This window comes from Lolium perenne, chromosome 1 (assembly GCF_019359855.2).
Source record: "Lolium perenne isolate Kyuss_39 chromosome 1, Kyuss_2.0, whole genome shotgun sequence".
Lineage (NCBI taxonomy): Eukaryota > Viridiplantae > Streptophyta > Magnoliopsida > Poales > Poaceae > Lolium > Lolium perenne.
The window spans coordinates 79,779,290-79,851,378 of NC_067244.2; the positions used below are offsets into that span (position 1 = coordinate 79,779,290).

Sequence of the window (72,089 nt, forward strand, 5' to 3'; positions counted from 1 at the left end):
GTTTGGTGTGAAGGAAGTTTTCAAGGGTCAAGAGAGGAGGATGATATACTATGATCAAGAAGAGTGAAAGCTCTAAGCTTGGGGATGCCCCGGTGGTTCACCCCTGCATATATCAAGAAGACTCAAGCGTCTAAGCTTGGGGATGCCCAAGGCATCCCCTTCTTCATCGACAAATTATCAGGTTCCTTCTCTTGAAACTATATTTTTATTCGGTCACATCTTATGTGCTTTGCTTGGAGCGTCTGTATGTTTCTTATTTTTGTTTGTGTTTGAATAAATTGGATTACATCATGCTTGTGTGGGAGAGACACGCTCCGCTGTTGCATATGAACACATGTGTTCTTAGCTTTTAGTATTCATGGCGAAGTTTCTTCTTCGTTAAATTGTTATATGGTTGGAATTGGAAAATGATACATGTAGTAATTACTAAAATGTCTTGGGTAATGTGATACTTGGCAATTGTTGTGCTCATGTTTAAGCTCTTGCATCATATGCTTTGCACCCATTAATGAAGAAATACATAGAGCTTGCTAAAATTTGGTTTGCATAATTGGTCTCTCTAAGGTCTAGATAATTTCTAGTATTGAGTTTGAACAACACGGAAGACGGTGTAGAGTCTTATAATGTTTTCAATATGTCTTTTATGTGAGTTTTGCTGCACCGGTTCATCCTTGTGTTTGTTTCAAACAACCTTGCTAGCCTAAGCCTTGTATCGAGAGGGAATACTTCTCATGCATCCAAATACTTGAGCCAACCACTATGCCATTTGTGTCCACCATACCTACCCACTACATGGTATTTCTCCGCCATTCCAAAGTAAATTGCTTGAGTGCTACCTTTAAACAATTCAAAATTTATCACCTCTGATTTGTGTCAATGTTTTATAGCTCATGAGGAAGTATGTGGTGTTTATCTTTCAATCTTGTTGGGCAACTTTCACCAATGGACTAGTGGCTTCATCCGCTTATCCAATAATTTTGCAAAAAGAGCTGGCAATGGGATTCCCAGTCCCAAATTAATTAACAAAAAATAGACACTCCTCCATGGTATGTGATTGTTGGACGGCACCCGAAGGATTCGGTTAGCCATGGCTTGTGTAAGCAAAGGTTGGGAGGAGTGTCATCATAATAAAACTAAAATAAAAAGGCACTCCTTCATGGTATGAGATTGTTGGCAGGCACCCGAGGATTCGGTTAGCCATGGTTTGTGAAAGAAAGGTTGGAAGGAGTGCCATCCAAAAATAAAATAAAATGGGAGCCGCTCTTTGAAGGTTTGTCTGGCAAGGGGGTTAGAGTACCCGCTACCATTCGTTGACAACAACATACACCTCTCAAAACTTTACTTTTATGCTCTCTATATGTTTTCAAAATCAAAGCTCTAGCACAAATATAGCAATCGATGCTTTTCCTCTATGGAGGACCATTCTTTTACTTTCATTGTTGAGTCAGTTCACCTATCTCTCTCCACCTCAAGAAGCAAACACTTGTGTGAACTGTGCATTGATTCCTACATATTTGCTTATTGCACTTATTATACTACTCTATGTTGACAAATATCCATGAGATATACATGTTACAAGTTGAAAGCAACCGCCGAAACTTAATCTTCCTTTGTGTTGCTTCAATGCTTTTACTATGAATTATTGCTTTATGAGTTAACTCTTATGCAAGACTTATTGATGCTTGTCTTGAAGTGCTATTCATGAAAAGTCTTTGCTATATGATTCACTTGTTTACTCATGTCATATACATTGTTTTGATCGCTGCATTCACTACATATGCTTTACAAATAGTATGATCGAGATTATGATGGCATGTCACTCCAGAAATTATCTGTGTTATCGTTTTACCTGCTCGGGACGAGCAGAACTAAGCTTGGGGATGCTGATACGTCTCCGACGTATCGATAATTTCTTGTGTTCCATGCCACATTATTGATGTTATCTACATGTTTTATGCACACTTTATGTCATATTCGTGCATTTTCTGGAACTAACCTATTAACAAGATGCCGAAGTGCCAGTTCCTGTTTTCACCGGAAGCATCCAGAACACCCGGGAAGGACCAGAGGGGGGGCACTGGGCCCCCAGACCATAGGCCGGCGCGGCCCAGGCCCTGGCCGCGCCGCCCTATGGTGTCGTCGCCCCTTCGACCCTCCTGCGCCGCCTCTTCGCCTATTTAAAAACCCCTGGATCGAAAACCCTGATACGTTCGACGAAAACCACAGAAACCTTCCAGAGCCGCCGCCATCGCGAGGCCAAGATCTGGGGGACAGGAGTCTCTGTTCCGGCACGCTGCCGGAACGGGGAAGTGCCCCCGGAAGGCTTCTCCATCGACACCGCTGCCATCTCCACCGCTATCTTCATCACCGCTGCTGCTCCCATGAGGAGGGAGTAGTTCTCCATCGAGGCTCGGGGCTGTACCGGTAGCTATGTGGTTTATCTCTCTCCTATGTACCTCAATACAATAATCTCATGAGCTGCTTTACATGATTGAGATTCATATGAGTTTGTATCACAATTTATCTATGTGCTACTCTAGCAAAGTTATTAAAGTAGTTCTATTCCTCCTGCACGTGTGTAAAGGTGACAGTGTGTGCACCGTGTTAGTACTTGGTTTATGCTATGATCATGATCTCTTGTAGATTGCGAAGTTAACTATTGCTATGATAATATTGATGTGATCTATTCCTCCTACATATGCATGAAGGTGACAGTGTGCATGCTATGTTAGTACTTGGTTTAGTCTTTTGATCTATCTTACACTATAAGGTTACTTAAATATGAACAAATTGTGGAGCTTGTTAACTCCGGCATTGAGGGTTCGTGTAATCCTACGCAATGCGTTCATCGTCCAACAAAAGTGTAGAGTATGCATTTATCTATTCTGTTATGTGATCAATGTTGAGAGTGTCCACTAGTGAAAGTGTAATCCCTAGGCCGTGTTCCTAAATACTGCTGCGTTACTACGCTTGTTCTTTGTTTCTTGTGTTACTACTGCTGCAATACTACCACCATCGACTACACGCCAGACAAGCTATTTTTACGGCACCGTTGCTACTGCTCATACTTATTTATACCACCTGTATTTCACTATCTCTTCGCCGAACTAGTGCACCTATTAGGTGTGTTGGGGACACAAGAGACTTCTTGCTTTGTGGTTGCAGGGTTGCATGAGAGGGATATCTTTGACCTCTTCCTCCCTGAGTTCGATAAACCTTGGGTGATCCACTTAAGGGAAAACTTGCTGCTGTTCTACAAACCTCTGCTCTTGGAGGCCCAACACTGTCTACAGGAAAAGGAGGGGGAAGTAGACATCAATTATGAAGTTAACTATTACTATGATAGTATTGATGTGATCTATTCCCCCTTTCATAGCCTGTCGGTGACGGTGTGCATGCTATGTTAGTACTCGGTATAATTGTGTTGGTCTATCATGCACTCTAAGGTTACTTAAATATGAACATCGAATGTTGTGGAGCTTGTTAACTCCGGCATTGAGGTGCTCTTGTAGCCCTACACAATGAATGGTGTTTGTTATCCAACAAGAGAGTGTAGAGTAGTTTCAGTTATGTGATCAATGTTGAGAGTGTCCACTAGTGAAAGTAGGATCCCTAGGCCTTGTTCCCGAACATCGAATCTTCGTTTATTTACTGTTCTGTTGCATGTTTACTTGCTGCCATATTTATTTCAGATTGCTATTACCACTCATATTCATCCATATTACTTGTATTTTACTATCTCTTCGCCGAACTAGTGCACCTATACATCTGACAAGTGTATTAGGTGTGTTGGGGACACAAGAGACTTCTTGTATCGTGATTGCAGGGTTGCTTGAGAGGGATATCTTTGACCTCTTCCTCCCTGAGTTCGATAAACCTTAGGTGATTCACTTAAGGGAAAACTTGCTGCTGTTCTACAAACCTCTGCTCTTGGAGGCCCAACACTGTCTACAGGAATAGAAGCGTGCGTAGACATCACCGTCGCACGGGAGACGCGCTCGTGCGGCGCTTCCCTGTATCATTTCCCTTAATTAAATTCAACTGATCCCTCTAGATCAATTTAATTGATCTTCTCGGCTCAACGGTTTTCCAAAATAATTTACCTCCTACATAACTTTTTTTTTAGTTTTAAAATTTTCATTTAATCAACAGACAGAATACGGTTAGAATCCAGAGCATAGGCTTTGGTAACACGTTCTGGGAAGAGCAAATCCCAGACATACCTACCACCTACCTGCTGCACATAGGCATCACACTCATGAGCTACAACATTTTCCCCTCTTTTTACATGAATACAGATCCATTGTTGACAGCAAGAAGCTTCCACAACAAAATCTGAAAGGATGCTTCTAAGGTTGGAGAGCGATTCTCTTCCCTGATGCACAGCATTGACCACTTGGATGCAGTCCGATTCAAAGATGACAAGTCCATTTGTCCATTCTTTGGCCAGTTTCGCTCCTTCAAGAAGTGCAAAAGCTTCAGCTTCTTCTACACTATTACAACGTGGGATTGTGTTTCCAGCATCAACAATGATCTTCCCCAGATGGTCCCGGATGACAGCTCCAGTAGTACCCCTCTCATGTTCCTGAAGAAAGGATCCATCAACAGTAACCTTGATCCAACCCTGCGGAGGTGGATCCCATTTTACATCCTCTTTATTTTTTCCTCTTTTAACAGCCACCTCTTTAGGATTTCCCATATGAACAATTTTTTACCTTTCCTGTCATTTTCACTTGAGAGCAGAGAAGGATGTGGGTCAGCATTAAAATTATAAACATAAGAGACAAGGAACATGTGGGATTGTTCGATTGTTGCTTTCCCTTTGCCATGATAGATGTCATTTCTCAGGTGCCAGGCCCTCCACAGGAGCAAAAGAATGGACTGGTGCATATCCTTTTTAGATTTATCTAACATGATAAGGAGCCAATCTTGTCCAGTTCTTCTGAAATCTTCTTCTTTAGGAAGGTCCCAATACCTCCTACATAACTGGTGTGTACTTTATCCATTTTTTTCATTTTCATCAGTTTCCTCTATGGCGCTCCTTTCTTCTTATTGGTATCCAAACAAAAAGTGTTACTCTCATCCACTCCCCCGCCACACTCTCCTTCACAAGTCCTTGCCGTCTCAATTCCTCCGTCCACACATGACCTCAGCTCCCATCTCGTAGCGATGGCACCGTCCTTTCGCCCCCATTTACCAGTCCATGGACCTCTATAGTGTCGAGTCAGTGGAGCTCTTTTGACAATGTGATGGAGAAGGGAGGATGACGGAGCTTCGTGGCGAGAGGCACGGGGGCAAGTACTTTATCCGGTTGACACACATCTGTTGGAAGCGCGACTGGTACATACACGGTTGGGGTAAGTGTTGATTGAGTTGTTGCTGCTTCTACCATATACTAGCTAAGTGCCCGCGCGTTGCTGAGTGTAAAAGAAAATACTCAGCGGTACTTTAAGAATTATTCCATGAAACCATGGTTATACTACCTTGATATTGGTTTATAAGCCATTTACCTACTTTAAGAAAAACTTTAATCATTAATGTCAACAATAAAATATGAGATACATATCTCAAAAGTTATATACTTGAAACTTCCTTTGAATATCTATTCAATTTTTTTGTGGTATATATTTCATATTTTGTAGACCAAATTATTGGTCAAACGTTTCCTTAAAGTATGTGAAGGCCTAATAAACTGATACACAAGAAGTATATGCGATAGACCTGAGAAATGCATTCATAATGAAATTAATTGCATGCCTTTGTATATAGATAGTGAAAAAAATAAAGAATGGTAACCTTGATCACTGAATGTGAGATTGCACAAAATTTCTTAAAAATCCTCAGGAGGAATTCTTAGCTTAACTTGCAAGCTAAGCGATGTGCCTCTCCTATTTGCGCTAATATTTAGGATATTTTTTGTGAGATGACTTGCAGCTGCGCCGTGCAGCATACCTTTGGGGTGCACCGGCCAGGCAAAAGGCCACCATCGAGCAAATGTTGGTTTTGCCCCGGCCGATCATGGCCGCCGCCGTCCACTGTGTTTTTGCGTTGTGTCGTCCTCTCTGCTTATTAGTGCAGAGTAGTGTTACCCTAACATTTTTTTTCAGATGCATTTCCTTTTAGCATTTCCTTTTAGATCAGCCGAGCGTCCGCGTCCTTATATTTTATGTCGCTTGGATAGGTTCAGCGTGCGGTATTCATTCAATCGAATCAGCAGGCCAATCCAATTTGTGTTTAGCGATAAAGAGTCGCGACAAGCTGATCCGACTTTTCTAGCGAGGAAGATGACGGTTTCTTAGGCGTTGGATTTGGATGGGCTAGTCCTTACGTGCGTGGGTCAGTTTTGGGTTAGGTTTGCAACAGGATTGGGTCCTTGTACCATACGACACGGAGGGAGTATTTGAGCAGGACACAACCTCATCGACAGAACCTAGGCGAGAGCAAATATTCGATCTACGGTATAGATTACATTGGGCCTAGAAATAACACGTTTTGGCCCGTTTGTGACACCAGGCAGTCACCTATTGCAATTTAATAGTAAAGATATGGAGGTAATGACAGATTCATGTTCTTGTTGGATTCACCGCCATAGTCCATCGCATGCTCCAAGACGAGAAGTTTTTCTAGGGTCGTGGAGACCGCCAGAGTAGCAGGTGGAGGATTGCGGTGGTGACAAGCACCTTTCTTTAATGCAAGTAATGGACAATTCATCAAATTGCTTTGTGTGGCGTATGTTTTCGAGTACGACAATTAAACTGGAAAGAGAATGTATGAATCTAGCTCACCAACTTGCCGTCGTAGCCCTTTGACTTAAACGTCTCATATGCTCAATAGAATGTCCCAGTTTATTGTTATTGATCAGCCCTAGGCAACGGGTTATGTGCTAAGTTCCATTTGAGTGTATGTTTAATACAAGAGCGAATTTCATGAATCCCAATTTTAGTTCATATTATAACAGTTTGCCCCTATTTTTAAGTAAATTTTTGCAGGCACACAATTTTAAAATTAATTGGAAGCGCGACACCTAGATCAATGGGGAAGATGGCAAAACCTCCATGCCTGGTCAACCCCAGATTGTTAATTAAATGGCCCCAAGAGAACCTGAATCATGAGAAAGAAAAGATAGCAAACCCATGGAAACTAAGATTCCTAACATAAATAGACAAAGAAGCTCCACAATCGTAAGTTCAATTTAAATCCACAACTTGAGAAAGTATGAAATCCAAATTAGGTTGTAAATAGGGCTCATTTTCACTATCAACAAAGAATTCGTCTTTATGTTTCTCGAGTTTGGAGTCAAGTTTAAATATAACACCCTAGAAGTGGAATCATCCGAGTCATTCTTTGATTCCTAGTACTTCTGAAAGAAATTACGGTGATTGGCCTATATAGGGGTGGAAGCTGAGTGTGGATAATCATAAATAGCATGCATTCTTATTGGGAAACGCCAATATAGTAAGTAGGTATCCACGTCCAAAAAAAGATGTGGATAATAATATCTAGATCTTTTGCAACCAATAAGAGCATGTACAATAGTGATATCTTGCCGTGACACGTAAGATAAATGCTGAGGTGGATAAAAGAGAAAGTTAAAAAAGGCGTTGCCTTCTCTTAGTTAAGAGATGATTTCTAAGCATAATTTCTCTCACCACGTATTCAGAATGTTTGGTTATTAAAGATAAAACTAAAAAGATAATCAAGTGTACATCATGTTTCTTGTTATATCTAGATTACGTGGCAGGGTTAAGACAAGACGATCTTATCAGCCATTGCACATGCCCTAATAAAGTGGCATTGGATTTTGATGCCAATGCAGATACAGACACACTATCCATAGTTTAATTACCATGTATATATCCACACCCAACTATCTACTCTAGTAACCAAGCAAGTGGTGTGGAAGCTTCTATTGTTGTACAGGCATCAGCCTATTGTCATGTGTCATGTTCGTTGTCGACTTAGGGTGTGTTTGCATTGGGAATAAATTCGAACGGAATGGAACCATTTATCACCTAGCACTCATTCTTGCGTTTAGTAGTGGAGAAGGAATGGAACCAATACATACCCCTTCGATGCAGAATAAACTTGTTCCTCCAAATCGGTGGAATTTATTGCTTATCATCACCGTGAAACTCTCTCACATCTCTCACACGATAAAAAGAAAGATTCATCTCATCCCCACCCACCTAACCCTTGTCTCTCCCGGACTCCCCTCACCCCTCAAATCCTCGACATGTGGCAGCGCAAGGTGAGGAGCAGGCGGTGGTGGCATGGGAAGGGTAGTAGGTGGGCACCGCCGATTGATGCTACCAACCTCTTGCCATCACCTCACAGTGCCATCCTCTACTCCTTCCCGCCTAGCCCCCCCCCCCCCCCCCCCCCATTCTCTGGTGGATCTGAGTTATTATTTGTCCCATGATTAGCGAGAGAGTGTGGTACATACGAATTTTTATTTGTACTATTGTGTGTTAAAACGTACAAAATCTGAATACTTTAAGCACACAAACCATTTTCACTTAAATCTTAAGCTAAATTAATCCAAATGCACAACCTGATTTTTTTATATCATGTTTCTGTTATGATTATGAAGTATATTTGTTAATGCTTTTTGCAAAAAAAAAAGATGAAATGTTATTGAATTTAGATTAATATGGTTATATGTTGTATGAAAGAGGTGAGCTTAAGCCAATTCTAGCCATTTCAACTCCCCAACAAAGACGCAAATGAAATCATTTCATTCTTTTTTTTTGTCCAACCAAACACGAGGACGGAACCACGACTTTCCATTCCACTCATCCCAAAACCAGACACACCGTTAATGTTTTATCTAACATATTGTTGAGGTTGTAAATATTCATATTCCGGATTGAGCAAACATTCTGTTTGTATTTGAGTTTTAACATCCACTCAACATTTACATTTGATAGTATGTATCAGTATTAGTATCCACGTTTTGCTTGGAAAATATGTAAATTCAAGCCGGGAGAGCCCTAACCGATCCGTTTTATGTACTCCATCCAACTTTGTACTAAATTCCAGACACTTACTATGGATCTGAGTGGGTAGCAAATTTCAAAAGTAAACCGTATAACACGAAAGGTTTCATATCCCCTAAAATATGGAAATCGCTATATAAGTCAGCAAACAAGCTACAGTACATTGCTGGCATCTTATAACTGGAAATAGTATCCTAGTATATGATGGGATCCTATTGGACGTATTTCATAGAAAATGCTACGTCGATTGATTACTACAGTACCATGCAAGATGTAGGAAGACTTGACCACAGTTCTAAACACCACCACCAGCGCTAACGATTGTAGGTCTTCTTGTTTCTTTCTTTTTTTGAGATGTCTTTGTTCTGACTGTAGCGATTCTTGCATCCTTAGCATCTCCAGATTTGTGCGGACAACAGGCCTCGCGTATGCAGAGTGTTAAGTCTCGATTTAATTAAATGGGTCGATAATATAGGTTGTGCAGGTACTTACCGATGCTACTTTAAGACTTTGAGTATGGACTAAATACAGGGTCTAAAGGTCATGAAAAATCCAATCTGATGCTTGACTGAACTTACTGTTCCATCAGTTGTGGCCAGTCTCATTTTCAAAATGTTTGCGCCCATTAGGTCTTGATCAGTGTGAGGCGAAAGCGTTTTTTCACATTTGCAAACATCAGTTTTTCACATTTGCAAAGCCAGAGACTAGAGCACATTGTAAAGCTAAAATCCATCAAAGTAGCACGCCATTCCTTTTCTTTTTCTTTTGCGACGGTATAATTTACAAGACTACTCCAGGCTAATCATTCAGTCCAATGTCTGTTTTCCATTGATTACACTCAGCCTCAAGGCAATACCCTTACAGTTTGTTGTATTGTCGTTACATTGATGTTACATCTGTTCACATTTGACATCAACAGATCATGTGACCGCTTCTGGAGCCGAATTGCAGTAAGGAGTGTGCAAGCAGATGAATCTGGTGGACATCAAGCAAACAGAGGCGAAGCCAAAACCTACCAGGAGCCCGCAGACGCTCTTTCGAACGTCCAGCCGCAGTGAGCGTCTGAAAACACGGCCAAAGCTCGGGATCAGAGCCCCGCACGCCATGACCATCCAGTAGTCCAGTCCATTGTAGTCAATCTTCGCAAGGATTGCACTGATGGCAGCGCTTGGCCCTGCAAGCCCCGTCAGAGCCGCAGCTGCCAAGGCTCCTCGCCAGCTATCGGTGGCACCGTATACGCAGCTGGCAACAGCGGCACCACGTGGCAGACCATGAAGGGAGACTGGAAGAACCATGTAACGGCCTAGACCATATGCCTTGCGTGCCGCCACACCGAGCGCAAGCCCTTCAGCGTAAGCGTGTAGGAAAACAGAACCACAAGCAAGGAGTGACTGCAGTGTGAGGACACTGAGAGAGAAGCCAGAGGACGAAGTAATGACATTGACAGAAGATTTGTTGCGGTTAACAACCCTAAGGATGCTCGCTGCAGCGACATGGTAGAAGACCGAACCTCCTAGCAGGAAGAATAGGGTGGTAAAGAGACCCATCTTTGAGGACATCACAAGTTGTAATGGCCTCCACGAAGCAACACGGAAGGCAATGCCAGATGCTACGCCGGTAAGAAGAGGGTGTGGCATGCTGAAGGCAAGCGAGAATGCGACAAGTATAATTCCTCCGAAAAGTGGACCAAGTCCAAATACAAGTGACACCAAAAAACCTGATGCGTCTTCCGAGCTGTAGTCAGAAGAAATCAACAGCATCAGTTGAAAGTTATGGTCATCCAAGTAAGATCCTGAAAATATTAAGAGGTAACTCACCCCTGGCCCTCACTGAATCCCTGAAGCACAGTACCTAATGCTTCCATAAAAGCAACAGCAAGCGTTCCAGCAGAGGCTACTTGAGATGGAGTTGCTTCCTGCAAGTAACAAAGAACTACTCAGAACTGCAATATCGAATCATTCAAAAACAGCAAGTTCAATCATTTAGACTTTCTTGACAGCCAACATTAGTCACCTTAAAAGCATCAGGAAGAACTTCGGCAATAACAATCCATATCATGCATCCCGCAGCAAAACCAGTACAGAAAGGAAGCACCTTTTGAAATGCATCAGCACAAAGGAATGCAGGAACGGCGACAATCGGCTGTATATACCAAGGAAAATGACATAGGGTCATCAGCATTTAAAGAAAGAACATAACACCAGACTGTAACATGAAAGTTGAAATCAACTTGGAAAGCGATTGCATATAAGCATATGAGCATTTTGTTCAGAACTTAATAGCAATACTAAGAAAAAGTTGCACTTATAAACAGTAGTGGCAGTTCTTATTAAGAGAATAAAATGTGTTGTATAAATGGTGATTGTGATAAACATTTGAGATCCTTTGTGGCGCCATTTAGCTTATTGCATTCTTGCATGCTATTTCTCCAATTGCGCCTCTTTGAGATGTTTGATGATTGCTCAGTCTAATACAGAGCATTTCTCCACAAATTCTTGATTATAAATACTGGTTCTGTTTCAACCAAATGTTGATTTTCTTTTTGAATTGTACCAAATGTTAATTGTTGATTTGCCATTTATATTAGGCACGAGCTCAGAGAAACTTTGCGAGCTTCACAGATGGTTACTAATCTACTATGTAAAACACTTGCCTCCAAAAAAAACTGCACGATCCACAGCAAAGACAGCAAATTGCAAAAGGTTATGACATAAAACCACCCATGTTGCTAATACAGTACTCACCAATGAGCCTACCGCTATTATTTATTATCTACTTCTACAATTAAGAGAATTTGAGGTCACTGAAATTTAAAATCTTAGGCGAAAGCCAATCAATTTCCGTTTCATAAGTATGTAACTCAGTGGTGCATGACACCTTTACTTAGGGCCTCAGTCTTCCAGCACTTTGAAACACACATGCATAGACCAATATACTGTTTTGCACAAACATATAAGAATCCGCCCACACATTCATAAGTATGTAACTCTGTGGTGCATGACACCTTTACTTAGGGCCTCAGTCTTCCAGCACTTTGAAACACACATGCATAGACCAATTTACTGTTTTGCACAAACATATAAGAATCCGCCCACTCAATCAACACAAAAACAAACATACTGAAGGACTACAATGGTTAACTTCACACAAAAATCTCAGTTATAGCTCCAAACTACTGCAAGAATATCTAAGAAATTGATATGGATGATTTTGATTTGACTGAAGAATGAGGACGATACATTCATAAAATACTAACTTCATATTTCCATTGGACGACAGGAAAAAAGAAAAACGCACCTGTGGCAAAGATGTTATTATACTCCATAGCATTGCTTTTTGTGGGGATACACCCCTAGAAGATAGCAACATGCTTACAGCTAGGCCTTCAGGTACGTTGTGCACTGCTATAGCTATAGTAATTAGAAGACCTTGGGAGAGTCCCTTTGATCCAGCAAAGGATACACCCACACCAGAGCCCTCGCCAAAAGAATGGAGCGTCATTATTCCGACAACGAGAATAACTTTACTTGCATCAGCCCCTTTTATGTCCAGCATACTTACTTCTCCATGTTGCTCAAGAAGCTGTGGTCAACGGAATGATATAAGACAATATATCATCTAACAAAATATATAGCGGAGGGAATATATTGACTGATGGTGAAAACATAGCTACCAACCTAAGCTGATGTGATGCTGAATGTTGTTAACGTGGAAGTTTATTCAGTTGGAATTTCAGACCATCAAACTTGCATAATCATTCATACATTGATATTTAAGGTTTTTGGTAACCCAAATGATCTTACCAGTCTACCTTTTTAAGCAAGATCAGACTACAAGATCAGACTACATATGAGGGAAATTACTGGAGTAGACTGACATAGTGAGTACCATGCTCACATGAACTTATTGATTTTGTTAGTTTTTTCACTGAGACATCGGTTCACTTGACTAATGCACTTTCTTCAACTGGCTGAGCTTCAGACTTAACCCGGTAGCTAAAAAATTGTGGGCCCAAGACTATGTAGTAGGCTGCCACACTGCTAAACCATCCGTGCTGACAGATACTTGAACAGAAGAAAGCCATTTCAGGGTAAACTAAAGTGTTTTCTTTAGCTAGAGCAAACATAAAAGGTGCCATCTAAATGAACCTAAAAGCTGGGTGCATTTGGAGGACACTCATGGCTATTCTTTCGAGTATAAAGACTTTTTGTTGCTATCTGGAGATAAAATTACTTGATGTGTAAATGCTCAATGGTAGCAATAAAAGACAACGAGCAGGAAGCAAGATGTACCTTCTTGCAAAGCCAGATAAAGACCCCTCCACTCAAAATCCCAAAAACAACCCAGCTCCCACTGCCATACATCTGCCCTTCCTGCACAAGATCGAAACTTGCTGCCAACATCACCCCAGCCGCCATTCCATTGCAAAGGCCCGCCCATTGGGCCTCTAGCTCCAGGAAAAAGAACGGGAGTGATCCCAACCCGGTTGCCGCGGCCATCGCAAGTGTAGACCATGCGACCGTATACACAGACACCCTTCCACTTTTGAGCACATCCTGTCTACCAGCATCATCTAGCTTCACATCCGGCGCCTCCCGCGCTACCCGCACATCACCAATCTCAGTCTCGGCAATTGCCGACACTTCCCCTATGAGTAGGAAGAGCACGCAGACTAGAACCGCTCCGACTCTTCTGTCCATGGTTCCTTGTTTGTTCTGATATTCAGCAAGCGCCCAAGCCCTTGGCTAAAACAGGGCACTGGCCAGACTGCCAAACTCATGAAGTAGTCATCTCGCCAGCGGCCTCAGTGTAGACGCAAATTATTCACGATTCCTGCATGCAACTGCAGGAAAGCCCCAACCCTGCAAGCCCACATTTAACAGGGTTAGATACAGCAGTTCACGGATTGAAGAAACTAAGCAAAAAAAGACAAACTCAATCCCATGCGGCCATGCGCGACAAGATTCGGATCAGGCGCATCCAAGGCGACGCCCAACCCGCAGCACACAATCCAATCAGTTAATCCGGAAAAGATCCAAGCTTTACGCGAGAAGCTAATGCCAACATAAGCCAATTACCTCCCAAATCGTCCGCCGTTGCGCTCCCAAGAAACCCCCAATTCGACCGACGGAAAAGGGGCCCGACGAATTGGGGGAGGCGGTAAGCCGCCGGAACGGCGGGATTAGGTGAGGGTGGAATGGGTGAGATCTAATGGGGGAGGAACCCAACAGCGGCGGGGACGGAGGAGATATAGGGGGGCTGCGGCGCACGCGGGTTTGGGGTGGCGAAACCGGCGACTCCGTGACGGTCGGTCGCGGGGAGGAGATGTCAGATTGCGTCGAGCTGTGCTGAGAGCCTGAGACGGCACGCTTCGCACCGGCCCCGTACTGTTTCAGCGAGGAATTTGATGACTATAAAGTTGGTCATTCTTGTGATGAAATATCCCAAGTTGGTTGTTTGGTTCGACAATATTTATATCTAAGAACGTTTTTATAAATACAAAAAAATCCTTTAAAAATATTACAGTAATATGTTAACCCTAAAAAAAAGCTCCAACCCGGTAGCTTGCTAGAGCGCGAGGCCTTTGAGAGCATCTCTAGATATTGTAAACTTACCAAAACTCTAAAATAACCGCTACTTTTCAGTAAGGGATTTGGTAGAACTAGCTTTGTGCTCAATTAAGTCTTACGTTATTTGACCACATGTATGTGGTGAGCAACCTAAACAAACAAAAAAAAAGTCTTACGTTATTTGATTTGTATCGTGATTTGGATTAATTATGATTTGCGACATGCCTTGTAAATGAGATTTGATGAAATCATCTGAGTTAGTTCTCAGCCCGCTGAGAAATAGTCACACCATTTTTTTAGTAAACGTTCGGTTTCATCCGCCGATTAGATCCCGTAAAAGGACCCGATTCGGGAAAAAGAGTATGGGGCTTTGAAAATTAACTCTTAGAACAACCGGTTGTAGCTAAAGCTGGTTCCGCCCGTCGCGTGACCATCTTGTGTTGCTCGCATCTCTCTTCCCTTTGCACGCACCTTCATTTTCAACACTGACCTCCCGCACTGTAGCAACCCAGGACCAACTACTTCCCCACTGACCTTCCGCACGTGGCGAGGGCGCAACTTCTCCCTACCGACCTCTTGCACCAGGCTAGCGATCAGAGCGTCGCTCACATCTCGCCCACTCCAGGCAGGCAGCGAGGCCATCTTGTACTAGGAAAAATCAGCGGCAAGGGAGTCCCGCACCATGTTGCGCTCTCGTTTCTCCTCCCCGGCTCCGCTCGCCCGTGAGCGTTTGCCGCATCTTTCGTTGTAGGACAACATGACCGAAATAACTTTTTTTCGGTGAAAGTGTGGCCATTAAGGTCAATGATGACATTGGCCGATACTTCCAGATGAAAAAAGGTTTGAGGTAAGGGGATCCCCTTTCTCCAATGTTATTTAACATTGTGGCGGATATGCTTGCTATTATAATTGAGCGTGCGAAGGTTGATGGTCAGATTGAAGGGGTAGTACCTCATCTTGTGGATCATCTTGTGGATGGTGAATTATCTATCATTCAGTATGCCGATGACACAACTCTTTTTATGGAACACGATTTGGAAAAGGCTCGAAATCTGAAGTTAATTCTAACGGCATTCGAGCAATTGTTTGGTCTCAAAATTAATTTTCATAAAAGTGAATTGTTCTTTTTCGGTGAGGCCAATGACGATGCCAACCTCTACACTGACTTGTTCGGATGTGGTCTTGGCTCCTTTCCGATCAAATATCTTGGTATTCCGATTCATTATCGGAGACTAACGTTGGCGAAGTGGAAACTGATGTCTACGCACGCTTCTATTCCTGTAGACAGTGTTGGGCCTCCAAGAGCAGAGGTTTGTAGAACAGCAGCAAGTTTCTCTTAAGTGAATCACCCAAGGTTTATCGAACTCAGGAAGGTAGAGGTCAAAGATATCCCTCTCAAGCAACCCTGCAATTATGATACAAGAAGTTTCTTGTGTCCCCAACACACCTAATACACTTGTCAGATGTATAGGTGCACTAGTTCAGCGAAGAGATAGTAATATGCAAGTGATATGGATGAATATGAGTAGTAACTGCAATCTGAAATAAAAATGGCAGCAAGCGAACATGTAGCAGAACTTGTTGGAAACGGTGTTTCAATGCTTAGAAACAAGGCCTAGGGATCCTACTTTCACTAGTGGACACTCTCAACAATGATCACATAATAAAACTACTCTACAGTCTCTTGTTGGATAACAAACACCATTCATTGTGTAGGGCTACAAGAGCTCCCTCAAGCCGAAGTAAACAAGCTCCACAACATCCGGAGTTCATATTTAAATAACCTCTAGAGTGCATAATAGACCATTGCAATTTAGACCGAGTACTAACATAGCATACACACTGTCAAAAATAACTACTATACTAAACCTGAACAGATCCGATTTTTCTCAGATTTTTGGCTAATTTAGTTGCTTAAGCCGTTTGCTGACACGTGTATTTCGATGCATCCAGTTAGTTTCGTGTACACGTATGGGGACTTCCTGCTTTTTTAGATCGGATTTCCTGTGTCTGCCCTCCGATTTCGTTCCTTCCGTGCGTGTGTGGTTAGCCTTTTCATGCTGCTGCTGTGGGTCCGCGCTGTCTCGCCGCTGTTATGTTGTGTTTGACTCTGTTTTTCTCCGCTCCGCTCGCCTCCGGCCTTCCTTCCTTTTGGATTTCTCTGGAATGGTCCGCGTCGTCTACTCCGTTGGTTTCGCCTGCCGATGGAGGGCCTGCTAATCCTCCTTCTACCTCTCTTCACACTCACGGAGAGGCGGTCCATGGAGGGCTGCCCGCTTTTCCTGGCCGCCGCAGTGGTCGGCCGGCTGGTCGCGGCCGACTTGCCCCTCGATTGCCGCTGCGTACGGGCCGCTGTGCTGCGCGCCGGCGCCGGCGTCTTCGTCTTCTCCGCGGCATCTGGTCATTTGGGTACACGGGCTACTGCGGTGGATTCTTCTTCCTCTGGTATTACTCTTTCTTCCTGTCCAAATCGCTCTTTGCTTTCCCACGTTGCACGCTCTCTTCTCCTCCGCCCGTCCTCGGATCAATACTTCATTCTCTCTCTCCAAAATTGTCTGCAGCAGATCATCTCCGCGGACGGGCGGAAGACCGTCGCCATCCTCTTCCTCCCTCGCCACCTCCGGATCCCCGCCCATACATCTGCGAAAGGCCGGCACTATCCTCTTTCTCCTTCGCCACCAAGGGCGTCTCCAACGTCCAAAAAAATCCCCCACGCATCTCAAGTTCTCAAGTCAAGGCTGAAAGAAGGAAAAAAACCCCACGTTGATTCCAGGGCCGGAGCGGAGGATGGTGTTGGCGCAAGACAGCCGGAGGCCAACCTCCGAGGGGTGGTTGCCATCGATGGATCGATGTGTTGGTGCAGCGGTACTCGAACCCACCCGCACCAGGGCGAGGAGGACAGGCGGACGGGGAATAGTGCGGGGATGGGGCGATGCCATCCAGGCGGGCCTCAACCACGCCGCCCCGGCCGGGAGCTCCACCGGGATTGCGGCCAGGAGCGGACCAGGACTACGTCGCTCTCTACCTGGTCACCGTGAGGCCGATCTGTCCGCCATGGACTCCGTTGGGCCATTCTCCTCTCTGTTGGCGGCCTGAAGTTCTCTAGAGCGGCTGCTGCCTAACAATACCACGTCGGGCAGGAGAGCGGCCACGATGCCTCCCTTTTTCCTCTCTTCCTCCCCACCAACCACCGATTGATGCCGTTGCGCAGCGCCGACTCTGCTGTCATGCTCAACATCGTCTAGCCCGTCACTACTGATTAGAAGACAGTGGTACGTCAGCTGGCTCTTCTTGCAGATGGGTAGTTCATGGTTGATTCATAGATTCAACTACCTCCACTTGAGTATCAACTTGGACAGTTACTGATTGCTCTTTTTGCAGATGGGTATTACATGGTTGATTCATAGATTCAGCTACCTGCACTTGAGTATTAACTTGGACAGTTACTGGTTGATGCGAATTGGATTAGTTAATCGAGCATATACACTGTTGTTGATTGGAAATGTTTCTTACATTTTCATAGGTACAATTCATGTCGATCCATTTGCATCCACTACTATCTTTTAAGAACTCCACTTTATAATAGTTACATTCTACAGCGTGAATCTCTATATTTGCATGAAATAGATGTGAATCTGTATGGAGGATGCAGTAACTGTATGGCGCAGAATTGAGTTGCCGGTTCTGATTGTTTTGTTGAAGCTGCATTTACTGAATGATGGTCTATAATCTTGCTTATTTATATTGAGGGAAACAAGCCATCAACTACAAACTGGAAGGGAACTTCTGTTATGTTCTCCGAATTGCTATAAGTATAGATCTGTTCGTGCGGACAACCTTTGAAGTTCAGGGCTCGACGACCAAATTGCTATCAGTATAGATCTGTCCGTTCGGTCAACCTTTGCAGTTCAGGGCTCGATGACCGAATTGCTATAAGTATAGATCTTTCTGTGTGTCCAACCTTTGAACTTCAGGGCTTGACGACGCCGGGCACGATAGCACATGATCTTTTTTTTCTTATGTACCAATGGTTATTGACAGATTTGAGGTCGTGGCTTTCTTATTCCAGCATTATATCCTTTAGTTATCTGGCGATGTAGCACTTGATTTCGAAAATTAAAGCTTAGCAACTTCATAATTTTGAACCACGGTGGTGAACTAAGATATCTATCTTTGCCTTATAATGTTAACCTGTATATGCAGGGTACTAATGTTTATGATATCAATGAGTATCTAGATTCTCTGGCGGGACTATGATGTAACTTTAGGTATGTACAAGTATAATCTTCCGAATGTGCTTTTCATGATTATTTACTACAGTCTGCAGAGTTTTCCTGTTTGGTATAATATATGCATCACCATTCGGGTTTTGTTTTTGTTTTTAGGACGTAATGTTTAAATTATACTTCAGTTCCACTTTCATGACCAATTTGAGATGTATTCTTCAGGTGGTATAGTGAAATTAGTCAGCCCTGCAACTGAGTTATTAAACAGGTTATTCTTATGTCACTCCTGGAACTGTGCAACCAAACCAACTTATATACTGCTCCCTTAGAATTAATTCGTCACGATTGTATTTTCTTTTCATTTGGATCTAGAAAAAGACGATATCTTATTTTTTAGGTTCGTGCAAATTTATCCTATATAAACTTATACTGGATGTACTTATGTGTCATGTGAATGATCCATGGCACAAAATAGCTTTACGGTTCACTGAATTTTTTGTGAGATTGGCGCTAGACTGTCTAAAGAAACCTTTGAAAACAAATTGAAAAGGAGACATGAATTTCACAAAAGGTTCATCAGTGCTGCACCCATTATACAGCTGAAGTTAACATATTGAGGTGGCGACAGTTCTTGAGTTCGATTCGTTTTACCTTAGATGCTGTCATTGTCTGCTCAAATAGTGAGTACCAAAAATATTCTTTCTTTTCTTGGTCAAAGGAAATTGCATGATTGCCTATTTGGATTAGCTAGGTAAAGATTGTTGGGTCGATCATATTTCTTTGGCCATGCTGAAATTGATGGCACACAAGGTGCACATGCCAAGCATCTTGCTTGAGCTTTCTATGCAAAGTTATATCTTCTGCTAAAGTTCTGAGATATTCTAATGTGTTCTTGAGATGTGCTAGCTGTAATTTTTGGGCTTAATTTGTAGTCTAGGATGATACACCTTCGATTAAGACTGGACAATTGTCAAGAGTTCGATCAGGTGCTGCTCATCATCTCCTAGCCATTTCGTCTATGAATATATACACAGATGGATAATAATCTCCTAGCTACTGTTGCTCTTAATTTCTATGCTAGACTGACAATGTCATTGCTGCTTTTTTATTTTTGAGTGTTAAGAAATTCTCAGGTAACGCTATTTATGAATCTTTTTTTGTATCAAGAAAAGTTTCAGGGCACAAAATATGTCTTTATGGCTCCTGAATTTTTTTTGTTTTTGAATATTTTCCGTTAGCATACAACAGGCTAATACTTGATGCTCAAATTATGCAGTTTCGTACAGTCAAATTATGCAGCTTCGTACAGTCAACCTTTACCTTAGTGTCTTAAGGATTATCAAAACAGCTAATATTCTTATTGTGAAGATTTATATAAAAGGGTATGGTCTCTGTTCTTCATTAATAAAACATAACCATTTATACTAACATGTATTTAATCTCATAAAATCTTGACTGCTATCTGCTATACTGTTCATTTAGGCCTTGAGTTTGGATGGATTTTGTCTTTCTCCAAGTTTGTGGTTATAAACCTAGATCCTATAAGCCGCCAAGTAAGGGCACTTGCTTATTTTTGGGTTCATGGTCTGCTGGACCATTAAGGACTTCCCTCTCATAACTTCTACAAGCCTAACTGGTGCCTTCCAGATCTGATCCACACAACATCCTTTTGATCTTACTTCTCTGCAAATGGTATTTGATGCAGCTATCATTTTTGTTAAATTGTTGTTTTTTCTGCACCGGATAGTAGCGAGGTACACTCATTGCACCAAAAGATACAGAAAAAATCCCTAATTCTTAAAGCCCTTATAGAGATCGATGAGTAGAACATCGGATATATAAGGTACATTTGTGCTGAAAATTCGTTTCGGGATACTGTTCTTGAGGACATGGTATTCCTATTTTGGTGATGGAATGCTCATCATTATTTTTCTGTGCAACTAAGTTGGAACAGACTCTTTTGAAATTTACAAGAATTAATTCCATTTATATTTCTTGGCCTTTGGGTGAGTTTGTTTCATACAAGAAACTTCATTCTGGGTTGTGGTTTGGCACAAATTGTTTTCTTGCTCATTCACAAGTCAGCATGCTAGGTGATTCTAAGTTATTGCTGATATTGGAAGATTTACTCAAGCTATTGTACAATCGTGCACTTATATGATGTTGCAGTATTTTTTGTCAAGAGCTACTAAACTTGCGTCTTATTTTACGAGGTGCTGAGTTCTTCCTTGGATGGGATTGGCACCCAGCAGTTTAGCACTAGCCAGAAAGTTTTGGCGGGACAGTATTCTTAATGAGGGCGGCTTCGGATTATCTGAACACGAAACAACGACGACAGAAGACTACACTGCCTTTCCGATGCTGGCACTAGCTTTCTTTCAATTGCTTTGGGCAGAGCTTGCTCCAGTTCCAGCTCTCCCCGTATCAAGCAAAGAACTCGATCATCATCATTTTGTCTGCCGGCGAATATAACAATGCCAACCACTGACAGTTTGAAGACAGGGGAACACCGAGACCATCCGCCTTAGCATGCTAAAAATTTATATTCTTGCTAATTAGTTGAAGTATACAGTTCAGGAGATACTGCTTAGGCAACTCAATCCTATCTGCTATCAATGAGAAAGAATGTATGAATGTTAGTGTCTCTAGCCAATACTCTCTACGTGGATCTATCTTACCAACTATGTACTCAACTAGGAATATATAAATTAGTAACAAGTTTAAAATTAGCATGTTGAAGTTTTTTCGTAGTACATGAATTTTCGTTCAGTGTAAGATAAGGATATTACATAAATAAAGCTTCATGTCAATAATTACCACCCTCATATTACAGTGTAGGCGCGGCGTGCCGCCGCGCCCATTCATGCTAGTAGCTATGAAAGGGGGAATAGATCGCATCAATACTATCATAGTAATAGTTAACTTCATAATCTACAAGAGATTACAATCATAACCTACGCCAAGTACTACATGATGCACACACTGTCAACTTTACATCATGGAGGAGGAATAGACTACTTTAATAACATCACTAGAGTAGCACATAGATTAATAGTGATAAAAAGCTCATGATCACATAAAGATCACATGGGAGAGAGAGATGAACCACATAGCTACCGTAGAGCCCTCAGCCTCGGGGGAGAACTACTCTCTCCTCATCATGGGAGACAGCAACAGCGATGAAGATGGCAGTGGTGTCGATGGAGATGATTCCGGGGGCAATTCCCCGTCCCGGCGGCGTGCCGGAACAGAGACTTCTGTCCCCCGAAACTAGGTTTCGCGATGACGGCGGAGCCCCTGGAGTCTTTCTGGAGTTTCGTCAATCCTTGTCGGGTTTTTAGGTCACGAGGGATCTTATAGGCGAAGAGGTGGAGTCGGAGGGGCAACAGGGCTCCCTCACCACATGGCGGCGCGGCCAGGGTGGGACCTGCCCCCCCTATGGTGTGGGTCCCCCTTGGCCCTCCTCCGGCTCTCCTTCGGTGTTCTGGAACTTTCCGGGGAAAATAAGGCCTTGGGCTTTCGTTTCGTCGAATTCCGAGAATATTGCCCGAACAGCCTTTCTGGAACCAAAAACAACAGAAAACAGGAACTGGCACTGTGGCATCTTGTTAATAGGTTAGTTCCGGAAAATGCATAAAATCATTATAAAGTGTGAGCAAAACATGTAGGTATTGTCATAAAACTAGCATGGAACATCAGAAATTATAGATACGTTGGAGACGTATCAAGCATCCCCAAGCTTAGTTCCTACTCGCCCTCGAGTAGGTAAACGATAACAAGGATAATTTCTGAAGTGACATGCTATCATAATCTTAATCAATAATATTATAAAGCATATGAGGTGAATGAAGTGATTCGAAGCAATGGTAAAGACATGATTAAAGAACTGAATCATATAGCAAAGACTTTTCATGAATAGTACTTTTAAGACAAGCATCAATAAGACTTGCATAAGAGTTAACTCATAAAGCAATAGATTCTTAATAGAAAGTTTTGAAGCAACACAAAGGAAGATATAAGTTTCAGCAGTTGCTTTCAACTTCAACATGTATATCTCATGGATAATTGTCAACACAAAGTAATATAATGAATGCAAATAAGCAAGTATGTAAGAATCAATGCACACAGTTGACACAAGTGTTTGCTTCTAAGATAGAAAGAAGTAGGTAAACTGACTCAACATAAAATAAAAGAAAGGCACTTCGCAGAGGGAAGCATGGATTGCTATTTTTGTGCTAGAGCTTTTATTTTGAAAACATAGAAACAATTTTGTCAACGGTAGTAATAATTCATATGTGTTATGCATAAGACATCCTATAAGTTGCAAGACTCATGCATAGAATACCAATAGTGCTCGCACCTTGTCCTAATTAGCTTGGATTTACATGGATTATCATTGCATAACATATGTTTCAACCAAGTGTCACAAAGGGGTACCTCTATATCGCCTGTACAAAGGTCCAAGGAGATAGATCGCATTTGATTTCTCGTTTTTGATAGATCTCAACTAAGGACATCCATACCGGGACAACATAGAAAACAGATAATGGACTCCTCTTTAATGCATAAGCATTCAACAACATATAATATTCTCATAAGAGATTGAGGATTAATGTCCAAACTGAAACTTCCACCATGATACATGGCTTTGGTTAGCGGCCCAATGTTCTTGTCTAACAATATGCATACTCAAACCATTTGATCATGATAAATCACCCTTACTTCAGACAAGACGAACATGCATAGCAACTCACATGATATTCAACAAAGGTGTAATAGTTGATGGCATCCCCGGAAACATGGTTACCGCTCAACAAGCAACTTATAAGAAATAAGATACATAAGCTACATATTCTTTACCACAATAGTTTTTAAGCTATTTTTCCCATGAGCTATATATTGAAAAGACAAGGAATGAAGTTTTAAAGGTAGCACTCAAGCAATTTACTTTGGAATGGCAGAGAAATACCACATAGTAGGTAGGTATGATGGACACAAATGGCATAGGTTTTGGCTCAAGGTTTTGGATGCACGAGAAGAATTCTCTCTCAGTACAAGGCTTTGGCTAGCAAGGTTGTTTGAAGCAAACACAAGTATGAACCGGTACAGCAAAACTTACATAAGAACATATTGCAAGCATTATAAGACTCTACATTGTCTTCCTTGTTGTTCAAACACTTTTACCAGAAAATATCTAGACTTTAGAGAGACCAATCATGCAAACCAAATTTCAACAAGCTCTACGGTAGTTCTCCACTAATAGGTTCAAACTACATGATGCAAGAGCTTAAACATGATCTATTTGAGAGCTCAAAACAATTGCCAACTATCAAATTATTCAAGATAATATACCAATTACCACATGAAGCATTTTCTGTTTCCAACCAAATAGCAATAAATGCAGCAACTTTTAACTTTTGCCATGAACATTAAAAGTAAAACTAAGAACACAAGTGTTCGGGAACCACTAGCAGTCGGATCCCGATTGCTGCTTCCCGTCGGACCAATGTTTTGCCGTTCGATTTGTTTGATCTAGACCGTTTGTTTGGAAGCTATAGGCCCACGCATGTGTAGCTTCCTTACTTAAGTCACCGATGTGTAGCTTCCTTATTTAATTCGGCCGTGATTCCATCTCTGCAAAAATGGCGCGGCCGCTTATGTCGCTCTCCTCCTGATACGTATACGTTCGTGCACTTCTGGTAGAGAGAGGTTGCCGTCAATTGCTTCCAGTCTCGTCCTTGCAGGAAAAGATGGCACACCTGACGGAGAACATCGAGTATCTGCCGTATACAAATCCCTTTTTCCGGCGTGCTTCATGCGTGATCGATCCTCAACTGAGGGAGAAGTTGGGTGCAGCTGCAAGAGATGGAAACGCTGTCACTACTCAAGATGTCAGGAATCCCCCTATTGTCAACCATGGAGGTGGAGAGGTACAGTTAGATTGATCCATATGATTTCTTATGCATGTTGTGGCTTGATCCCCCTGTCCGTTCGAAGCCTGTGTATTAGGTTAGTTGGATCCGTGTGCCTGGTATTGTATAGGGTAAAATGCTATACTACGGAAGCTTTATTTTGTAGTCCTAGAAGATTTATTTTGTAGTCATTGAAGCTTATAATATTAATTGTCTGAATCATTCTGTGTGTTAGATAAAATCTTTAGAACACGGAAGCTCTGTTTGATGAAAGTAGAAGCTACTGTATGATGCAGTGGTATCCTTGAGACTATCTTTGAGACTTTTGTGATATATGTACTGGAATATTTGAGTTTGAGCTATTGTCAGCTTTGGAATAACGAAGCATTCTTTTGGAAAAGTAGAAGCTGCTTGATGAAACTTATGAAGTTATGAAGCTATGATATTTCATTGATATACTGGAATATAGGATTTGAACGATTCTATATAAGCAGCTTCAGAACCTGTGTGTTTTATATCTGAGGGTAGAGGAGAATATGACTGTAAAACACATTGAAGCATTGTTTTATATTCCCCGATGCTTTTAATTAAACAGTCAGAAGCAGAAGTCGTAAATGTTAAAAGCTTTTGAACAACGTTTCTATGAGAGGATATTTAGTGAATTATAAGTAGCATTCTCCTTGTTTTGTAGGATTAAATTGTAATCTATGAGTTAGTGGTACTGTCAGCTTAAGAACAACCAAGGATTGTTTCATAATTTACTAGAAGCAGCATGATGAATAATAAGAAGCTTCGAATTTTCAGTGTTATACTGTATTTATTTGATTTTGATATATTCGAAGGTTTTTGAAATTTTGTATTACTGAAGCACATTGGGATGTTGATGAAAAGCAGTAGCATAGTTTGAATGTTCATGCAAAAGGCTAAATCTAATTGATCTTGTTGTATGCTTCCATTTGTAGGATGTTCAGATGGGAAACGAAGATCGCTCTTCTCTCCCAGTAGCAGAAGATGAAGGGGAATGCTTGAGGCCTTTATGCCCGCAAGTTGGAATGGTTTTCAACACCGTCGATGATGCGCAGATGTTTTATAATGGTTATGCGGAGAAACTAGGTTTTGGCAGCAGGATTGGATGCTCTAAAAGGAGCCAAAAAAAAGGGTGTGACCATTTAATAAGGAGAGACTTTGAGTGTGCTCATGCAAGGAAGGCGAATGTTTCGCAGAGCGGGGGAGAAGGTGGATTATATCTAGAGGTGTTTGATGCAATGGAGCAGGCTACGTGATACATCTCCAACGTATCGATAATTTCTTATGTTCCATGCTTGTTTTATGACAATACCTACATGTTTTATACATACTTTATGTCATATTTATGCATTTTCCGGCACTAACCTATTAACAAGATGCCGAAGAGCTAGTTGCTGTTTTCTGCTGTTTTTGGTTTCAGAAATCCTAGTAAGGAAATATTCTCGGAATTGGACGAAATCAACGCCCATGATCTTATTTTTCCACGAAGCTTCCAGAAGTCCGAAAGGGAAACGAAGTGGGGCGACGAGACGCCCACACAATAGGGCGGCGCGGCCAAGGCTTGGGCCGCGCGGCCCTAGCGTGTGGGGCCCTCGTGGCGCCCCCTGACCTACCCTTCCGCCTACTTAAGCCTTCGTCGATAATAACTCCAGTATGGAGAGCCACGATACGAAAAACCTTCCAGAGACGCCGCCGCCGCCAATCCCATCTCGGGGGATTCAGGAGATCACCTCCGGCACCCTGCCGGAGAGGGGAATCATCTCCCGGAGGACTCTTCACCACCATGGTCGCCTCCGGAGTGATGTGTGAGTAGTTCACCCCTGGACTATGGGTCCATAGCAGTAGCTAGATGGTCGTCTTCTCCTAATTGTGCTATCATTGTTGGATCTTGTGAGCTGCCTAACATGATCAAGATCATCTATTTGTAATGCTACATGTTGCGTTTGTTGGGATCCGATGAATATTGAATGCTATGTTATGTTGACTATCAATCTATCATCTATGTGTTGTTTATGATCTTGCATGCTCTCCGTTATTAGTAGAGGCTCTGGCCAAGTCGTTACTTGTAACTCCAAGAGGGAGTATTTATGCTCGATAGTGGGTTCATGCCTCCATTAAATGCAGGACAAAGGATGAGAAAGTTCTAAGGTTGTGGATGTGCTGTTGCCACTAGGGATAAAACATCAATGCTATGTCTAAGGATGTATATGTTGATTACATTACGCACCATACTTAATGCAATTGTCTATTGTTTGCAACTTAATACTGGAAGGGGTTCGGATGATAACCTGAAGGTGGACTTTTTAGGCATAGATGCATGCTGGATAGAGGTCTATGTACTTTGTCGTAATGCCCAATTAAATCTCACACTACTCATTATAACATGTATGTGCATTGTCATGCCATCTTTATTTGTCAATTGTCCAACTGTAATTTGTTCACCCAACATGCTATTTTTTATGGGAGAGACACCACTAGTGAACTATGGACCCGGTCCATTCTTTTACATCGAATACAATCTACTGCAATACTTGTTCTACTGTTTTCTGCAAACATCATCATCCACACTATACATCTAATCCTTTGTTATAGCAAGCCGGTGAGATTGACAACCTCACTGTTAAGTTGGGGCAAAGTACTTTGGTTGTGTTGTGCAGGTTCCACGTTGGCGCCGGAATCCCTGGTGTTGCGCCGCACTACACTCCGCCGCCATCAACCTTCAACGTGCTTCTTGACTCCTACTGGTTCGATAACCTTGGTTTCTTACTGAGGGAAAAACTTGCCGTTGTACGCATCATACCTTCCTCTTGGGGTTCCCAATGGACGTGTGCTTTACCGTCACAAGCAGCAAAGCATTTTCTGGCGCCGTTGCCGGGGAGATCAAGATACGCTGCAAGGGGAGTCTCCACTTCCAATCTCTTTACTTTGTTTTTGTCTTGCTTTAGTTTATTTACTACTTTGTTTGCTGCATTATATCAAAATACAAAAAAAATTAGTTGCTAGCTTTACTTTAATTGTTATCTTGTTTGTGTTCTCCATATTAAAAACACAACAAAATTAGTTACTTGCATTTACTTTATCTAGTTTGCTTTATTTACTACTGCTAAAATGAGTAATCTTGAAGTTGAAGTTCGTTCGTTTAAGCAACAAGGGGGAGAATGTTTAAAAGATGCTTGGTATAGAATTAGTGATGCCCATAATAGGTGCACTAAGAAACACTCCACCACTATCCTACTCAGGAGTTTTTATGTTGATATCTCTAGCTGGAATAGGTATGTTCTTGATTGTCTCGCGGGAGGTAATTTCCTAGGCACTCCTGATTTAGAAGCTAGTTGCATTATTGAGAGTCTATTTGGAATACCACCTGTTAATAAAGTTAAAACTGAAATCTCTCTTGAAGATGTCATGAAAAAGTTGGAGACCATAGAGCAAAATCTTCCAAATATTGAGACTAAATTGGGAGTATTACTTGATAGCGCTGATAAACTTGATAAATTTTTAGGTGGAATTAATGAGAGAATTGCCATCTTAGAAGCTTGTGCTATTCATGATAATCAAACCCAAAGGATTAGTGAACTTGAAGAAGCTATGGGAACCTTGGGTTCAAATTTTTCTTCTATTATGTTTAAGGAGAAAGCTTATGTGGGTAAGGAGCAAAAGTTCATGTATGTCTCCAAGGTGTCCAAACCAAAAAACCATTATAGGCCTAAAATTGATAAAGCTCTTAATACCACTATAGATAAGGGAGCATCTAAGATACCTATTGTGACAAGTTGTGAAAATTATGATGTTGATTCTTCGTCTCTTGATGTTACTTGATACACACTTTCTGCGCCTAGCTGAAAGGCGTTAAAGAAAAGCGCTTATGGGAGACAACCCATGATTTTACTTCTGCACTTTTGTTTTATATTTGAGTCTTGGAAGTTGTTACTACTGTAGCAACCTCTCCTTATCTTAATTTTATTGCATTGTTGTGCCAAGTAAAATCTTTGATAGTAAGGTTCATACTAGATTTGGATTACTGCGCAGAAACAGATTTCTTGCTGTCACGAATTTGAGCAGTAGTCTCTGTAGGTAACTCAGAAAAATCTGCCAATTTACGAGAATAATCCACAGATATGTACGCAACTTTCATTCAATTTGAGAATTTTCATTCGAGCAAGTCTGGTGCACCTAAAAAATTCGTCTTTACCGACTGTTCTGTTTTGACAGATTCTGCCTTTTATTTCGCATTGCCTGTTTTGCTATGTTTGATGGATTTCTTTATTCCATTAACTTTCAGTAGCTTTGTGCAACGCCCAGAAGTGTTAAGAATGATTATGTCACCTCTGAACATGTGAATTTTGATTATGCACTAACCCTCTAATGAGTTGTTTTGAGTTTGGTGTGGAGGAAGTTTTCAAGGATCAAGAGAGGAGGATGATACAATATGATCAAGGAGAGTGAAAGCTCTAAGCTTGGGGATGCCCCGGTGGTTCATCCCTGCATATTTCAAGAAGACTCAAGCATCTAAGCTTGGGGATGCCCAAGGCATCCCCATCTTCTTCGACAACATTATCAGGTTCCTCTAGTGAAACTATATTTTTATTCCGTCACATCTTATATGATTTACTTCGAGCGTCTGTATGTTTTTGTTTTGTTTTGTTTGAATAAAGTTGGATCCTAGCATTCATTGTGTGGGAGAGAGACACGCTCCGCTGTTGCATATGGACAAATATGTCCTTAGCTTTACTCATAATGTTCATGGCGAAGGTTGAAACTGCTTCGTTAATTGTTATATGGTTGGAAATGGGAAATGCTACATGTGGTAATTGGTAGAATGTCTTGAATAATTTGATACTTGGCAATTTTTGTGCTCATAAGGGTCATGTTTAAGCTCTTGCAACATATACTTTGCACCTATTAGTGAAGAAATACATAAAGCTTGCTAAAATTTGGTTTGCATGATTGGTCTCTCTAAGGTCTAGATATTTTCTAGTAAGGGTTTGAACAACAAGGAAGACAGTGTAGAGTCTTATAATGCTTGCAATATGTTTTTATGTGAGTTTTGTTGTACCGGTTCATACTTGTGTTTGCTTCAAATAACATTGCTAGCCTAAGCCTTGTATTGAGAGGGATTACTTCTCGTGCATCCAAATCCTTGAGCCAAAAACTATGCCATTTGTGTCCACCATACCTACCTACTACATGGTAGTTCTCTGCCATTTCAAAGTAAATTGCTTGAGTGCTACCTTTAAACAATTCAAAATTTATCATCTCTGATTTGTGTCAATGTTTTATAGGTCATGAGGAAGTATGTGGTGTTTATCTTTCAATCTTGTTGGGCAACTTTCACCAATGGACTAGTTGCTTCATCCGCTTATCCAATAATTTTGCAAAAAGAGCTGGCAATGGGATTCCCAATCCCAAATTAATTAACCTTCATAATTTACAAAAAAAATAGACACTCCTCCATGGTATGTGATTGTTGGACGGCACCCGAGGATTCGGTTAGCCATGGCTTGAGAAAGCAAAGGTGGGGAGGAGTGTCATCTAAATAAAACTAAAATAAAAAGGCACTCCTTCATGGTATGAGATTGTTGGCAGGCACCCGAGGATTCGGTTAGCCATGGTTTGTGAAAGCAAGGTTGGAAGGAGTGCCACCCAAAAATAAAAATGTTTCATGGGAGCCGCTCTTCGAAGGTTTGTCTGGCAAGGGGGTTAGAGTGCCCATTACCATTCGTTGACAACAACAAACACCTCTCAAAACTTTACTTTTATGCTCTCTTTATGTTTTCAAAATAAAAGCTCTAGCACAAACATAGCAATCCATGCTTCCCTCTGCGAAGGGCATTTCTTCTACTTTTATGTTGAGTCAGTTTACCCATTTCCTTCCATCTTAGAAGCAAACACTTGTGTTAACTGTGCATTGATTCTTACATACTTGCATATTTGCATTCATCATATTACTTTGCATCGACAACTATCCATGAGATATACATGTTACAAGTTGAAAGCAACCGCTGAAACTTAATCTTCCTTTATGTTGCTTCAATGCCTTTACTTTGAATTTACTGCTTTATGAGTTAACTCTTATGCAAAACTTATTGATGCTTGTCTTGAAAGTACTATTCATGAAAATTCTTTGCTATATGATTCAATTGTTTAACCATTGTCTTTACCATTGCTTCGGATCGCTTCATTCATTACATGTGCTTACAATAGTATTGATCAATATTATGATGGCATGTCACTTCAGAAATTATCTTTGTTATCGTTTACCTACTCGGGACGAGTAGGAACTAAGCTTGGGGATGCTGATACGTCTCCAACGTATCGATAATTTCTTATGTTCCATGCTTGTTTTATGACAATACCTACATGTTTTATACATACTTTATGTCATATTTATGCATTTTCCGGCACTAACCTATTAACAAGATGCCGAAGAGCCACTTGCTGTTTTCTGCTGTTTTTGGTTTCAGAAATCCTAGTAAGGAAATATTCTCGGAATTGGACGAAATCAACGCCCAGGATCTTATTTTTCCACGAAGCTTCCAGAAGTCCGAAAGGGAAACGAAGTGGGGCGACGAGGCGCCCACACAACAGGGCGGCGCGGCCAAGGCTTGGGCCGCGCGGCCCTAGCGTGTGGGGCCCTCGTGGCGCCCCTGACCTACCCTTCCGCCTACTTAAGCCTTCGTCGATAATAACTCCAGCACGGAGAGCCACGATACGGAAAACCTTCCAGAGACGCCGCCGCCGCCAATCCCATCTCGGGGGATTCAGGAGATCGCCTCCGGCACCCTGCCGGAGAGGGGAATCATCTCCCGGAGGACTCTTCACCACCATGGTCGCCTCCGGAGTGACGTGTGAGTAGTTCACCCCTGGACTATGGGTCCATAGCAGTAGCTAGATGGTCGTCTTCTCCTAATTGTGCTATCATTGTTGGATCTTGTGAGCTGCCTAGCATGATCAAGATCATCTATTTGTAATGCTACATGTTGCGTTTGTTGGGATCCGATGAATATTGAATGCTATGTTATGTTGATTATCAATCTATCATCTATGTGTTTTTTATGATCTTGCATGCTCTTCGTTATTAGTAGAGGCTCTGGCCAAGTCGTTACTTGTAACTCCAAGAGGGAGTATTTATGCTCGATAGTGGGTTCATGCCTCCATTAAATCTGGGACAGTGACAAAAAGTTCTAAGGTTGTGGATGTGATGTTGCCACTAGGGATAAAACATCAATGCTATGTCTAAGGATATATTTGTTGATTACATTACGCACCATACTTAATGCAATTGTCTGTTATTTGCAACTTAATACTAGAAGGGGTTCGGATGATAACCTGAAGGTGGACTTTTTAGGCATAGATGCATGCTGGATAGCGGTCTGATTACAGTTCCAGAGTACATAATAGTTGCTTCGAGTTAGCCATTTTTTGTTCAAACTGTAGGAGCACGCAATGGGTAGTGGCTGCAGCGCATGACACATCTCAACTAGTATTTTTTTTTTTGGTAAAACAAGTTTTGTATAAGAATAGGTACTTGTATATTGGAAGCACTACTGGGTATAGCGTCAACATTATATAATGCATTCATATGGGTAGAAAATAGTTTTGTTTGTTTTGTATGTTTCGAGCAGACGACATGTAGTGGCAGCAGATGAATAATGCATGAAAGCACATAAATGATATGTTGCGAATCAAAAAAATAATAAAGAGTAAATGCCATGAATATTCCTGATCGATTCGACAATCTATATGACATCATTCAGAGGTTGTCATGAAATTATTACAGTTCGGTGGCATAAGTAGATGATTGTCATGCAAGACAAATCATAGTCTTAACAGGGAATAAGTGAAAAAACCAAAAAACATTCATCTATTGCTTGTAAACTTGAAGTGCTTCCATGAAATAGCCGACATGAAGCATTCAGATTTATTTCTTCTTGAGGACCCAAGTAGGATCAACTTTGTTCAAATCCGATTTGATGATCATGTAGGCTATCACCATGCGAAGGTCAATCATGTCCTGCAATAAAAATTGAACAATAAATTGATAGGTACGGACAATGATGTATTGTGCTGATGGCATTAGCAGATTAAAACGAAGGCATCTTGCTTACTGAGTATGAATTAAAGCATGTCAAACAGCCGAAACATGTATATTCAACACCATGCAATGTAGAAATTTGGGACAAAGCTGGTTGAAAGGCTTCATTATCTTGCCGTCCCATTGTTTCATGAATAGCATTACAAAGATTCTGCAGTCAAATCTTGTCATGGAAACATTGGAACAAGTGAGTGAGTGCAATGAATGGTAAGAAAATAAAATTTTATTAGGGTGTAAGTCTAGTACAAGGTGGTCTGCTGCCGTAGTTCCTGAGGATTGTTCCAAACGAACTGGCTGAAGTTCGTTTTAGGGAATGCATTGGCAAAGGATGCAAGTGTGATAAAGTTGTTGACCTACAAAGAGGCAAAAAAAGAGTGACTATAGCAAAGAAATGCGGTGCTGCACAGGAAGCATATTTAACATGTAATCATATAAGGTAGGAAACCCGTAATTGGTATGTGGTAGCATATTAGTAATTGCGTAGAAGCATGGTTAGTACGTATTGAATGGTATGAAGCATGGTTGGTATGGATTGTACGGTGTGAAGCAAATTGTAAAACTGATTAAATGTAGTACCCATTGTGCGTACCAGGAAATGTGCTGTATCATAGACTCTTGCTTTCTTCATAGGAATCATAGAGTCGAGTACATTGACTTGTTTGAGAAGAAGGTTGATGCACAGTAGGACACAATGTTCATTGTCCACAATAACAAAGTACAACTGCGAGGAAACCAAAAAGAATGAAGCTCGTTTCGGAAGCATAATCAAGCTAAAAAAATGTTAGAAACGCAAAACATTTTAGGATTGAGAATGAGCAGAAGGTACCATATCCTTTGATTTGAGTTGATGATCTTTGTAAACTTGCTGAAATTCTTTGAGGCAAGGTTGGGGGTCAAATTTATCCTCGCGGACGCCGAGCTTGGTCTAGAAAAAGTGGCGATGCGGTCAAATATCATTGGAAGTAAGGAGTAAATAATAGAAGTACCAAAGGATCAACTTACAGTCAAGGACTGTGAGAATGCAAATTTTGTGCACAAAGGCTTGCTCGTTGTAGCGATGTTGGTCACCAAGTTGAAGTGTCTAATGAAAAGCTCCATGACATTTTTGTCAATTTTACCACGAGGTTTGAGAGCTTCGCGGAATTCTTCATATGTGACATGATATCCTCCAAAATCGACAAATAGTGGCCTGATGATGCACGATCAAAAATATTATTGAAACTAAAAATCCAGAAAAATGATATGTAATGTGGATGAAAAGGAGGAAGGGCTGAAATGTCACCTCTCTTCGTTGTCAACAGGCTTCCTTATGCACCTTCGGAGAATATATGTGTCATATGCTTCCTTTGATTTATCAGTATTCTTTAGCTTCTTGAGCTTCTTGTGATTTGCATCATTATTACGGTCTAGGAAAGCTCTCTTTTTCCTGTTTTTCTTGTCTTGAGTTTGGGTGCCAATAGTGCATGCAACTGTGAGTGCAATTGGTATATTCCGTAGAATATTTCATGTACAAAGGAAGCATTTAGTTAGATAACTGCAGCAAAGTATTTGAATTGAAGAAACAAGCATGATTAGAAGCATCTGTTTTGCATTACAGCAACTAGTAGCACGTAAGTAAGCATGTTGTTTTGAAAAACATCATCTACAAAAATGGAGAGTAATGTATGGTAAAAAGAACCTAGTTTGTTTTTTACAAAAGTTAACAAAGTGACAGAAGCATTGGGGTATTTAGAATGTGCGGAAGCATTGGTTCATGAAGGAACTTGTAGTTCCAAAAATGGCAATATAGAATATGATGTGTAGAATCATGTATTATATTCTGGAATTTATTTTCTATTGTGACAACAATGTGTATAGTTTGTAGAAGCTCGATTTTGCACTTGTGAAAGGAAGTACATATTTGGGTGGTGCTGACCTGTCGTTGCCTAATCGACGGTACCTCGGAGGAGGGATCCTCACGAGGGGGAGAAGAAGTAGGGGCCATAGGGCGGAGTGCACACGGGACGGTGGTACGCGAGTTACCCAGCTTCGGAACACCTGCACGATGACAGGGCCTACTGCTGCTTGTCTGGTATTATCTGGGCGCTTTCGCGTTGTTACAATGAGTTGTGGTTGTGCCTCTAGGGCTCCCGGGATCCGGCTTATAAAGGCGCACGGATCTAGGGTTTACATGGAGAGTCCTAGCCGGATTACAGATAGCCTAGCTACGGTACAATATCTTGCCGTGCACGTCACGGATCCGCCTTCCATACACGTCGTACTGGATCCGGGTTCCTCATGGGCCTCCCTGGATCCGGGTCACTCCTAGGTCGGTACGGATCCGGCCTGCTGATCCTGGGCTGGACTTCTTCCTTCATGATCAACAAGAATCGGGCCGCCCGATGGGCCACATGCCTCATCACCATCTGTGGGCCACCCGGGCTTGCCGGATCTAGGCACTGTCGATGGTACACCCATGAAGTATACCCACAACAGTAGCCCCCAGAGTTCTCCGAGTTTCCCCTGCAGTCTCCGTCTTGCTGGTCCATCATGATCTCCGGCAAACGTTGGTAACGCGGAGAAACTTGAAGAGCTCCAACTTTGCATTTTCTTCTTTTTCCAACTTATAGCCGGAAAATGCTCCCATCCCGAGGGACTTCATCCATCGACGTTCCAAAGAACATTTCCGGGTTACTCCCTGCTTGAACGAAAGCCAATCTTATCTTCACAGAATCACCCGGAATCTTAAAAAACTCTAACGGTTTCGGAAATCCTTCATCTTCAGATCATGCTTAACAACGGAAGTTCCGTATTTCCCGCGCACAACTTCCTCATTTCCCGCGCTAAAGTTTCGCAGATGCAAATCTTCAACCGGAATTTTCGGGAGTGCATGGTTAAGTTACCTCCACGTCGTTTTACCGCATTTGACCTAAACACGTGTCATCCATCCAACGGCGCGACCGTTCAGTTTCCACCGTTGGATCCGGATCCCGAATCTCCGAGCTGCCTATAAATACCCCGCGGCCCGGTAAAATTCATTCTTTCACCCCTCTCACCACATCGTCTTCCTCCTCGCGCCGCGCCGCCCGCCAGATCTTGATTCCGGCGAACTTCGCCCCGGTGAACTTCGAGTGCCGCCGAACCAAGGCTTCCCTCGCTCCAAGATTCTCACGTTTGAACGGGAAACTTGCTCCGCCGCCGATTCGTGGTCACGCGGGCCAATTTCCTTCAAGTTCGGCAACCTCATCTTCCGCCGGAGCTCCGTCGCACCACCGCGCCATTAGCGGTAAGTACGCCGGACTTGTAGAAGACAACCTAGTGTAGAAGATAGGCTTAGTGATCCGGGTACTCAGACACTTTGTATGGGTGCAGCCGGAAGCATGCCACTCGAATCGTCACTTTGCACTGGTAGCTCTTCGAGTAGCCCGGATCCCAACCAAATAGAACCCATATGCCCGGATCCTATATCATTCCTGCCACCGTATGTTTCCGACATCAGACTAGCTCAACCTTTTTCCGCATCTTCCAGCACCGCTCCAAGCCGGATCCCTACCCTCCAAGAGCTCCAAGAAGAACTCGAGGGACAAGCTCGGATGGCAGCAAAGGTGCAGGAGGCGGAAAACAAGAGGGCGTCCAAGGCCCGGATCCGTGAAGGAGAACGAGGTCAATGGTGGCCTTGCGCAACCACCGACGTGGAGCTTAGAGAGCTCCAGAACGAGGGAATGATCTCCACACACTGGAGTTTCGTTCGTGACTCCGACGCCCCCAAGCCAGAAGCCGGAGAAGTCGTCATGACCAAGGCTTGGGTGGAACGCGGTCTTTCACTCCCTTGTTCGGAATTTTTCCTCTCCATCCTCAACACCTACGGGCTCCAGCCCCACAACATTTGCCCCAATTCATACCTTCTCTTGTCCAACTTCGTGACTCTCTGCGAAGGACATCTTGGGATCCGGCCAGATGTCAAGTTGTGGCAATTCTTTTTCCGAGTGAAGAAAGAAACTAAGGACAAAGCAATGGTGAACTGCGGAAGCATGACGTTTATGCTCCGCCCTAATCGTATGTATCCTCCCCATGATTCACACGAGTCCGTCCGGTACTGGAACGCCGGATGGTTCTACGAGAAGAATGCTCCTGTTCCGGATGTCCACGAAGGCCTTCCCCAGTTCGTCAACGAACCTCCGGAAGAACTTGCAAGCTGGAGCTTCGTCCCTCCACTCACCCTGACTCCAACCTTGGAGAAAGCTGCGCGGAGAATCTCCTGGCTAGTCCACGACGGACTTACCGGAGCCCAGCTTACACTTAGCTGGTTTTCCCGGAGAATCCAGCCCCTTCGCTACAACGCGCGGTTGATGTGCTCTTACACCGGGGCGGATGATCTTCTCCGGGTTACCCGCCATGATCTTCCGGCTGACTCTCTGAAAAGAAGACTCAAGACGCTGGTGAAGATTCCGAGGGCCAACAGGTCCCGGAACTGTTCAAGGATATCTACACGAACGATCGGTGTCCTCCGGTAAGCTTCTGTTCTTTCCGTTGCTTCAAACTTCACAAGGATAACTCTAACTTCTGTTCATTTTCCTTCCAGCTCAATACTTTGGCGGAGGACAACTTCCGCACCATCATTCGCGTCCCCGTTACCAGCGACACGGCGGAGGAGGCTCCGGAAGACGACGAGGAGGAAGAGGACCAGGCACCCCGCAAGGCGGCTCCTCGACCTACAAAGCGTCCCCGCGCCAAGGCTCCCGGCTCTGAAGCCGGAGCTAGCGGCGAGGCCTCCGCCAAGAAGCCAAAGACGACGAAACCACCTCCGCTTGACTCAAGGAAGGCGGAGCGTGCGCGTCTACGGATGCTCTCGACGGCTGGCCAGGGCACACGCCCCATCATTCCCGGTGCCCCGTGAGTTTCCGAGCATGATGCGATTTTTACTTAGCGAAATTATTTCTTGTCTAAACCCTTTCACTTGTTTGCAGGAATCAAAACCGCTGCCACGCGGACCACCAGCCAGGAGCCCATCACGAAGTACATGAAGAAATCTCCGGCTGTTGGTCCCTCTACTCAGATTCCACCCAGCGCTTCCCACCCAACTCCTCAACCGTCGCCTCCTCGTGCTGACCCATCTCCCCCGCCTCTGCCGCAAACACTCCACCGGAGATAATTCCGGTTAGCAGCGGGCACCTGGAGGAAGAAGATCCCAAGGCCAAAAGCCCTGCCCAAGAAGAGGCGGAAACACAAGGCCAAGGAGATGCGGAAGTCACTTCCGAGAAGGCTGGAGAGGGCGCTGGCGACATAGTCGTTTTTCCGAAGAACTTCGGAGATCCGGCGGACACCACTTCCACCCCAAGGCGTATGCCACCAAGTTTTTTAACAAGCTGACTGAGGCGGAGAAGTGGGAACTTGAACAAGACCTGCTCAACGCCATGCTGAACAACGCCTGGGGGAAGCCGGATTCCAGGACATCGGAGATCCAGGACTTCAAGAAAAACATTGGCCAGTTCTGCGATCAACTTATCTGCAAGCAAAAGGTACTCCCCAGTAGCCCCCAAGCATGTAGGCGGAAACTCAAAAAGTAGTTAGCGCTTAAATGCTTAGAGAAAAATTACTTCCGGGAAAGTTTTTTAGAATGGACCAGTAGCCCCCAAGCATTATGGCGGAAAAGTTCCGGCAATGATGCTTTAAAAGAAACCACTGCTACAAAGTGAATTTTTACTCCTGCACCGTTTAAATTTTACAGAACAAAGCAGGCGCTGCACTACGAGCTGCACAAGAACATTGCCCTGCAGCGCCGCGTTACTCTGAGTCAGGCGGAAAATATCCGGACCCTGAAGGATGAGAATGCGGAACTGGCTAAACAACTGGCAGACGCCCAAGGTTGGTTTCCGCCTTCTTCGTTATTAACCAAATTCCGACTTCAAGTTTGCTGTTAACGTATATTATTATAGGCGCATCCTCCTCCCTTGCAACAGCTTCGACTGAACTTGAGAACCTACGCTCCTCGTACCAAGAATTGGAGACGAAGCTAAAGGAGGCGGAACTTAAGAGGGAGCAGGCCGAAAAGCAGCTGGCGGAGAAAAACTCCGAGCATATCAGGGAGAAGGGCGAGCTGGAGCTGAAAAAGAATGCTGACAGCGAGACCATCAGGAGGCAGCAAAAGGAGCTCAACGGACTCCGGAAATTCATGGAGACAGCGGAGCAGCACTGGGACTTGCTCAATGAGAACATCTTGGGTATGATATCGGAACCTGGTCAAGATATTTGCTCCGATTCTTTTTTTCTTTGCGCTCAAATTGCATGCCTATATCCTGATTATCTTTTTATGTAGAGCCGCTTGGGTACCCGGAACAGCGCCGGAATTTGTTCCCACGAGACGATCTTCTGCAACTCGCGGGTGATGACTGCAAGGATCTCATCTCCGCCTCCCGCAAAATATGCCATAATTTGAACATCAAAAGGAGCCGCACTTGTGACGTGCGCAAGCTTATTGGTAAGATGGACGTTCACGGAGCTGGTGATTGATCTACAAGCATCTTCAGCCCGAGGCGCAGCTGCAATGGCCTTGACCATGTGCCTAGCACATACTCCGGGTCTTGATCTTGATGAAGTGACCACGGGCGTTCCTCCGGATGCGGACGTCGGCGAGCTGCTGGATGCAGTGAGCGGCTACGACACCCGCATCGCGCGCAGGATCCGGCACGAGGAATTCTACGACAAGGTCGTCCTCGCTGCTGACGAGGCCTTAGAAGCGGAACTTTTGAAGGATCTCGACGCCTGTGCGCGACCTGCGGAATCCGGAGCCGAGTTTACCTGGACCAGCTCCAAGGATGCGCCCCAAGAAGAACCCAAGACCAGCACTGCTGCTTCCGAAGAAAAGGAAAGTGAAGAAGACGTATCTTCTCCGGCCGAAGGCGCCAAGGAACAAGATCCAGAGGGCAAAACTTCTCCGGCTAAGGGGGAGTGAGAACTTTTATTCCTGCGGGAAAAGCAATGCATCATTTTGGCCCCAGCGAGGGTTTGTAATAAGACTTTAAATTCTTAAGTAGCTAGGAACGAAACAATTATGCATGGGGCGGAAACACTTATCCTGCTATCCGTTAAATATTGTGTGCATGTTTCGTTTTATGTCGGAAAGCAAGTGCTGACTTCGTTATTTTCCGGCTTGCTCGCTTGACCTTCCACGAGCCGGAAAACCTTAGCCGGAAACGCCGCCAGCCGGCGACGAAGCCCAATGGCAGTCCGTCCATAACCGTGGAAACAAGCCCCAGGCATAGGTGCCGGAAATCGCTACTAGGAATCCACGAGTTCGCAGAGATAACAACTTTATCGAAAAACTTAAGCTTACGTCCTAAAGGACGATTTTGAAAATCACAACTTTCATACACGCCTAGGCGGAAAAATCCAGCTCTGCGGTTTTAGTTGGAAAAAACATACACGATCTAAAATGAACAAGTAAAGGAGGTAAAAGACTCAAAAGAGTGAACCAGAAGCTTTATTTCATTGATCATGTATAACTATTACAGAGTTTAGAACTCGGAAAATATATGCTAAGTGTAGAAAGGACGTAGCTGTGCGATATTCCAAGGGCGATCTGTTTCATCGTAGATGTCATCCGGATCCTCACGCTTGCGTTTCCGGTGCCAGTTAGAAGGTCTATCCCTTAACTCGCGGAAATCGACAAGGTAGTACGACCCGTTGTGAAGCACTTTGCTAACGACGAAGGGTCCTTCCCATGGAGATTGCAGCTTATGGTCTTTCACCTGTCGAAGGCGGAGGACCAGGTCTCCTGCCATAAAGGAGCGTTTCCGAACTCGACGATCGTGATAACGTCGGAGCTTTTGTCGATAGATGGCGGATCTCCGATCTCGCTAAGTTCCGAGCTTCCTCGATCAGGTCCACAGATAGCTGTCTTGCCTCGTGTTTGTTTCTTCATTGTAGGCGGAAACTCGCGGTGAATCGTGGATGATGTCGGAGGGAAGTACGGCCGGATCCGTATACCAGGAAAAAAGGGGTAAACCCTGTTGATCTGTTAGGGGTAGTTCGTAAACTCCACGTAACAGCCTCCAACTCATCAGCCCAAGCTCCGGCTGCTCGTCGCAGCGGTCCTTCAAGGCGTGGTTTAATTCCTGATAATATTAGGCCGTTAGCCCTTTCAACTCGACCATTGGACCGTGGATGAGCCACAGATGCGAGGTCCAGCCGTATCCCCATTGTCTCACAATAATCCCTCAATTCTCCTTGAGCAAAGTTCGTGCCATTATCTGTGATTATGCCGTGCGGGATGCCGAATCTCATCACGAGGCTGCACGAATTTTAGTGCCGTAGCACCGTCGGCTTTTCTCACCGGCTTAGCCTCGATCCATTTGCTGAACTTGTCAACAGCGACCAGGAGGTACTCAAAACCGCCAGGAGATGATTTTTAACTTACCAACCATATCAAGCCCCTGCACCGCAAATGGCCAGGTGATAGGTATGGTCTTCAGCTCTTGGGCTGGAGCGTTTGGTTGAGTAGCGTAGTACTGACAACCTCGGCAGGTCTTGACTATTTTATCAGCGTCTTCTTTAGCTGTAAGCCAATAGAAACCTAACCGAAAAGCTTTTGCAACGAGTGATCCGGGAGCGGCGTGATGCCCGCAGTCCCCGCGTGGATCTCTCTCGAGGATTTCAATGCCATCTTGATTGGAGACGCATTTAAGAAATACCCCTGCCGCACTTCGTTTGTAGAGCTGTCCATCAACTATTGTGTAGGTTCGTGCCGCTCGACGATTCGTCGTGCGAGGACCTCGTCCTGGCAACTTCGATCGATGAGGTAGTCCAGAAAGGCTGGGTCCAGGCCGGAATGATAGCCATCACTTCCCTAGCCGGAGACACCGCCACCTCTGGGTTTTCCGGGTTAGCGCCCTTAACCGAGGGTATCCGGAGATGCTCCAGGAAAATGCCAGCGGAATTGGTTTCCTGCCGGATCCGAGCTTGGATAGCATGTCCGCCGCCGTGTTATCGTCTCTCCCGACGTACTTGACTTCGTATCCGAGGAAGCTCTTGGCAATCTCGTCAACTTCGTCTCTGTAGGCCGCCATGACGGAATTTCTGGCGTTCCAGGTTCCGGCTACTTGTTGTGCCACCAGGTCGGAATCTCCACAGCATATGATGTGCTTGATCCCTATTTCCTTAGCGATGCGCAGACCGTGTAGTAGAGCCTCATATTCCGCCATGTTGTTGGTAGCTTCGAAGTGGATCCGCAGTAACATACTGCAATTCTTCTCCGGTAGGGGACTTCGTGGTGACTCCGGCTCCCGAGCCTTGATGCTGCTTGGATCCGTCGAAGTGCATGACCCATGTTTCGGTTCCGGCTCCGTACTTGCATCCGGAGCTTCGTCCAATCTGCAACGAAATCTGCCAGAACCTGAGATTTTACCGCAGTCCTTGGCTTGTAAGCGATGTCGAAGGCGGATAATTCGATGCCCCATTTAGCCGTACGTCCTGTTGCGTCAGCGTTGTTGAGAATTGTTGACAGCGGAGCCTTGCTCACGATCACATCGGGATGCTCTTGGAAATAATGCCTCAACTTCCGGCTGCCTAGGAACACGCCATAAGCTAGCTTCGAAAGTGAGGATATCTCTGTTTTGATTCCGTCAAGACCTCGCTGATGTAGTAGACAGGTCTCTCGGACGTCATATTCATGACCTTCTTCCTTTCGCTCCACCACGATGACGAGGCTGACGACTTTGTTGGTAGCTGCCAGGTAAAGGAGCATTGGCTCTGACTCTACTGGAGCTGCCAAGATAGGCGGGGAGGTGAGTATCTCCTTCAACCCTCGAAGAGCTGCATCACCGCGTCGTCCCTGCACAAATTTGTCTGCTTTCTTCAGCAGCTTGTACGCAGGTAGTGCCTTCTCGCCAAGACGGCCGACAAACCTGCGATTGCTGCAACACAACCAGTTAGTCGTTGCACATCTTTGAGACAAGTTGGCCTTTTGATGCACAGGATTGCCTTGATCTTTTCCGGGTTAACCTCAATGCCTCTGTGAGAGACTATGAAGCCAAGGAGTTTTCCGCTGGCACGCCAAAGACGCACTTCAGCGGATTCAACATCATCTTGTACCTGCGGAGGTTGTCGAAGGTTTCGTGAGATCGCTGATCAAGTCGGATCCTTTCCGGGTCATGACCGCGATGTCGTCGACGTAAGCGTGCACGTTCCGGCCAATTTGGTCCTTCAGGCACCGCTGCATCGTACGTTGGTAAGTAGCACCTGCATTTTTCAAACCAAAAGGCATAGTAACATAGCAGTAAGTACCAAAGGGGGTAATGAATGAAGTCGCCTTTTGGTCGGATTCCTTCATCCGGATCTGATGATACCCGGAATACGCATCAAGAAAACACAGAAGTTCCGCCCCGCCGTCGAATCAATGACTTGGTCAATGCGCGGCAAGGGGAACGGATCCTTCGGGCAATGTTTGTTCAAGCCGTAGTAATCGATGCACATTCTTAGTATTTCAGTGTTCTTTTTGGGTACAAGGACGGGATTCGCGACCCAATCGGTATGGATAACTTCTATTACAAAACCTGCTTCTAGTAACTTTGCTAGTTCCATTCCTATGGCGCGGCGCTTCTTATCTCCAAAGCGTCGCATAGCTTGCTTCACCGGTTTGGCCCCGGATTTATGTTGAGGTAGTGCTCGGCGAGTTCCCTAGGTACTCCGGACATGTCGAAGGTTGCCATGCGAAGATATCCATGTTAGCGCGGAGGAACTCGACGAGCGCGCTTTCCTATTTGGGGTCCATGTTGGCTCCGATCGAAACCTGCTTGGAAGAGTCACCTGGGATGAGGTCATGCTTCTTGGTTTCGTCGAAGGCTTGAAGGAGGTTTTCTCGCTCGGAGATTTGCTTCTTGGTGGTCTGCATGTCGGGCCGGATCCACCGCGGCTCTATAGCCTTTCGGCTCTTCTCCGGATATCACGGACTGCGAAGGCGGCTTCGCCTAACTCGCACTCATGAGCCTTTTTGTAGTCTCCGGATACGGTAATCATACCTTTAGGACCCGGAATCTTGAGCTTGTTGTAGATGTAGCACGCTCTTGCGTGGAACTTGTGGTAGGTGGGCCTGCCGAAGATGACGTGGTAGGAGCTCTTGAAGGGCACAACTTCAAACGTGATCTTCTCTTCGCGGAAATTATGAACATCGCCAAAAGCCACGGGAAGTGTGATGCTGCCGAGGGAGTTCGCCTTCTTACCCGGAACCACGCCATGAAACTCAGTGGTGCTGTGTTTGAGCTGTTCCTTGGTGAGGTTCATCCGCTCTAGAGTCTCCAGGTACATGATGTTCAGGCTAGCTCCGCCATCCATGAGGCACTTGGAGAAGTCATACCCGTCTATGCGGGGACTTACAACCAAGGCGTAGCACTCCTTTGGCACAATTGCGGGATGATCCTTCCGATCAAATGTGCACGGGATTTCCGACCACCTGACGTACTGCGGCACAGCCGGAACTATGGCGTTCAGGATCCGGGTAGCTGACTTGGAGGCGCGTACTGTTGGGGTTCCGAGGAAAGTGTGGTAAGCCCCCACGCTCTTTTTGTCGAATGGGTTGGATTTTCCTGCGGATCCTGCCTTGGGATCCGGCGAGTTATCATCCTCATCCATCGCCTCGGAACTATCATCCTCTTTGTCTTTGTTCTTGCCCTTGCCGCCTTTTCCGCGTGGGCGGTGCTTCCGGGCGCGCTTGTATCCGGCCTCCGGGTCGTTCTTCAGATCATTGACCCACTTGCAGTTGCGGTTGGTATGAGTGGACTTCCCTGTAACCGGATCCAGATGGGCCAAGCAGGGCATGTCTCTATACTCCTCATATGTTTGCGGTGCGCGGGATCCGGCGGCAGTGACCTCGGAGGTATGCTGCTGTCCCCTGCCGGCTCCGCCTCCGCGTCCGCGTCCTCTTCCGCCTCCTGGACCTCCGCGTTGAAACGCCATGGCGACCATCTCGGATCCGCCACTCTTCTGGTCATCAGGGTTCTTGCGCTTATGGCTGCTGCTGCCGCCGTTGTCACGGTTCTTCTTTTGTTGGTGCAGGGGGATTGCTGTAGCTGCGAGATCACCGCCTGCGTCGTCATCGGCGGCAGTGTGATCACTAGCGATGGTAATCATGTCATCCAACGTCAGCTGATTTGCATTGACCATGCAGGTCAGCTTGTGTCGCAGCAATCCTCCTCGCTGCAAGCCCCCAATGAAGGCGTGCATAGCTGTGCGGTTGTCAACGTTCTCGCACTCGTTTCTGCATGCCAACCATCGGGTGAGGAAATTCCTCGATGTTTCGCCCTTCTTCTGGATGCAAGCCTGTAGGTCGCTTGTTGTGGCAGGTCTCTTGTAGGTGCCCCTGAAGTGTTTCTCAAAAGCATTCTTCAGGTCGAACCAAAGAAAGATGGAGTTCTTCTCGAGGTCACTGAGCCAGATCCGGGCTGGACCTACAAGGTACAACTGGAGCATGCGGCAGGCGATGTTAGGGGTTCCTCCGGCGAAGGTTACAGCGTTGTAGTAATCCTCGATCCAGGTATCCGGCCTTTCGGTGCCATCATAGTGCTTCAGATTTCCGGGTAGCTTAAGGTTCATCCTTGGCTTTGGTTCCTCTCGAATCATCCTGCCAAAGCACTTCGGGCCAATGTAGTCGGTTCTCAGATTGTTAAGGCGGTCCCGCGCGTCGCGCGAGCCGTGGCGAGGAGACTTTGTGCGAGAGCGAGATCTCCGGCCATTGCCTCCGCCTCCACCTCCGCCTCCACCGCTAGGTGGTGGGGAGGGAGACCTGCGAGGTGGGCGGTCTGACTTCTTGCTTCCGCCATCTGAATCTCCTCGGCCTTCCTGGTGCTGACTCCGGCTCCTGTGGCTGCCTTCGCCTTGGCGCCGGCTGCCCCGGTCGTTCCGGCGAGGCTCCGGGTCACGGCTCCGACGAGGCTCGGGTCCCGGCTCCTGCGAGGTTCGGATCGCGGCTCCGACGAGGTTCGGATCGCGGTTCCGGCGAGGCTCGGACCGCGATCTTCATTCCGACTCCTCCTGGGCTCGTGCTCATGAACATTGTTCGATTCCGGCGAGGTTCCGGCGAGCGCTCCTCGTTTCGTTTCTTGGCAGCACGTTGTCGCGGATAACAAGCGCACCATGCCCTACGGGCCTGGTGTTTCCGGCTGGACTACGGCGGCGAGGGGGTCGCGGGTAACCGTTGGGTGGAGGTGAGGGGTTGCGGTATTTGTCTCTTCCGGAGTACATCGCGTCCTTTCCCTTCCTTGGATCCGACGGAGGCGTACGTGGACGGAACGGGGATCGGATTTGGGTGCTCCTCGGCCCTTCTTCTGCGCTCCGACGATCCGGTGTGCGATTCATCGTCCTTCGCGCGGTAGATACGCTTATCCGGATTGGATTCCAACCCGCGCGAAGTATCTGCCTTGTTCTGCTGCTGCATTGCTTTGAAGCGACAAGTGTGCGGAGATAGTTGATATCAACTTCTTCGTCCTTCTTCTTCAGCAATTCCGCAGCCTTTCGCATGTTGTCCTTTGGAGTTTCCAGCGGCTGGTGATCTGCGGCGTGTTGAAGGGTATTCTCGCGAGGCGGAATTGCTTCTCTAACAATTCGATCGGCCTCCGCTCGCGCATAGGTCATCTTTACCTCCCACTCAGCCCTCATGCTCTTGACCTGCTCGAGTGTGGCGGCGATCTCGCGGTCCTGTCTCTCGAAGTTTTCCGTCCAGGCTGCATGATCTGCCCTTCCTGTCCTTAACGCAGCTTCGGTATCGGCGAGCCTCTTGGCTGTGGCCAGCATTTCCTTTCTGGCGGTCTCTAGGGCCTCCAGATCTGCGGCGTCGCCCGGGGTTATAGGTGTGTTAAGAACTGCTCGCGCGGGCCACCTCCTCTGCTGACAAGATTTCCTCCGAGGGAGAATCCCTTTGGGGTCGCACCCGAGACATTGGAGATCCTTGATGGGATGGTTGGGGGTCGATTGGCTGACTTGGTCTCCGGATCCAGCTTGTCCCGGCGCTGCTATCGTTGCGAGAACCTGCTTGGGCTGGGCGGAGTCGACTTCAGGCTGATCGCCGTATCCGTACTCCCTTATCTTGCGAACGAAGTCATCAGATTCCGTGGACGGGGTGTCGCCGGAAATTGGGCTCAGATTGCCCAAGATCGACTCTTCGACCGGAGCTTCGCTTTCTCCGACAAGGTGAGCCTGATCCGGATCCGCGTTGTGCTCCGGTGCCTCTTCCTGCTCAGGACCAGCTCCGACTTCTTGAGGGGCGGTTCCGGCGGTATGGGCCAAAAAGTGTACGAAGTGGCACCTCTGCTTTTCTAACACCTGGGAGACCTGTGCGGATTCGCATTGGTCTTCCACCTTTGTTTCTGCTCAGGGGCGGATTGGGTGGGCTTTGAAATTTCCAGATCCAAGGCGGAATCTTCCTTGGGAAGCCTCGCATCTCGTATCGGATCTTCGCGACGCCGTCCAGCTCTGGGCGGTCGCGTCTGCGTTACTTACCAGTGGGTTTCCGTCGGAATCGACGGTTTCCCCGATGAAGATGTGTATGCCGCCAATTGGTACGATGGAGAGCTTGACGGGGTTTGTCCTAGCCGGAATCCAGCACTCATCCGGAGGGACGATCGGCAGATTTCCGGCGTAAAGGACGCGCCCCACAGCGATGGTGTCGTCGTAGCTTCCCATGGCGGAACCCTCCCGGTTCCGGCCTCCAGACGCCACAGGCCCCACGGTGGGCGCCAACTGTCGTTGCCTAATCGACGGTACCTCGGAGGAGGGATCCTCACGAGGGGGAGAAGAAGTAGGGGCCATAGGGCGGAGTGCACACGGGACGGTGGTACGCGAGTTACCCAGCTTCGGAACACCTGCACGATGACAGGGCCTACTGCTGCTTGTCTGGTATTATCTGGGCGCTTTCGCGTTGTTACAATGAGTTGTGGTTGTGCCTCTAGGGCTCCCGGGATCCGGCTTATAAAGGCGCACGGATCTAGGGTTTACATGGAGAGTCCTAGCCGGATTACAGATAGCCTAGCTACGGTACAATATCTTGCCGTGCACGTCACGGATCCGCCTTCCATACACGTCGTACTGGATCCGGGTTCCTCATGGGCCTCCCTGGATCCGGGTCACTCCTAGGTCGGTACGGATCCGGCCTGCTGATCCTGGGCTGGACTTCTTCCTTCATGATCAACAGCAACTGGGCCGCCCGATGGGCCACATGCCTCATCACCATCTGTGGGCCACCCGGGCTTGCCGGATCTAGGCACTGTCGATGGTACACCCATGAAGTATACCCACAACATGACCTGAAGGTGAATATTGGCCACCTTCATTTGTTAGAGGTTGCTTAGAGTCTGGGAAGCATGGAGACGAATCATGGCCAGCATCAACTATTGGTGCTTCAGAAGCAACATTTTTGACTGCTTCTGAAGCAACATCATTGATTGCTTCAGAAGCAACATGTTGTTCATCAAGTGGTAGTTCGGTTGCTGGCTCAGTACCGCTAGTTTTTCCATCAACAGTAGGATGTGTCTCAACATTTGCAGAACCTAGTAAATAAGAATGGGACACAAATTAGTAAGATGGCATGGTTGCTATGGCATGGATATCATAGTAGGTAGCAACCCGTACCTGATGTGGTCTTTGATGGTCCTCCGGTGGTAGTCGATCTGTTGGCAACGTCTCCAGGGGTAGCTTGATTGTTGGTTGCAAGATGTTGGGTCCAAGTTTCACCATCTGGCAAAAGGTCGAAAGAAGGACACTCAATGTCATGACCGGGGTGACGTGGTGCAGCTGTTTCAGTGATTTCTTGACCTTCTGTACGCCCATGGGTAGAAGCGGATGGTTCCTTCAAATGTGATTTTTTGGCTGCACTTTTCTCTACCTCAGCTGCCATCCTAGTGGCTTCCTCCCAAAATTGAGGACTTGGTGTTTGATTGGAGCAAACAGGATCATAATTATCCACATCTTCATTGACTCGTCCGGGATTTTCATCTCTATGTACTCCGATTATATGAGTGGATGATCTAGTCGGGGACTCCATGGGTGTGGACGCACAAGTCTGCGGAGACCCATGTGCTGGTGTTGTGCTATTGCTGAAAGCTGCATACACTCCAGAAGCGTACTCGGCCATGCGCTTGCCATGAATTTTTGTGAACCTTGTTGCTAGCCTTTCAACATCTTTCAGCCATAATTTAGTGTGCTCCTCATAGATAGTCCTAATGTAATCCGGGAGCTCCTGTACAGTGTGGGAGAGATTCTTGTTGGAGTTAAGCATTGATAAAAATGATACGAGGCAGCAGAATTAAGGTGCAATGTACCTCTGGAAAATTATTGTTCCGTGTTGTGGGATTGTCGGTTCCATCCTATTACATACATATTAAGTATAGGAAAATAGTGGAAACATATATTAGTGCAGAAGAAACAAATATTTATAATGGCTGAAACATGAAAATGTATATTTATCCATACCTGGAAAAAATGGTTGGAGTTTGGCACTGGAGGTAAAATGTGTGGTTGTGGTGCTTGATTTTCCAATATAGCATTCACAGTAGCGTATGGGGTGGCGTGGAATGGACGGAACTACAAAATATCATGTAAACATGATTACAGATGGTGCCATGCGAGTTGGAAAATGCATTATGTGTTGAAATATGGAAAAACTTACTGGGTGTGCACCATATGTATGGGGAATGAGTGTCAACTTGCTTCTGTCGTGCTTCATAACAAACTTGAAGTCAACATCAGAAACATGGGATGCTCTAGGGACGGCGTAGTTAATCCGATGTGTCGACAAAGTTGACACGGGAAAGTCCAAATGATCCATGTAAACAATCTGCATTTTAATTTGATTGACCAAGGCTGGGATTAGGGAACCAAATCTGAGACAAATTGTATATTGTTATAATGAAAAGTACAGAGGATAGGTTTTACCGCGATCCATGGTAAGCAACCACCAACCCAAACTGGTTTCATGTTTCCATCCTTTGCTGCCTTCCTCGTCTTGTCTTGGAAAGACTTGATTTCTGACATTGTATGTGTGAATATCTTTTCCGCCCAATCATATTCACAAATGAGTGTAGTGTCACCGAGGCTACCAAGATATTCGAGAGGCAGCATAATGTTGGTTCTAGGAAAGAAATATGTACCGATCACGACCATAAAGAATGTCCTAAACCATGTTTCTGGATCCAATTCTTCATCTTCGAGCATCTTTTCAGCATGGTGTATTGGCGCCCTCCTTCCAGCCATTTTGTATTCAATTCTGTATAATTCCCGTATGGTGATTCTTCATTCTCACCGGTCAGCACCACCGGCCTAGTTTCACGAGGAAGGCCTAGTGTTTGAACCACCATTTCTTTGTTGAATACTATGCTTGTTTTGTTCTTAGTATTTCTAAATTCACCTAGCTCGGCATCAATCCTTAAAATAATCCATTCGAGCAAGCCCTTTGGAGCTGAGAATGCGCAAATATCCAGAAGAACACCCCACCGTCGAGCAATAATGAGGTTTCTCCGATTATCTGTAAGCCCAAGCACTATGTCCCTCAAACGAGCCGCTGAAAAACGACTCTTGAGCATACAATCTGGTTCGGGATTCTTGGTCATTTCTGATTTTTTTTGCTGGAAAAAATGTCAAAAGCATGTTGGTGTGTGAGATTGGTAGAACTAAGCTGAAAACAATGTGGAAGCAAACACTTTCATATGGAGACTAGAAGCATCAATTTAGTTTGTATGAAACATACTAAAATCTATGTAGTAGCATGCATCTTTGAAGTTTGTAAAATACAACGGTTGCCGTCAATTTGAACCATAAATCTGACACACCATAAAAAAGATGCAAGCAGTACATGGAAACATGTAAAATAGTTCAGAAAAAATGATCATTGTAATACAATTCTTACATTGTATGAAGCAGCAATTTGAATCCCAACGTAGTTGCAAGATTATATTAGACCATATATATTTCAGATCATATGTGACTCAAATATATGACAACATGGAAATCTTCTGGGTACGTGGATCGGACGAGAATTTGGAAGCATTGAAAATATAGAAACAACACTTTGTTTGGAAGAAGCATCTTATAATCACCGTAGAAGCAGTATAGTTTGAAATGTAGAATGTAACAATGATTCCCGCCTATTATTAAAAACTGTACCAACTTCATCATCGCCAGTGCATAATCCTCTTTACACGAATCATGAACAAGCAGTAGGTGAAAACATATAAATTACTATTGTTGCTGCGTAAAATATCTAGAGACTAGCAGATACATCATATGATCAGGAAAAAATCTCTCACATTACTAAAACAATTCTACTGGAAAACAATTGAATCCATGCTTCCACATGGTAATCTGCAAGATCTTGAAAAGTTCCAGAATTAAAAAAGGAGAGGCGTAGGTGACATTACCTTCTTCCCAGGTCACGTAGCTGCTGAAGGGGCCGAATCAGTAACTGCGGTCGGTGGAAGCAGCCTCCAGCGCTGAGCTTCGTCCAAATCTGAGAGCCTCCAACCCCTACTTCGTCCGCCACCAGTCAATGAAGCCACGGGAAGCCCATGCGTGTCGGACGGTGAGGGAGAAATCCAGCGACAGCCGCCGGTGATAAACCTGGAACCTAGATTGCGATGCGATTGCAGGATTTAATCGAGGGGAGGAAAGCTGTGGCCAACGGGAAGCAGTTCGACGAGGATGGGAGGGTCACACGGCGGTGGGGATGAGTTCGCTCGCAAAACGCAATTACTGGAGGCGTTAAGGGTGGCAGGTGAGTAATTGCAGACATTAAGTGCCAACAATTTGGGGATTTTTTTCAGCAAACCGTGATTGCTTGCGTGTAAAAAAACTGAAGCGAACCGTTCGATGGGGATCCAAATCGACGATCACGGAGAGGTCCGACGAAAGAGCTCCCATCGGGCTCCGTAGTATAGTATTTACCAAATGAAAAAGCGGAGCGTGTCTCTTTCCCACATAAGCATGGATTTATTCAGAGAATGAAAAAAACAAAACGAAAATAAAAACACACAGAAGCTTCAAGTAAAGCACATAAGATGTGACGGAATAAAAATATAGTTTCACTAGACGTGACCTGATAAGTTGTCGATGAAGAAGGGGATGCCTTGGGCATCCCCAAACTTAGATGCTTGAGTCTTCTTGAAATATGCAGGGATGAACCACGGGGGCATCCCCAAACTTAGAGTTTTCACTTTTCTTGATCATATTGTATCATCCTCCTCTCTTGATCCTTGAAAACTTCCTCCACACCAAACTCAAAACAAACTCATTAGAGGTTAGTGCATAATCAAAAATTCACATATTCAGAGGTGACATAATCATTCTTAACACTTCTGGACATTGCACAAAGCTACTGAAAGTTAATAGAACAAAGAAATCCATCCAACATAGCAAAACAGGCAATGCGAAATAAAAGGCAGAATCTGTCAAAATAGAACAGTCCGTAAAGACAAATTTTTTGGAGGCACTTAACTTGCTCAGATGAAAATGCTCAAATTGAATGAAAGTTGCGTACATATCTGAGGATCACTTACGTAAATTGACAAATTTTTCTGAGTTACCTACAGAGAGGCCTACTCAAATTCGTGACAGCAAGAAATCTGTTTCTGCGCAGTAATCCAAATCTAGTATCAACCTTACTATCAAAGACTTTACTTGGCACAACAATGCAATAAAATAAAGATAAGAAGAGGTTGCTACTGTAGTAACAACTTCCAAAACACAACGAAACAGTAGCAAAAATAAAAACATGGGTTATCTCCCAAGAAGTACTTTCTTTATAGCCGTTAAGATGGGCTCAGTAATTTCAATGATGCTCGCATAAGGATGAGAGTTGAAGAAAAGAGAGCATCAAAAAGCAAGTATGAAACAAATTTAAGCCTAACCCGCTTCCTATGAAAAGGAATCTTGTAAATAAACAAGTCAATGAAGAACAAAGTGAATAGCATAGGAAGACAAAACAAGTGTAACTTCAAGATTCTCAACATAAAGAGGGGAAACTTAATATTGTTAGGATGCATATAACCATGTTTCCCTCTGTCATAATAACTTTCAGTAGCATCATGAACAAACTCAACAATATAACTATCACATAAAGCATTCTTATTCACATACATAAAAGTATCATTACTCTCCACATAAGCATAAGCAATTTTATTAGTAATAGTGGGAGTAAAACTATCACAACCATCATTGTAATCATCATAAATTGCAGGCATGGTATAATCATAATAATCATCATAAATGGGAGGCAAAGTATCATCAAGGTAAATTTTCTCCTCCATGCTTGGGGGACTAAAAATATCATGCTCATCAAAACCAGCTTCTCCAAGGTTAGAATTTTCCATAGCATTAGCAACAATGGTGTTCAAAGCATTCATACTAATAACATTTCCATTAGCATGCATATAAAGTTCCATAGGTTTTTTAATTTTCTCTTCAAACATCTCATGTCCTAACTCAAGATAAATTTCATAAAGATCTCTAATTTTTTTGTTGTTTTCCATTAAGCCTAACTAGTGAAATAAAAACAAGAAACAAAAAGATGCAATTGCAAGATCTAAAGGAAGTAGCTTCGAGCACTCACACAACGACAACAGTGCTAGGAAATAGCTTAGTAGTCGAAGGATGTGAATACCTTTTACCTTACCTCCCCGGCAACAGCGCCAGAAAATAGCTTGATGTCTACGCACGCTTCTATTCCTGTAGACAGTGTTGGGCCTCCAAGAGTAGAGGTTTGTAGAACAGCAGCAAGTTTCCTTTAAGTGAATCACCCAAGGTTTATCGAACTCAGGGAGGTAGAGGTCAAAGATATCCCTCTCAAACAACCCTGCAATTACGATACAAGAAGTCTCTTGTGTCCCCAACACACATAATACACTTGTCAGATGTATAGGTGCACTAGTTCGGCGAAAAGATAGTAAAATGCAAGTGATATGGATGAATATGAGTAGTAACTGCAATCTGAAATAAAAATGGCAGCAAGCGAACACGTAGCAGAACTTGTTGGAAACGGTGTTTCAATGCTTAGAAACAAGGCCTAGGGATCCTACTTTCACTAGTGGACACTGATACGTCTCCAACGTATCGATAATTTCTTATGTTCCATGCTACTTTTATGACAATACCTACATGTTTTATACATACTTTATGTCATATTTATGCATTTTCCGGCACTAACCTATTAACAAGATGCCGAAGAGCCAGTTGCTATTTTCTGTTGTTTTTGGTTTCAGAAATCCTAGTAAGGAAATATTCTCGGAATTGGACGAAATCAACGCCCAGGATCTTATTTTTCCACGAAGCTTCCAGAAGTCCGAAAGGGAAAAGAAGTGGGGCGACGAGGCACCCACACAACAGGGCGGCGCGGCCAAGGCTTGGGCCACGCGGCCCTAGCGTGTGGGGCCCTCGTGGCGCCCCCTGACCTACCCTTCCGCCTACTTAAGCCTTCATCGATAATAACTCCAGTACCGAGAGCCACGATACGGAAAACCTTCCAGAGACGCCGCCGCCGCCAATCCCATCTCGGGGGATTCAGGAGATTGCCTCCAGCATCCTGCCGGAGATGGGAATCATCTCCCGGAGGACTCTTCACCGCCATGGTCGCCTCCGGAGTGATGTGTGAGTAGTTCACCCCTGGACTATGGGTCCATAGCAGTAGCTAGATGGTCGTCTTCTCCTAATTGAGCTATCATTGTTGGATCTTGTGAGCTGCCTAACATGATCAAGATCATCTATTTGTAATGCTACATGTTGCGTTTGTTGGGATCTGATGAATATTGAATGCTATGTTATGTTGATTATCAATCTATCATCTATGTGTTTTTTATGATCTTGCATGCTCTCCGTTATTAGTAGAGGCTTTGGCCAAGTCGTTACTTGTAACTCCAAGAGGGAGTATTTATGCTCGATAGTGGGTTCATGCCTCCATTAAATCTGGGACAGTGACAGAAAGTTCTAAGGTTGTGGATGTGCTGTTGCCACTAGGGATAAAACATCAATGCTATGTCTAAGGATGTATTTGTTGATTACATTACGCACCATACTTAATGCAATTGTCTGTTGTTTGCAACTTGATACTGGAAGGGGTTCGGATGATAACCTGAAGGTGGACTTTTTAGGCATAGATGCATGCTGGATAGCGGTCTATGTACTTTGTCGTAATGCCCAATTAAATCTCACATTACTCATCATAACATGTATGTGCATTGTCATGCCATCTTTATTTGTCAATTGCCCAACTGTAATTTGTTCACCCAACATGTTATTTCTTATCGGAGAGACACCACTAGTGAACTGTGGATCCCGGTCCATTCTTTACATCGAATACAATCTACTGCAATACTCGTTCTACTGTTCTCTGCAAACATCATCATCCACACTATACATCTAATCCTTTGTTACAGCTAGCCGGTGAGATTGACAACCTCACTGTTAAGATGGGGCAAAGTACTTTGGTTGTGTTGTGCAGGTTCCAGGTTGGCGCCGGAATCCCTGGTGTTGCGCCGCACTACACTCCGCCGCCATCAACCTTCAACGTGCTTCTTGACTCCTACTGGTTCGATAACCTTGGTTTCTTACTGAGGGAAAAACTTGCCGCTGTACGCATCATACCTTCCTCTTGGGGTTCCCAACGGACGTGTGCTTTACCGTCACAAGCAGCAGACACTCTCAACAATGATCACATAATAAAACTACTCTACACTCTCTTGTTGGATAACAAACACCATTCATTGTGTAGGGCTACAAGAGCTCCCTCAAGCCGGAGTAAACAAGCTCCACAACATCCGGAGTTCATATTTAAATAACCTCTAGAGTGCATAATAGACCGTTGCAATTTAGACCGAGTACTAACATAGCATACACACTGTCAACAATAGCTATGAAAGGGGGAATAAATCGAATCAATACTACCATAGTAATAGTTAACTTCATAATCTACAAGAGATTACGATCATAACCTACGCCAAGTACTACATGATGCACACACTGTCAACTTTACATCATGGAGGAGGAATAGACTACTTTAATAACATCACTAGAGTAGCACATAGATTAATAGTGATACAAAGCTCATGATCACATAAAGATCACATGGGAGAGAGAGATGAACCACATAGCTACCGGTAGAGCCCTCAGCCTCGGGGGAGAACTACTCCCTCCTCATCATGGGAGACAGCAACGGCGATGAAGATGGCGGCGGTGTCGATGGAGATGACTCTGGGGGCAATTCCCCGTCCCGGCGGCGTGCCAGAACAGAGACTTCTGTCCCTCGAAACTAGGTTTCGCGATGGCGGCGGCGCCCCTGGAGCCTTTCTGGAGTTTCGTCAATCCTTGTCGGGTTTTTAGGTCACGAGGGATCTTATAGGCGAAGAGGCGGAGTCGGAGGGGCAACAGGGCTCCCTCACCACATGGCGGCGCGGCCAGGGTGGGACCCGCGCCCCCCTATGGTGTGGGTCCCCCTTGGCCCTCCTCCGGCTCTCCTTCGGTGTTCTGGAACTTTTCGGGGAAAATAAGGCCTTGGGCTTTCGTTTCGTCGAATTCCGAGAATATTGCCCGAACAGCCTTTCTGGAACCAAAAACAACAGAAAACAGGAATTGGCACTGTGGCATCTTGTTAATAGGTTAGTTCCGGAAAATGCATAAAATCATTATAAAGTGTGAGCAAAACATGTAGGTATTGTCATAAAACTAGCATGGAACATCAGAAATTATAGATACGTTGGAGACGTATCAGAAACTCATTGAGGAAAGACTTTAGAAATGGTTAAGTAGTTGGAAAGGAAAACTGTTGTCCCTTGGGGGGAGATTAGTTCTCATAAATGCAGTATTTCCGAATATGGTACTCTATATGATATCTTTCTTCCATCTACCCAAAGAAATCTTGGAGAGATTCGATTATCTACGTTCAAGGTTCTTTTGGCAAGGGGACAACGAGAAGAAGAAGTACCGGTTAACTAAATGGAGTGTTGTATGCTGATACGCGTACAGCACGCGTCCGTTGGGAACCCCAAGAGGAAGGTGTGATGCGTACAGCGGCAAGTTTTCCCTCAGTAAGAAACCAAGGTTTATCGAACCAGTAGGAGCCAAGAAGCACGTTGAAGGTTGATGACGGCGAGATGTAGTGCGGCGCAACACCAGGGATTCCGGCGCCAACGTGGAACCTGCACAACACAACCAAAGTACTTTGCCCCAACGAAACAGCGAGGTTGTCAATCTCACCGGCTTGTTGTAACAAAGGATTAGATGTATAGTGTGGATGATGATTGTTTGCAGAAAACAGTAGAACAAGTATTGCAGTAGATTGTATTCAATGTAAAAGAATGGACCGGGGTCCACAGTTCACTAGAGGTGTCTCTCCCATAAGATAAATAGCATGTTGGGTGAACAAATTACAGTTGGGCAATTGGCAAATAGAGAGGGCATGACAATGCACATACATGATATGATGAGTATTGTGAGATTTAATTGGGCATTACGACAAAGTACATAGACCGCTATCCAGCATGCATCTATGCCTAAAAAGTCCACCTTCAGGTTATCATCCGAACCCCTTCCAAAGATTAAGTTGCAAAGAACAGGACAATTGCATTAAGTATGGTGCGTAATGTAATCAATAACTACATCCTCGGACATAGCATCAATGTTTTATCCCTAGTGGCAACAAAGACATCCACAACCTTAGAACTTTCTCACATCGTCCTGCATTTAATGGAGGCATGAACCCACTATCGAGCATAAATACTCCCTCTTGGAGTTAAGAGTAAAAACTTGGCCAGAGCCTCTACTAATAACGGAGAGCATGCAAGATCATAAACAACACATAGGTAATATATTGATAATCAACATAGCATAGTATTCTCTATCCATCGGATCCCAACAAACACAACATATAGCATTACAGATAGATGATCTTGATCATGTTAGGCAGCTCACAAGACCCGACAATGAAGCACATAAGGAGAAGACGACCATCTAGCTACTGCTATGGACCCATAGTCCAGGGGTGAACTACTCACTCATCACTCCGGAGGCGACCATGGCGGTGAAGAGTCCTCCGGGAGATGATTCCCCTCTCCGGCAGGGTGCCGGAGGCGATCTCCTGAATCCCCCGAGATGGGATTGGCAGCGGCGGCGTCTCTGAAGGTTTTCCGTATCGTGGCTCTCGGTACTGGGGGTTTCGCGACGAAGGCTATTTGTAGGCGGAAGGGCAGGTCAGGGGCCCACACGAGGGCCCCACACAGTAGGCCGGCGCGGCCAAGGGCCAGGCCGCGCCGCCCTAGTGTTTGGCCACCTCGTGGCCCCACTTCGTCTTCCCTTCGGTCTTCTGGAAGCTTCGTGTGAAAATAGGCCCCTGGGCATTGATTTCATCCAATTCCGAGAATATTTCCTTACTAGGATTTCTGAAACCAAAAACAGCAGAAAACAACAACTGGCTCTTCGGCATCTCGTTAATAGGTTAGTGCCGGAAAATGCATAAATATGACATAAAGTATGCATAAAACATGTAGATATCATCAATAATGTGGCATGGAACATAAGAAATTATCGATACGTCGGAGACGTATCAGCATCCCCAAGCTTAGTTTCTGCTCGTCCCGAGCAGGTAAACGATAACAAAGATAATTTCTGGAGTGACATGCCATCATAACCTTGATCATACTATTGTAAGCATATGTAATGAATGCAGCGATCAAAACAATGTAAATGACATGAGTAACAAATGAATCATATAGCAAAGACTTTTCATGAATAGTACTTCAAGACAAGCATCAATAAGTCTTGCATAAGAGTTAACTCATAAAGCAATAATTCAAAGTAAAGGTATTGAAGCAACATAAAGGAAGATTAAGTTTCAGCGGTTGCTTTCAACTTGTAACATGTATATCTCATGGATAGTTGTCAATGTAGAATAATATAACAAGTGCAATATGCAAGTATGTAGGAATCAATGCACAGTTCACACAGGTGTTTGCTTCTTGAGATGGAGAGAAATAGGTGAACTGACTCAACAATAAAAGTAAAAGAATGGCCCTTCGCAGAGGGAAGCATTGATTGCTATATTTGTGCTAGAGCTTTGGTTTTGAAAACAAGAAACAATTTTGTCAACGGTAGTAATAAAGCATATGTGTTATGTAAATTATATCTTACAAGTTGCAAGCCTCATGCATAGTATACTAATAGTGCCCGCACCTTGTCCTAATTAGCTCGGATTACCGGGATTATCATTGCAATGCATATGTTTTAACCAAGTGTAACAAAGGGGTACCTCTATGCCGCCTGTACAAAGGTCTAAGGAGAAAGCTCGCATCGGATTTCTCGCTATTGATTATTCTCAACTTAGACATCCATACCGGGACAACATAGACAACAGATAATGGAATCCTCTTTAATGCATAAGCATGTAACAACAATTAATTTTCTCATATGAGATTGAGGATATTTGTCCAAAACTGAAACTTCCACCATGGATCATGGCTTTAGTTAGCGGCTCAATGTTCTTCTCTAACATTATGCATGCTCTAACCATTAAATGAGTGGTAAATCTCCCTTACTTCAGACAAGACGGACATGCATAGCAACTCACATGATATTCAACAAAGAGTAGTTGATGGCGTCCCCAGGAACATGGTTATCGCACAACAAGCAACTTAATAAGAGATAAAGTGCATAAGTACATATTCAATACCACAATAGTTTTTAGGCTATTTGTCCCATGAGCTATATATTGTAAAGGTAGAGGATAGAAATTTAAAGGTAGCACTCAAGAAATTTACTTTGGAATGGCGGAGAAATACCATGTAGTAGGTAGGTATGGTGGACACAAATGGCATAGTGGTTGGCTCAAGGATTTTGGATGCATGAGAAGTATTCCCTCTCGATACAAGGTTTAGGCTAGCAAGGTTATTTGAAACAAACACAAGGATGAACTAGTGCAGCAAAACTCACATAAAAGACATATTGTAAACATTATAAGACTCTACACCATCTTCCTTGTTGTTCAAAATCTTTACTAGAAATTATCTAGACCTTAGAGAGACCAATTATGCAAACCAAATTTTAGCAAGCTCTATGTATTTCTTCATTAATAGGTGCAAAGTATATGATGCAAGAGCTTAAACATGAGCACAACAATTGCCAAGTATCACATTATCCAAGACATTATAGCAATTACTACATGTATCATTTTCCGATTCCAACCATATAACAATTTAACGGAGAAGATTCAACCTTCGCCATGAATACTATGAGTAAAGCCTAAGGACATATTTGTCCATATGCAACAGCGGAGCGTGTCTCTCTCCCACCAAAAGAATGCTAGGATCCATTTTATTCAAACAAAACAAAAACAAAAACAAACCGACGCTCCAAGCAAAGTGCATAAGATGTGATGGAATAAAAATATAGTTTCACTAGAGGAACCTGATAATGTTGTCGATGAAGAAGGGGATGCCTTGGGCATCCCCAAGCTTAGACGCTTGAGTCTTCTTGATATATGCAGGGGTGAACCACCGGGGCATCCCCAAGCTTAGAGCTTTCACTCTCCTTGATCATATTGTATCATCTCCCTCTCTTGATCCTTGAAAACTTCCTCCACACCAAACTCAAAACAACTCATTAGAGGGTTAGTGCACAATCAAAACTTACATGTTCAGAGGTGACATAATCATTCTTAACACTTCTGGACATTGCACAAAGCTACTGAAAGTTAATGGAATCGAAAAATCCATCAAGCATAGCAAAACAGGCAATGCGAAATAAAAGGCAGAATCTGTCAAAACAGAACAGTTCGTAAAGACGAATTTTATTGAGGCACCAGACTTGCTCAAATGAAAATGCTAAAATTTAATGAAAGTTGCGTACATATCTGAGGATCACTCACGTAAATTGGCATAATTTTATGAGTTACCTACAGAGAATTAGACCCAGATTCGTGACAACAAAGAAATCTGTTTCTGCGCAGTAATCCAAATCTAGTATGAACCTTACTATCAACGACTTTACTTGGCACAACAATGCAACAAAACTAAGATAAGGAGAGGTTGCTACAGTAGTAACAACTTCCAAGACTCAAAAATAAAATAAAAGTACTGTAGTAAAATCATGGGTTGTCTCCCATAAGCGCTTTTCTTTAACGCCTTTCAGCTAGGCGCAGAAAGTGTATATCAAGTATTATCAAGAGGTGATGCATCTACAGCGGGGTTTGGAGTTTTCTCAACCATGCAAAGTATTTTGGATACATAGGTTTCAGCGGCTCCCTTTTCATTAGTCTTGGGCTTGCTATTCTCATCAAACAAATTTTCAGGAACAAGCCAAGCATAATTATCATCTAGAGCTTCATGCATCGCTAGGAGCTTACATGGTATTGGTGCTTTAATCTCCCCACCATCATTAACATTATTAGTGTACTTAATTCTATCCTTATCCATCTTTTCAAGTGTTCTTTTAAAATCGATGATCATACCAAGCCTATCATGTTTACTAAAAACTTTTCTAGCTTCTTTGGCTATATCCTCAAATTCTTGCACTAGGACTTTTAGAAAAAAATCTCTCTTCTCTCCCCTCTCCATATCAGAAAGTGTAAGAAACATGTGTTGTATCATGGGGTTGAGACTAATAAATCTAGCTTCCATCATGCGTACCAAACAAACAGAGGCATCTTCATAAGTAGGGACAGCTTTTGCAAGGGGTACATCTTTGAGATCTTCATGCATACTAACATGGGTGAAAAATTCTTCCATATTATGTCTTCCAATTATAGACCCTTGCGCTACCGGTATATCTTTTACAGTAAAATTAAAAGGAAACATGATGAAATAAGTAAGGTAAATGCAAGTAACTAATTTTTTTGTGTGTTTTTGATATAGCAAACAAGATAGCAAAAAAGTAAAGCTAGCAACTAATTTTTTTTTTGTATTTTGATATAATGCAGCAAACAAAGTAGTAAATAAAATAAAGCAAGACAAAAACAAAGTAAAGAGATTGGGATGTGGAGACTCCCCTTGCAGCGTGTCTTGATCTCCCCGGCAACGGCGCCAGAAAAAGAGCTTGATACGCGTACAGCACGCGTCCGTTGGGAACCCCAAGAGGAAGGTGTGATGCGTACAGCGGCAAGTTTTCCTCCAAGAAACCAAGGTTTATCGAACCAGTAGGAGCCAAGAAGCACGTTGAAGGTTGATGACGGCGAGATGTAGTGCGGCGCAACACCAGAGATTCCGGCGCCAACGTGGAACCTGCACAACACAACCAAAGTACTTTGCCCCAACGAAACAGCGAGGTTGTCAATCTCACCGGCTTGCTGTAACAAAGGATTAGATGTATAGTGTGGATGATGATTGTTTGCAGAAAACAATAGAACAAGTATTGCAGTAGATTGTATTCAATGTAAAAGAATGGACCGGGGTCCACAGTTCACTAGAGGTGTCTCTCCCATAAGATAAATAGCATGTTGGGTGAACAAATTACAGTTGGGCAATTGACAAATAGAGAGGGCATGCCAATGCACATACATGATATGATGAGTATTGTGAGATTTAATTGGGCATTACGACAAAGTACATAGACCGCTATCCAGCATGCATCTATGCCTAAAAAGTCCACCTTCAGGTTATCATCCGAACCCCTTCCAGTATTAAGTTGCAAACAACAGACAATTGCATTAAGTATGGTGCGTAATGTAATCAATAACTACATCCTCGGACATAGCATCAATGTTTTATCCCTAGTGGCAACAGCACATCCACAACCTTAGAACTTTCTCACATCGTCCTGCATTTAATGGAGGCATGAACCCACTATCGAGCATAAATACTCCCTCTTGGAGTTAAGAGTAAAAACTTGGCCAGAGCCTCTACTAATAATGGAGAGCATGCAAGATCATAAACAACACATAGGTAATATATTGATAATCAAAATAGCATAGTATTCTCTATCCATCAGATCCCAACAAACACAACATATAGCATTACAGATAGATGGTCTTGATCATGTTAGGCAGCTCACAAGACCCGACAATGAAGCACATAAGGAGAAGACGACCATCTAGCTACTGCTATGGACCCATAGTCCAGGGGTGAACTACTCACTCATCACTCCGGAGGCGACCATGGCGGTGAAGAGTCCTCCGGGAGATGATTCCCCTCTCCGGCAGGGTGCCGGAGGCGATCTCCTGAATCCCCCGAGATGGGATTGGCGGCGGCGGCGTCTCTGGAAGGTTTTCCGTATCGTGGCTCTCGGTACTGGGGGTTTCGCGACGAAGGCTATTTGTAGGCAGAAGGGCAGGTCAGGGGGCCACACGAGGGCCCCACACAGTAGGCCGGCGCGGCCAAGGGCCAGGCCGCGCCGCCCTAGTGTTTGGCCACCTCGTGGCCCCACTTCGTCTTCCCTTCGGTCTTCTGGAAGCTTCGTGTGAAAATAGGCCCCTGGGCGTTGATTTCGTCCAATTCCGAGAATATTTCCTTACTAGGATTTCTGAAACCAAAAACAGCAGAAAACAGCAACTGGCTCTTCGGCATCTCGTTAATAGGTTAGTGCCGGAAAATGCATAAATATGACATAAAGTATGCATAAAACATGTAGATATCATCAATAATGTGGCATGGAACATAAGAAATTATCGATACGTCGGAGACGTATCATATGCCGTCCAAAAGATCAAGGTGGACTTGGTGTTCATGGTCTTCTTTGTTAGGAAAATGGCTGGCCAGGTTATTAACTGAGGATGGTATATGGCAATGATGTCTACTCACGCTTCTTTTCCTGTAGACAGTGTTGGACCTCCAAGAGCAGAGGTTTGTAGAACAGCAGCAAGTTTTCCCTTAAGTGGATCACCCAAGGTTTATCGAACTCAGGGAGGAAGAGGTCAAAGATATCCCTCTCAAGCAACCCCGTGATCACAATGCAAGAAGTCTCTTGTGTCCCCAACACACCTAATACACTTGTCAGATGTATAGGTGCACTAGTTCGGCGAAGAGATAGTGAAATAAAGGTGGTATGAATGAATATGAGCAGTAGTAACGGCACCAGAAAATGGCTTGCTGCTACAACTGGCGTGTGGTTGATGGTGGGAATATTGCAGGTAGTACAGATGCAGTAGAACAGTAAACAAGCGATGATTGCAGTATTTGGAAACAAGGCCTAGGGATAATACTTTCACTAGTGGACACTCTCAACATTGATCACTTAACTGAATAGATAAATGCTATACTCTACACTCTCTTGTTGGATGATGAACACCACTAATTGCGTAGGGCTACAAGAGCACCTCAATGCCGGAGTTAACAAGCTCCACAATATTCGATATTCATATTTAAATAACCTTAGAGTGCATGATAGATCATTGCAATTATACCAAGTACTAACATAGCATGCACACTGTCACCATCATACTATGAAAGGAGGAACAGATCACATCAATACCATCATAGTAATAGTTAACTTCATAATCTACAAGAGATCACAATCATAAACTACGCCAAGTACTACATGATGCACACACTGTCACCATTACATCATGGAGGAGGAATAGAGTACTTTAATAACATCACTAGAGTAGCACATAGATTAATAGTGATACAAAGCTCATCATATGAATCTCAATCATGTAAGGCAGCTCATGAGATCATTGTATTGAAGTACATGGGAGAGAGATTAACCACATAGCTACTGGTACAGCCCTTAGCCTCGATGGAGAACTACTCCCTCCTCATGGGAGACAGCAGCGGTGATGGAGATGGCGGTGATGTCGATTGAGATGCCTTCCAGGGGCACTTCCCCATCCCGACAGGGTGCCGGAACAGAGACTTCTGTCCCCCAGATCTTGGCTTCGCGATGGCGGCGGCTCTGGAAGGTTTCTCGTACCGTGGCTTATTCTTTTAGGGTTTTCACGACGGAGTCCTTAAGTAGGCAGAAGGGCAGCCTCGGAGGGGTCCTGGTGGGGCCACACAATAGGGTGGCGCGCCCCCCTCTGGCCGCGCCGACCTGGCGTGTGGGGCCCCCAGGGCTCCCCTCTCGTCCCTCTCTGGCTCTCTGGAAGCTTCCGGGAAAAATAAGGTTCTGGGCGTTGATTTCGTCCAATTCCGAGAATATTTCCTTACTAGGATTTCTGAAACCAAAAACAGCAGAAAACAGGAACTGGCACTTCGGCATCTCGTCAATAGGTTAGTTCCGGAAAACACATAAAATCATCATAAAGTGTGAACAAAACATGTAGGTATTGTCATAAAACAAGCATGGAACATCAGAAATTATATATATGTTGGAGACGTATCAGGCAACAACTATTAAGGAAAAATTAGGTGGGCTCAAAAGCGTTATCTCAGGTTATGCGAGAAGAAGAAGTACCGGTTAACTAAATGGAGTGTTGTATGCCGTCCAAAAGATCAAGGTGGACTTGGTGTTCATGATCTTGAAGTTAAGACCAGGGCTTTGTTAGGAAAATGGCTGGCCAGGTTATTAACTGAGGATGGTATATGGCAACAACTATTAAGGAAAAATTAGGTGGGCTCAAAAGCGTTATCTCAGGTATTTTGGAAACCTGGAGACTCTCACTTTTGGGCTGACATTATGGCAACTAAGAAGCACTTTTTCCCTTTTGGTTCGTTCTCCATAAGGAATGGGGCGGAGATTAGGTTATGGGAAGATAGATGGTTGGGAGCAACTACTCTTCGGGAACAATATCCAGCTATGTACAATATTGTTCTTCATAAGGGAGACACCTTGCAGAAGGTTATGGAAACTTCACCCCTCTCCATGACGTTCAGGCGTGATCTAATTGGTCCCTGATTGACTAGTTGGAATGAATTGCTACATAGGTTAGCTGCAATACAATTATCTGAGGGGACTGGTGAATTCCGATGGAGCATCACCAAGAACGGTGTTTTCTCGGTGTTTTCTCCAACGTATCTATAATTTCTGATGTTCCATGCTTGTTTTATGACAATACCTACATGTTTTGTTCACATTTTATATCGTTTTGATGCGTTTTCCGGAACTAACCTATTGACGAGATGCCGAAGTGCCAGTTCCTGTTTTCTGCTATTTTTGGTTTCAGAAATCCTAGTAAGGAAATATTCTCGGAATTGGACGAAATCAACGCCCAGAACCTTATTTTTCCTAAGCTTCAGAGAGCCAGAGAGGGACGAGAGGGGAGCCCTGGGGGCCCCACACGCCAGGTCGGCGCGGCCAGAGGGGGGCGCGCCACCCTATTGTGTGGCCCCACCAGGACCCCTCCGAGGCTGCCCTTCTGCCTACTTAAGGACTCCGTCGTGAAAACCCTAAAAGAATAAGCCACGGTACGAGAAACCTTCCAGAGCCGCCGCCATCGCGAAGCCAAGATCTGGGGGACAGAAGTCTCTGTTCTGGCACCCTGCCGGGATGGGGAAGTGCCCCCGGAAGGCATCTCAATCGACATCACCGCCATCTCCATCACCGCTGCTGTCTCCCATGAGGAGGGAGTAGTTCTCCATCGAGGCTAAGGGCTGTACCAGTAGCTATGTGGTTAATCTCTCTCCCATGTACTTCAATACAATGATCTCATGAGCTGCCTTACATGATTGAGATTCATATGATGAGCTTTGTATCACTATTAATCTATGTGCTACTCTAGTGATGTTATTAAAGTACTCTATTCCTCCTCCATGATGTAATGGTGACAGTGTGTGCATCATGTAGTACTTGGCGTAGTTTATGATTGTAATCTCTTGTAGATTATGGAGTTAACTATTACTATGATAGTATTGATGTGATCTATTCTTCCTTTCTAGTCTGTCAGTGATGGTGTGCATGCTATGTTAGTACTTGGTATAATTGCGTTGGTCTATCATGCACTCTAAGGTTATTTAAATATGAACATCGAATGTTGTGGAGCTTGTTAACTCCGGCATTGAGGTGCTCTTGTAGCCCTACACAATTAATGGTGTTCATCATCCAACAAGAGAGTGTAGAGTGGGTTTTATTATGTGATCAATGTTGAGAGTGTCCACTAGTGAAAGTATGATCCCTAGGCCTTGTTTCCAAATACTGCAATCATCGCTTATTTACTGTTCTACTGCATCTTTACTCCCTGCAATATTACTACCATCAACTGCACGCCAGCAAGCTATTTTCCGGCGCCGTTACTACTGCTCATATTCATTCATACCACTTGTATTTCACTATCTCTTCGTCGAACTAGTGCACCTATACATCTGACAAGTGTATTAGGTGTGTTGGGGACACAAGAGACTTCTTGTATCGTGATTGCAGGGTTGCTTGAGAGGGATATCTTTGACCTCTTCCTCCCTGAGTTCGATAAACCTTGGGTGATTCACTTAAGGGAAACTTGCTGCTGTTCTACAAACCTCTGCTCTTGGAGGCCCAACACTTTCTACAGGAAAAGAAGCGTGAGTAGACATCAAGCTATTTTCTGGCGCCGTTGCCGGGGAGGAAAGGTAAAAGGCACTCACACTCCGGTCCCAGGTAACTAAGTTATTTTCTGGCGCCGTTGTGAGTGCTCGAAGCTATTTCCTTTGGATCCTACAATTGCATCTTTTTGTTTCTTGATTTTCACTAGCTAGGCATAATGGAAAGTAACAGTGAGCTTTTTAAGCTATTTCCTGAGTTAAGACATGGATTGTTTGATGCGAAAATTAGAAAACCTATGGAACCTTATTTGCATGCTAGTAGCAATGATATTAGTATGAACGCTTTGAACACCATTGTTGCTAATGATATGGAAAATTCTAAGCTTGGGGAAGCTGGTTTTGATGAGCATGATATTTTTAGTCCCCCAAGCATTGAGGAGAAATTTTTCTTTGATGATACTTTGCCTCCCATTTATGATGATTATAATGATAGTGGTCTTTTGGTGCCGCCTACTATGGAGGATAAGTTTAATTATGATTACAATATGCCTCCTATATTTGATGATGAGAATAATAATGATAGCTACTTTGTTGAATTTGCTCCCACTATTATTAATAAGAATGACTATGCTTATGTGGAGAGTAATGATACTTTTATGCATGTGAATAAGAATTCTTTATGTGATAGTTATATTGTTGAGTTTGCTCATTATACTACTGAAAGTTATTATGAGAGAGGGAAACATGGTTATATGCATCTTAATAATATTAAGTTTCCCCTCTTTATGTTGAGAATTTTGAAGTTACTCGTGTTTTATCTCCCTATGCTTGTCACTTTGCTCTTCATGAACTTGTTTATTTACAAGATTCCTTTTCATAGGAAGTGGGGAGGCTTAAATTTGTTTTGAATTTGCTTTTTGATGCTCTCTTTTGCTTCAACTCTTATTTCTTGCGAGTGCATTATTAAAATTGCTGAGCCCATCTTAATGGCTATAAAGAAAGCACTTCTTGGGAGATAACCCATATGTTTATTTTACTACAACACTCTTGTTTTATATTTGTGTCTTGGAAGTTATTACTACTGTAGCAACCTCTCCTTATCTTTATTTTATTGCATTGTTGTGCCAAGTGAAGTCTCTAATAGAAGGTTGATACTAGATTTGGATTTCTGCGCAGAAACAGATTTCTTGCTGTCACGAATTTGGACAGGGTTCTCTGTAGGTAACTCAGCAAAATCTGCCAATTTACGTGAGTGATCCTCAGATATGTCCGCAACTTTCATTAGTTTTGAGTTTTCTCATCTGAGCAAGTTAAGTGCCCCAGAAAAATTCGTCTTTACGGACTGTTCTGTTTTGACAGATTCTGCCTTTTATTTCGCATTGCCTCTTTTGCTATGTTTGATGGATTTCTTTATTCTATTAACTTTCAGTAGCTTTGTGCAATGTCCAGAAGTGTTAAGAATGATTATGTCACCTCTGAACATGTGAATTTTTGATTATGCACTAACCCTCTAATGAGTTTGTTTTGAAGTTGGTGTGGAGGAAGTTTTCAAGGATCAAGAGAGGAGGGTGATACAATATGATCAAGGAGAGTGAAAGCTCTAAGCTTGGGTATGCCCCCGTGGTTCATCCCTGCATATTTCAAGAAGACTCAAACGTCTAAGCTTGGGGATGCCCAAGGCATCCCCTTCTTCATCAACAATTTATCATGTTTCTTCTATTGAAACTATATTTTTATTCCGTCACATCTTATGTGCTTTACTTGGAGCGTCTGTGTGCTTTTATTTTCGTTTTTGTTATTTTCATTCTCTGAATAAATGCTCGTGTGGGAGAGAGACACGCTCCGCTGGTTCATATGAACACATGTGTTCTTAGCTTTTAATGTTCATGGCGAAGGTTGGAAACAGAAAATGCTACATGTGGTAGTGGTATAATGAAACACTTGCATAATCTTGTAGATCATTGAGCTTTGATAACTTGATTCTTTGCAAACGTTTTGAGGTATTTAGATGGTAAGGCTTGTTGTTTAAATAAGTTAAAATTAGTAGTGGATTGTTGTCTTTAAGCTTGTGCCGTACTACAATTTCTACTTAAATAGTTGAAGGTGTAGTTGGACTTGATAGCTTTCCATGTCTGAGAGTTCATCGTAATAACTAAGTTGTGCTGAAGGTCGAGGGAGCTAGCGGAGTACTTGTGCCACCGTGAACGGCCCTCCTTGGAGTAAATTTTAATCATGCTCTTAATGTTGAACCTGCTAGATGTTTGCAATAAGCTTGTGAGTTCTTTTTGACTAATGTTAAGCTACGGTTTTTGGCACTTCCACCATCCAAATTTGCTAGCCTCTTCGGTACTGTGCATTGCCTTTTGCTCACATTGAGAATTGTGCATACTTCGCAAGTACATCCAAACCCGTGGGAGGACTTTCTCTTGTTCTCCTACACATAAGCCCATACATCTCCTCAAAACAGCCACCATACCTACCTACCACAACATTTCCATAGCTGTTCCGAGATATATTGCCATGCAACTTCCATTTTACATTACATGCCATGTTGTCATTCATTATTTATATATTGCTTTGCATGATTCTATACAGCTGATGTGTGGTTTACCCATGTTACGCTAGATCATTGCACATCCTGCTACACTGGCAGAGGCATACAGTTTTATACACCATGTTTTATTCATTATGAGTTATTTGTACCAAAAAGTGTGTTGTCATATTAGGATGTTGCCCCTAAAAGTGAAAAGAGCCATGGAGGCCATCAAAAAGAGAAAAAAAAACAAAGAAAAAAATAAAAAGAAAAAGAAAAAGAGAATAAAGAAAAAGGGGGCAGCATTACTATCTTTTATCCACACTTGTGCTCATGTTTTAGCACCTGCAGTATTCATAGTCATCATTTGTGCTCATGTTTAGCACCTATATTCCATATGAGAGAGTTTTCATGTTTTACTAGTATAACTATGTGGGGGATTTACACTATAGAACTTGGGTTGTATATTCCAATGATGAGCTTCCTCAAAAGTGCTCTAGGTATTCGTGAGCAACCAAGTTGGATGCACCCCCACTAGTTCCATTGGAGAGCTTTCATACACATATAGCTCTATGTGCATCCGTTGCATGGCAATCACTACTCCTTGCATAGATTCGATCATAAGACTTCCTCTTGTCTAATGATCACTTATAGCTTTGTAAGACTTTCTTCCATTTGGCCTTCCAAACCCCCATTAACGTTCTTTATGCCATAACATCCTGGTGCCAATGCCAAATGCTTGCGCTCACCGGTTGAGTAGACTTTGAAACAGTTGATTCATGACGTTCATGTTTATGTTTACTTGACTGAATCCTTCTTATGTTGTGAAAATTTACTTGATGCTTGGAATGAAGGATAGAACTTCTATGCTGGATACTTAACACATCTTTAATGAACTTTGTACGGTTTCATGTCTTTGAAGCAATAGTTCATGAAAACTTCTAGCTTGTTTAACTCTTGCATTATCATCTCTTATATCAATATAGATATTTGCTTTGAGTGATTTGATCTCAGTTCATATGGTTTACATCATTATTGGATCAAGATTATGTTGGTAGCATGTCACTTCAGAAATTATCTTTGTTATCATTTACCTACTCGAGGACGAGTAGGAACTAAGCTTGGGGATGCCGATACGTCTCCAACGTATCTATAATTTCTGATGTTCCATGCTTGTTTTATGACAATATCTACATGTTTTGTTCACACTTTATATCGTTTTGATGCGTTTTCCGGAACTAACCTATTGACGAGATGTCGAAGTGCCAGTTCCTGTTTTCTGCTGTTTTTGGTTTCAGAAATCCTAGTAAGGAAATATTCTCGGAATTGGACGAAATCAACGCCCAGAACCTTATTTTTCCCGGAAGCTTCCAGAGAGCCAGAGAGGGACGAGAGGGGAGCCCTGGGGGCCCCACACGCCAGGTCGGAGTGGCCAGAGGGGGGCCGCGCCACCCTATTGTGTGGCCCCACCAGGACCCCTCCGAGGCTGCCCTTCCGCCTACTTAAGGACTCCATCGCGAAAACCCTAAAAGAATAAGCCACGGTACGAGAAACCTTCCAGAGCCGCTGATACGTCTCCGACGTATCGATAATTTCTTATGTTCCATGCCACATTATTGATGATATCTACATGTTTTATGCATACTTTATGTCATATTTATGCATTTTCCGGCACTAACCTATTAACGAGATGCCGAAGAGCCAGTTGCTGTTTTCTACTGTTTTTGGTTTCAGAAATCCTAGTAAGGAAATATTCTCGGAATTGGACGAAATCAACGCCCAGGGGCCTATTTTCACACGAAGCTTCCAGAAGACCGAAGGAGTCACGAAGTGGGGCCACGAGGTGGCCAGACACCAGGGCGGCGCGGCCTGGGCCTTGGCTGCGCCGGCCTGTCGTGTGGGGTCCTCGTGTGGCCCCCTGACCTATCTCCTCCGCCAACTTAAATCCTTCGTCGCAAAACCCCCAGTACCGAGAGCCACGATACGGAAAACCTTCCAGAGACGCCGCCGCCACCAATCCCATCTCGGGGGATTCAGGAGATCGCCTCCGGCACCCTGCCGGAGAGGGGAATCATCTCCCGGAGGACTCTTCACCGCCATGGTCGCCTCCGGAGTGATGAGTGAGTAGTTCACCCCTGGACTATGGGTCCATAGCAGTAGCTAGATGGTCGTCTTCTCCTAATTGTGCTTCATTGTCGGATCTTGTGAGCTGCCTAACATGATCAAGATCATCTATCTGTAATTCTATATGTTGTGTTTGTTGGGATCCGATGGATAGAGAATACTATGTTATGTTGATTATCAATCTATTACCTATGTGTTGTTTATGATCTTGCATGCTCTCCGTTATTAGTAGAGGCTCTGGCCAAGTTTTTACTCTTAACTCCAAGAGGGAGTATTTATGCTCGATA

The 72,089-nt window shown here is 44.0% G+C and overlaps 3 protein-coding genes across 3 annotated transcripts; 1 reads left to right on the top strand and 2 right to left on the bottom strand.

Annotated features, from left to right (window-relative positions):
- Nucleotides 1–4,141: 4,141 nt before the first annotated feature.
- On the bottom strand, nucleotides 4,142–4,699 carry LOC139832637 (uncharacterized). Its single transcript, XM_071822442.1, has one exon. It carries the CDS (start codon nucleotides 4,697–4,699, stop codon nucleotides 4,142–4,144), a length of 558 nt encoding a protein of 185 aa, XP_071678543.1.
- A 5,020-nt stretch (nucleotides 4,700–9,719) lies between these two features.
- On the bottom strand, nucleotides 9,720–14,350 carry LOC127294341 (putative zinc transporter At3g08650). Its single transcript, XM_051324142.2, has 6 exons — nucleotides 14,075–14,350; nucleotides 13,289–13,858; nucleotides 12,294–12,578; nucleotides 11,010–11,138; nucleotides 10,814–10,911; nucleotides 9,720–10,730 (listed from the first exon to the last, which is right to left on the bottom strand). The coding sequence occupies exons 2-6, from the start codon at nucleotides 13,694–13,696 to the stop codon at nucleotides 9,917–9,919; spliced, it is 1,734 nt and encodes a 577-aa protein (XP_051180102.1). The 5' UTR covers nucleotides 13,697–13,858; nucleotides 14,075–14,350; the 3' UTR covers nucleotides 9,720–9,916.
- Nucleotides 14,351–24,542: 10,192 nt separating this feature from the next.
- LOC139832639 (uncharacterized) lies at nucleotides 24,543–39,315 on the top strand. Its single transcript, XM_071822445.1, has 5 exons — nucleotides 24,543–24,722; nucleotides 25,667–25,983; nucleotides 38,534–38,670; nucleotides 38,742–39,026; nucleotides 39,122–39,315. Exons 1-5 carry the CDS (start codon nucleotides 24,543–24,545, stop codon nucleotides 39,313–39,315), a joined length of 1,113 nt encoding a protein of 370 aa, XP_071678546.1.
- The last annotated feature ends 32,774 nt before the right edge of the window (nucleotides 39,316–72,089 follow it).

Coding starts and splice junctions, on each gene's coding strand:
- LOC139832637 (XM_071822442.1), bottom strand. CDS start 4,699: ATGGGAAATCCTAAAGAGGTGGCTGTTAAAAGAGGAAAAAATAAAGAG.
- LOC139832639 (XM_071822445.1), top strand. CDS start 24,543: ATGGCACACCTGACGGAGAACATCGAGTATCTGCCGTATACAAATCCC. Junction 24,723..25,666: donor TCAACCATGGAGGTGGAGAG/GTACAGTTAGAT, acceptor TTCCATTTGTAG/GATGTTCAGATGGGAAACGA. Junction 25,984..38,533: donor GATGCAATGGAGCAGGCTAC/GTGATACATCTC, acceptor TAAATTTTACAG/AACAAAGCAGGCGCTGCACT.
- LOC127294341 (XM_051324142.2), bottom strand. CDS start 13,696: ATGGACAGAAGAGTCGGAGCGGTTCTAGTCTGCGTGCTCTTCCTACTC. Junction 12,579..13,288: donor TTATCTGGCTTTGCAAGAAG/GTACATCTTGCT, acceptor CGTTGACCACAG/CTTCTTGAGCAACATGGAGA. Junction 10,731..10,813: donor GGATTCAGTGAGGGCCAGGG/GTGAGTTACCTC, acceptor TTCTGACTACAG/CTCGGAAGACGCATCAGGTT.